We start from the raw sequence: 72,089 nt of genomic DNA, 5'->3' as shown, positions 1-72,089 counted from the left end.
GCTGCCGAACCCATATGCGAAAATCCAAAGACCTTCGTGGATGATGGATACGAGAAAAGGAAGAAAATGCAAGAATTGCTGGAAACCACACAAATGTGATACATCTGTGATGTCGGGCCATGCAAGCGAAGGAAAAAATTATTGCGGACTTATCGCCACTCCTAATAAGCAGTTAAAGATGAGAACAGTTAAAAATGAAATTTAACATCATTATAAATTGACCAGCGTCAGCTTAGCTTGGGTTCAATGCCGATTTGGGCATCCAAGATCATCCCGATAACGGATGAGTGCTGATAGCGTTGATAGAAGCAAAATAAAACGCGCTGAGAGAAAGGCAAAGCGAGGGGCACGGATGGTGTAATTGACAACTGGTGAACCCCTGGAAAGGGCAATCATCTGGTTGGAAGTTTGCATCGCCCCCAAGTTTTGCAAATTAGCGTCTTAGCGGTTATATTTCGATTTATAATAGCACTGCAGACTAAGAAAAATAGGCAGTTAAAAATGAAATTTAACTCCTAATAGTTTCTCAAATTATGCACTCTAACTAGACATCAATTATTTCACCAGAATTAGAGAAAAAACATAAAGGACATAAAATAATTACAAGAAGCAAGAAATCCGATTCTGTGAAGGCGTGAATATTATACATTTGCCATTTTGCGTGGTGGAAAACAAAGCCATCACGTGAAAAATGACACTACGGTACTAAAAAATTAGAGAATAAAGATATGTTGCCGCACCAAATTAACCTAATTGCATTTGTTCGCCTGAATTTGACCTAGTAGGGACATGGAGAGAGATAGTGTCACTGAAACGATAGTGATACGACTGACAGGCGATTTTTTCGACAGAGAGAAACAGCTGTCCACAAATAATCAGTATAGGTGGCCCTACTGGAGAGGGCTCTAGTTGACATGTGCAAAAAGAAAAGGAAAGTTGGTAAAAGCTGGTAATATGCCAGAACTTGAAAAGCGAACAATTCAAAGTTCAAGACCATCCGAGGGCTGTGAAAACATTTATTTCACAACGCACAATTTTTTTAACGCACCAGCCTACTCTGTCAAATGTGCAACCTATACCAGAAATGTTCACGGTTTTATTCCTACGTACAATCAAGAACTCCTTGACAGCACATTGCATTTTCATAAACAAACAACAACACAAAGAAAAATCAACGGAAAAATAATACGTGTGTCGTGAATTCGTTGACTAAAATCATGAGTGCGTTTGTAGAAGAAGTGGACTAATCGTTCGCTGATCATTCCAACACTGAACCACCTATACCTATAAAAACCAATAGTTGAGGAATAAAACTCACACGAATTTATAAAGGAGATTCATTGCGAAATAAACTAAAAAAAACCTAAAATCAATCACATAAATATCGAATTGGGTGGTAACCTGAGAACGTAACCCGCTTACTCATCTGTGTCCCAGCTCAGCTTCCGAAGACGTCGCACGAGTGCAGTCTTTGTTATGCGTGGTTTCTTCAATACGGCTGAAGTGCTAGCCCATGTTTCACCTGCACAGCATAGAGGTGGAAGAACTCTTGTTGTGTTAAATAAGTGAGAACATAGATCGGCATCATAATTTTGATCAATTTGCTCTTTCAGAGGCCATACCGCGCCCATGATTATCGCTGTCTTCTATTTTCTTTGTCACCCAATAATCTACAATAATGCTTTACGAACATAGTAAACCAGAATTTATTCAAAATAAAGGAAAAACAGTATCAGAAAGATAAATTTAGAGAAAACATCATCGTGTGGACCTGCACAGCACCATTCTTCTAAAAAACTATAAAAACCAAACTATAAACGCAACCTCTTTTGTTTTTGTTTCCTTCTCGATTTCGCAAAACGTTCCTGCCTGAAATCCGGTTCAATTTTCAGGCTGCGTAAAACTCTTCAGTGACGGCGAAGTTGCTAACGTTTTTACCAGCATTGAATGTAATAAAAGTTAACGTATGTATACATGAAAAACGGTTACCATAAGGTATTTCAAATGCGATAGTGTTTAGTTACAAAAAGACGAATATAAGAAGCTTTGCAGAATACTTCTTAATTTTTCTTCTTTGAACAAACACGAGGTTTGTAAGCAATTTTATTATTGGGCTGACGTTTCGGCCGTATCGCCTTCTTCAGAGCCTGGAAAGGTCGATTGACAACGATCTACCAAGCCAAACACGCCAACAACTTAAACAGAGAAACTCAAAAACCAAGTTCCAACCACATAAACAACGTCAAATACTCACCACTTCTCTGCCTCCGACCAACCGTTTGGTTGTGTCTGCGGAAGAGGAGTGAGGTATACTTCCTTCCGGAGTGCCCCTTTATCAGACTAGAAGATCAGTCTTATATACTGTGCGAGATCACGTGTGATTAGGAGGCACTCTTCCTTGCGGTTCATGTTTGGGTTCTTGAAATTAGTCCAAAACGCCTCATGAACCCTGCGCGCCGACATGCTAGCTTTCTGCGCGAGAATATTAACCTTAACATCAAAATCCTGTCCGTTGTGTCCTTGTGTCCTATGCGTGCCTAGTGGAGTGTTCGCCTTGCTTTTAAATTAACCATCTAGGTGTTCTTTTATGCGGACACAAAGAGGTATTCCCGTTTCGCCAATATATTCGTCCCCGCAAATTTTGCAAGAAATCAGGTACACTGTACCCGAGATCATGCAATCACCGTCTCTGACCTGAGGGCAAATCGTACATTTATGCGTTGTACATAGACGGTCGTACAAGCGGTTTCGAATCAATTGGCGACGTAGATTATTCGGTGTTATTTCTATAACTACCACTGATTTCTCTAAGCCCACCCTTCTTAAGCATCTTTTTATAGCTATGCTTAATTCGTTCGAAATGAAGGGTATTTGCAACGGAATTTTATTATCGCTAGACCCATCGTTAGAGCTCATCGCCTTTCCTCTAAACTTATACCGAGAAGCTACGATATTGTAACCGTTGGAAATGGCTATTTTCCGTGCCAAGTCGAGTGAATCTTCTCTCTGTTCTCCTCCCGTACACACACCGGAGGCCGTACGAAACATGTCTCTTGTAGTGCTCTTTTTGTGTGTGAAGGATGAGATGAGAGATAATGAACTAGTATGTTTTTATTACTTGGCTTACGGTACCACTTCGTAGCATAGCTGTTATGATGTAAGCTAACCTGAAAGTTTAAAAATGGAAGCCAGCCCTCTTTAGGTGTCTCTCGGGTGAACTTAATGTACTCTGACTGTTCATTTAACAATTCAAAATATTTGTTCATCTCCTCTTGTGTGGAGAAGATGACAAAACAATCATCAATATATCTACAGTAGAGTATCGGCCCAAGATTAATTACCGGGGCTTCTATTTTAGACATAGACGCAATAGCGAGACTAGGTGCCAGTCGCTGTCCCATTGCCAACCCTCTCTTTTGTGGGCAATATTTACCGGATCATCTAAAGATTGACCAGTTCAAACACTATTTTATGAGGGTCATGATCTGCTCAATCGACAAGCCATACATGTTAATTTCTTTTTGGTGTTTAGAAAGAGGTTCGAAAACGGCTTGCATTGCGGAGTCATTCGATACGTTCGTATAATCGAACATCGAATGACTCCATGACGTAGGCGCTGTTAGGACGCTCGTAACGTAGATGGTCCAGAAACATTCGGGTGTTCGTGAGATGAGTTAGCAAATGTTTCAGTAACTGGACGACTATCAGGTTTATAAACCATGTTATTCTGTCCGTTGGCCCGTTTACACAACTGATAATTGGTCTAACCTTAAACGTTAATGGATTTGTTGACCACAATTCATCAGTGGATACCAGCTTATGAGTTTTAATAAGCAAGTATAGCACGGGACATGTTGGCAGATCGGTTTTTAGTTGAGAGATAAACGATGGTTTTAATTAGTTAATTTAATTTCAATTAATTTTTTCCTGGAAACTTTGCAGAATAATTGTAAAAGTTTAAAACAAACCTTCGTTCATCTATCTGGGCGGTCCTCCCACAGGTCATTTGTCTCGGGCGAGTTCTGAAATTAAACCAAATAGCTGTCACTTACAAAATATTTTATGGTTCATTTTGATTTATTTTTTATAACTGTTTAAAATAACTTACGCTTTGATCTTGGGCACAAGAGAGAACAGCAGTGGTGGGTGATGACGGTTGACCATCACTGCGCTTCGGTCGAATCCCTCCAGGGACAAAGAAGTCCCTAGAACTCTCCCTCCTGTTTCAATGGTCGGCAGCTAATAGTGAACTACAATAGGTGAACAATTCAAGAATCCTTTAATAATTGCTTATATTTTATTGAATAGAGCATTTTAACTGCAGAATTGTAAAATAGAGCATTCTTTCCTCCTGTGAACATGTCAGATTTATAGTCATCGTTGTTTTTGTTTATTCTTTTGTTTATTCTTTAAAAATCCTGCAGTAGAGAAAGGGTTTTTCTATAATCCACTCATGTTAGCTATTTCTAAAGTTTTCCATTGACAATAAAATAATGCTCTGTTTTGAGAAATAGAAAATTGCTAATAGACCTGGAATTAGGTGTCGTCGTCAATGTACTAACCGCATGTTTAGTCACTTCTTTCTTGTTCTTTAGAATAACTAATGGATATTTCATTTCATTATGAAATTTTCATTGATTTGAAATTTTCATTCATTCGTTGTCTCATTACTTTTGCCTTTCTTTTAAATTTAGCGTTCTCTGCTCTTAACTTACCTAATATGTTATTACTGCGATTGATGAACATCAGAATGAGCTTATAACAACTTTCAAAGAAAAGTACTGCAGGCATTCCAAGGCTCACAAGCGAACCGTATTGCCTTACCGATTGTATGAAATAGTTATTTGGGCCATGAAGGTATGTAAAAATTGATAATGTATTCTCTCTTTAAGTTCAACTTTATTAACATTTCGAATTATGTACTGTTTTGTTTTAAATGTTGGGTAAAAAAGTTGTATGGAATCGTACACAAACCTTCCTTATGTAGACCGAGATCTAACTGAATAGTCTGGTTGAAAGTTGTTTTTATCATTCCTTAAGAAATTTGTATAATAAAGAATGCCTCTCACGTCATCGAGGATACCATGCGTAAGCTAAGGAGAAATATCGTCATCAATCTCTTAGCGATTTTGTTTGTGATTGGAGATTTTTGCAGAGATGTTCTAGATTCTCTAAATTTAGATGGTCTTTTATAATTTTAGGCTGAGAGCTTTATCATTTTTTTCCTGCTACAAGGATGATCAAGCTGTATGAAGTTTGCCGTTGAGAAAACGAAGCTTGGCATTTGTGTTTTCACAATTTTAAAAGATCCTAATATATGTTCTTATGAAAAGAACATTGTATTTCTGTTAATGCCAAAAATTTTAAAGATCATATTTTTTTAGGTAGAGGAATGGTCTGCCTAGTATCCATTTTTTCCCAAAAATTAATTTTCCACCATATTTTGCGCTTTTCTTTTATTTCTGCAATATATATGTACATATATGTATCTATTTATTTATATTTTAAAATTATGTTATTGTATAGTACATTACGTCTTCAAATGCTCTTCATAAGTGAAAATTTAGGTCCTAATGAGAAGAAGAAAAAGACCTTTCTTGTTTACGGTCATCAGGTCGTACAGGCAGCTGACAAGAAGATCCGCTTTTATTTTTATCTGTGAGTAACGCAATATGTAATCTAAATGTAAAATGTTTTAAGACTGCTTTGCTTTTATGAAAGTTAGATTCGTTCAAGCTAACAGAGAAGGACGGTAGTTATTCGCTTAGTTGACGAGGTGATATTTTTACTTACGAGTTCCTTATTTCTTATGGGTAGCTATATTCGATATAAATATGTTTCCCAGTGACGATATGATTTTTAAGGGATGCACATTGAAACTGTAAACGTAAAATAACGATGTTAACTGATCTTATTAGGATGAAACTCCAGTTTATTGATTCATGTGCCTTTGCAATGAAGTGCTTTGTGCACTGACTTTTTAGTGTTGTATAATAAAATCATTCTCATTGAAGTGGACAAATCAAGGTCACATTTACTTTTGCATCTATTGCATTGATTCATGTCACGCTTGTCTTCAAAAAGGCAGGATTTGTTATTCACATTAATTTAAGGATTCTTAGTTTCGTCCTTTTTTAAAGGTATTATGATTGTAGTTGTAGTCTAGTTTTTGCTAATTCTTACTAGTGTTTCTTTTCGTTCCAAACATTTATGTAGCTTGTTTCCGAATTCATGAATGAGTCTCCTTTCGAAGCTCCTAAGGAAAGCTCTCAGTGGTCATAAGGGATATTTCTTCAAAAACATTTATATGAAATGATCTTCAAGCCTTCAGAGGCAAAAGAATTACCTCAAGTATAGTCTGAGCCGAGATGTTTTGCTATCTGCTCATTTGATAAAATATAATTCTATTCGAAGAAATGTTGTGTCCTATCAGTTCTCAGTGATGAATATATAATTTTCGTATTGGCGCAGAGCGAGTTTCAAATATGCTTGTGAGTTAAGCAGCAAAAAATATTACATAGCGTGCGGGTGAGGCCAAACTTTGATAAATACTTTTTATGTCCTAAATCAGCTGATGATTTTGATAAAATTTTGTGACAGCTGGTTGAATAGGAAGTTGCACTTTTCGCGCACACTACATCCACAATATTACTGTAAAGCTAACAACGATTTTGTTGACAAGTCGACTAATATCTGCAAGGAATGCCAATAGACAACGTCGACCTTACCCCATATCCTCCTCTAAGCCTAACAACAGCTGTCAACATGGTTGGATTCCACGCGAGGTCAGTATCGTAACCGTCTCTTTTCATCCGAAGCAAATTGCAGCAAATTGAATTGGTGATTGAGTGGTAGTGTTAAGTGACACACCGACTAGTTTATTGTTTTAGTTTTTGGTGCCTTTCTGCTCCATTTGATGATAGGATAGCTCTTGAATTACTGATTTGCTCGTCAGTCGCCATGGAAGCTTTTTTGATTTTGTTGTCTTTACGGCCCTGCCTCAAACATGGGTAATTAAACCTTTATATACATGGTACACAAAAAATAATCACGAAAGAATGAGATCATGAATGTACATAGAATGAGACACTCAGTAATATGTTCAACAGAGAGAAGCAATATAATTACCTAGTTGCACCAACGTCAACGTTTTGCGATGTGGAGAACAGAAAAGATAAGGTTAACAGTGCACATTACGTAGATTACCTCGATTCCCGTTGATCTTCGCGTGTATCGAGCGGGCGCCAGTATTGTCTCCATCCGTCAGTGTCGCATGCAAGAGTGGCCCAATGTGTTCTGCTCGCTCTAGGGACGCATTGAGTATCATACCATTCCTTAAGAGTTTTTGTGAAGAACTCTCACCATCGGGTCGGTGGTTTTCCTGTTGTGCGCTTGACATCCCGAGGAATCCAATCGGTGATGGCTCTTGTTCATCGGTTGTCATTGAGTCGCATCACGTGCCCGGTCCACCTTGTTTTTGACATTCTGGCTTAAAGAACGGCGTCTCTAATCTTCGATCGCTGACGTAGTCCGAGTTCCATATTCCCTCTCTCACTTTGCGTTAGACGGGACACTCCTACTATCGCCCTTTCGACTGCGCGTTCAGTAACGCTGAGTGTTCTTTCATCCTGCTTACGTAGTGGCCAGGTTTCTGATGTGTACGTTAACGCAAGAAGAATCGTCGAGTCAGAAAGGTGGGCACGGAGTCGCGTGTTCTTCATCCTCTTCACTACATCATCGATGCTCTTAAAAGCTCCCCATGCCGCTCTTTTCCTCCTGCTCAGCTCTGGGACTAGGTAATTCATCACGTTGACTTCTCGACCTATATACACATAACTACAGCATTCGGAGATATTCGTTCCGTTGAGCGTAAATGGGGCATTCGACACCAATCCGTTCCTCACGAACATCGTTTTCGTCAGGTTTAGCCGAAGACCAATACTTCCACATACTCTGTCAAAGGCGGCAAGCATTCGTTCCGCCTGACTGATGCTTGATGTTATAAAGACGATATTATCAGCAGAGCGAAGATGGTGTAGTTCCCGACCATCAATTTTACTCCTTCATTGTCCCATTCCAATTTTCGCATAATGTCTTCTAGGGTTGTTGTAAAAAGTCTTGGCGATATTGTGTCGCCTTGTCGAACCCCTCTCGTTACGTTAATTTTAATTTCGTTGTAGAATGTTGATATGATAGTTGTGAAATCCTTATACAGCTCACGAAGGATCTTGATGTACTGAGTAGCGACGCCCTGCTTTTCCAGAGCTTCTGTCACCGCTTCTGTCTCAAAGGAGTCAAAGGCCTTTTTCAAGTCGATTAAAGTGAGACAAAGCGGTCTTTTGTACTCTTGTGATACTTCAGTGAGCCTCGTTATTGTGTGGATGTAGCCTATCGTGCTGAATCTTTTTCGATACCCTGCTTGCTCGCATGGCTGTACCTCGTCCAATGTTCTGTCAATCCTATTAAGGATGACTCGAGTAGATAGTTTATAGACGACGGACAGCAGGCAAATTGGGCGATAATTTCCAATGTCGTTGAGGTCTCCTTTTTTGTACAACAACATGGTTTTGCTGGTCTTCCATTGATTTGGAACCTTGCATTCTGAAAGGTAGCGTGTGAAAAGACGAGCCAGTGTGTTGATGAGAACTGGCTTAGAACTGGATTCTCATCAACAATGTGCATACATGAAATAATTCAGTAATGTGTTCAACAGAGAGAACCATTGTAACTAGTTAGTTGTACTGGCGACTACATTAACGTCTTGAAATGGATTCACTAGCCATTATGAAGAACAGAAGAGTCCTACAAACATTGACTAACAATGAGAGTTTAGGAAGAATTGGAAAAGCGAAGCAAAACAGACGAGATCCGTTGACCACTCATTAGCCATACATTTGCTACTTCTGGGCTAGTTATTGACCTTGAGCTTTGGATGGGTGGAGACGGTCACGACACCAGTCTCGTATGGAATCCAACCATGCCGACAGCTATTGTTAGGCATGGAGGATTTGGGGTAAGGTCCATGTTGTCTATTGGCATTCCCAGCAGATATTAGCCGACTTGCCGACAATTCATTACTCATAATTGATCCATCAAAAAGACTCCTGCATATTCAAACTATTGAAGTAGAAGTTATTCCTTTGTTGTTTCACATGGCGATATCTTTTCAGTATGGTTGAATAAAGTGCGTTGAATTTGTGGCATTCAATTACTATTCATCCCTCTAATATTTTGTGGTTAATTTAGCTTTATGAAGTACCCATGGCTGCATGGTGGCCAAAAATATAGGAAAGAAATGAAGAGGGCACGACACTAGGATTCTGATATTATTCGTGTCTTCGCATATCCTTCATTATTAAATAGCTGCGATACGCGAAGAGGAACATAAGAATTTATTGGTACTTCCTTGAGTTATCTCAGGATTAACGAGATTACTATTATAGTAGTATAGGGATCTGCGATCCATAGGTATATTGATCATATTCCCTTCTCTCGTGAACTACCGTTAAATGAGGCAGATTGGTTGTGTTGCAGGTAAAGAACTGTAATAAAGCATAAAGGATAAAGTTGTTCGAGTTGATCAATCCTTGAGGGACGCGCCATACTTTTCGACTTCATCAAGTATTATAGAAGTGATTGACTTGCAGTGGCCTATCGTTGTATCAAGTCAGTATTTCTGTCCTCCCAGACAAGTCTGATCTACTAATTCGCCGACTCCTAAGGTACTAATAGCTTAGTAAGCCCAAGACGAAGGACCGAACCTCCGATCCGTCCGAGTATAAATTGCAGAGTATCCCTAACCACTGCGCTACATGCTCCCCATGAACTGTAAGGTGATTTCTAAAAATTTTGACATGATTTTAGAAACCGTCGCTTCTACGGTAATACGCCATTAAGATTGAAAAAAAGAAAATTGAAAGGTTGTAGAAAAAAAGCACCTTTGCAGTACTTTGCAATTTAATTCTTGCGTTTGAGCTAGCAAAAAATTGTTTAGACGACCTTATATTACTTTTCCTAGGCGTTGTTGAAAAGTTGTTGGTGTCGAAAGGAAGGCTTTCCTGTAACCGTTGAGCGAATAACTACTGGAAACATGCAATTATTCTACATAAGACTATTATAGGATTTTGTTCTTAGTTGATGATTTGGTAAGAACTTAAGCATGATTGAGTATAAAGTTTAAAAACTATGTTACTCTACCCATGGCTCCTAGCTGAATTGAAAATGAAGCCAACTCTTCAATACAGCGTACAACACATCGTTGCACTTCTGCGAAATCGCAGCTAAACCTTCTCGCGATGGCTATCAACAGTGGTCTTTAAAATGTCTCTGCTTCTCATTTGTGTTCTTCTAATCTTCCTGACATCGTCGTTTTACTGCCCGTCAACTCACATTGTTAGATAATGCACTCTTAAATTTTGTTTGTAAGTTTACATTTATTTTTACATCGATTCACCTGTATCACCCTCCGTTGATCATTGTTATGTGATCCGAACAGATTACGGTGGAGTTGTTACTTCTACCTGTAAAAAGAGAATACTGGTGGAAGCTGCTCGCTCTAGAGACTCGAAGAACATCGTAATTTCTCTTCTTGGCTTCTCTACGTGAGATTTCTAACCCTCGGGTTAGTGGTCTTTCTCTTGTGCAACTGATATCACGAGGAACACAGCCAATAACGGCTCCCGTTTAGCCGGTGCCGTTACATATCTGGCCTACCTTAATTTCGACGAGCAGATCTTACACAACTGCTTTTCTGATTTTTTACCAACTGAAATAGGTGTATTCTTCAGAATACCTATCACGCTATCGTAATCCTTGTTACTCCTTGCATCATCCCTTATAAAGCGCGCTCACAAGATTTCACCCTGGTTACGCCGAAGTTTTCGAAGCCATGTTAAGCCAAAAAGAATCATGGAATCAAAAAGAAGGGCTCGAAACTGCCTGTTCTCTGCATTTTTCACTATGTATCCGACGTTCCGCTAACCTCACCGACCCAGTCGAAAAAATCCCTTATTTATTAGTAAGGAAAATACGAAGAAAACACACGAAGAACGGTGAGGATTTAAGAAAGCTGTTCCGTATGCGATTGAAATTTAGATTTGAGTCTTTTCTCTGTAAGTGTTAGTCTTTTCCCTGTTAGCGTAGGTGCTGGGCTGAGAGCTGTGACCTGGACCTTTTCAGCCTATGAAGAAGGCGAACCGCCAAAACGTTATCGATCATATAATAAATATTGTTTTATCAACCTCGTGTGTGCTCAAGAAAAGGTATATAGATATCAATCAATGCAGAGGTTAAGAGAAACTCGGTTCTAGGAATTGTATTTTTAGTAGCCATTTGTGATATATCGCATTGAGGGCGTTTGAGTAAACAACCCGTATACGTTGGCAATGGCTAGTTTTCATGACCACTTTTGTCTCAATTGAATCAAGAGTGTTTAATGAAACCTACACAAATGTTATGTTGTGCTTTTGCTATAATTCAACGAGGTTTGTTGTCGTATGGGTGTAATTTATTGTACCGAATTCTTTTCCAAACCATGCCTGGTCTTCATCACTGCCATTCATCCAGCGTTCCGTCAATTCTAATCAATATGAGTGGAATTTATGTGAACACTCGTGTTGAACACAATGTGCGAAAATCTTGAACAATCTTAATGGGAAATAATTGTTTAACGCTCAGATGCAGTTGTTCGGGTCCAACCTTGTTAGAACCGAGTGCAATGCGATTCTTCATCAACGAATGAAGTGGGACTTCTGGGCAAAGCACTGCCCATACCTGCTGAGCTGATGTGTGCACAAGTGAACAGGGCTGTCAAAGATATATATAAAGAAATCTACGGATGGCCTTTTCTGGTAGTTGTTGGAATGTGTTAAGTTTTCCGTCAGAATTTCGGAAGTGTTTAGCTTGATCTGAAGTATCGGAAAGTGTTCCACTGGCATTGCTGAATTTTCCAATACTGTTAAATCTTCTTCTATCGCTAATCTGCAGATCTTCCCTAGCATAGGAAATGGTAGCCAATTGCCGATAGTTCATATATCTTTAGATTTATGTTTAAGCTAAAACATTTCTGCGGGTTGTTGAACGCGTTGCGATGACCCGATCGTATTCATCACCGATTTTTATAATCTTAAGATTTCATTTCCTGATATTTTCAGCTTTTTCTCCTTCTGTCCTAAAAAGGAGTCTGTGTGAATGATGCGACATTGTCCCATCATGTATGAAATTGGGGAACAACAGTCGCTTCCATTTGGTAAAATCTTCTGCTTAAATGTCGCTTTTTTTAAAGAGTAATCTCCATTGGGAGAATTACGAAGGATATAAGTCGTCCAGTGTTGAAATGTACGTCACCGGGTTTACGAGTTTCTATGAATGGCTTTAGTGATAAACTCTGATAGTTTCCCGCTCTGTTCGTTCCATTCTATTTATTTCGTGTTCTCGGATTTGAGATTATTTAGGCGGCCAGTGGGGTGTTATACTTCTCTCGTGTGCTACTACACGGGACTTATATTAATGTAAATCTTAAACATAATTAGTTAGGCACTTACACAAATAAGACGTCAATATAAAGAGAGATCGATAGAAGTAGAAAGCATACATTGTGTTGAAGCATACCTTCAATGATCCTGGTTTTATGAGAGGGAATAGATAACATGTGGGAGTTCAATCGAATTTTTGATTATCTTAATACCAGGACCGACTATTGGGAAGGCATAGCAAAATTAGGGGGTGGTTTTTCAGAGACCTCAACAACTGGATTTTACTACTATTAGTAAAGATTTCAAATAGTGTGACAAGAAGTAAGAGAGCGTAAAAGCGTCAGAAATAAATAACGATATTTGTAAAGCGTTTGGAGCGCATAGACGCTATCGTGACACAAAAAAAAACAGTAAAAAATATTAATAACTTTCATTATTAATTCCCTAATTCTAAAAAAAAGAATTACGCAGTTAATAAAGAAAGTTAATAACAGTTTCCAAGACCGACTATCCTTTAATCTCGGCATTGTTTAATACTTGAACAAACACAACGTTGGTAAACAATTTTACTTATTGGGCTGACTTTCGGCCGTATCGCCTTCTTCAGAGCCACTTCTCGATCTCCGACCAACCGCTTGGTTGTGTCTGCGGAAGAGGAGAGAAGAAGAATTGACAAAGTTAATAACATTGTAAGCTAACTGCAGCTTCAGCTCAATTGGGGTTTAAAACCGATTTGGGCAATTAACACAATCAGAGGTAATCAAGTTGACGGCGAATGGTGATAGCAATGATAGAAGTAAAACATACTGAAAGGCAAAGCAAAGCGCACAGATGGGTGTGGTGAATAACTGGTGACCCCCGCAGATAGGGCAGTCACGGGTTGGAAATTCGCCTACGACAAATTTCGTTGCAGTGTAGGGGTCCATCTCTTGTCTTGCTTAGCGAAACTGTAAAAACGATTTATATATTTCCACCGCGTAGCCGAAAACAAAAGCGTAAGAGCATGGCGAAAATCACAGCTATCTCATGATAAGAGTTAAGTCGCCTATAATATTGAGCATCATAAAAAGTTCTACATAAATCCAACGTTTGAAGGCTTTCGTTTTTCGCAGTCAACGTCGTGTTATGAGAGTGATGTGTTTAGTAAATCAAAGATTGTTATACTTCCGACCGCGTAGAATTTCATTTGATGCTATTCCATGTGTTTTCGCTTTGCATCATTTTCATGTAGTAAAAAAATATCATGTTCTATTGTCCTCTTATTAAATAGATCCTGGACTTGTACAGTGGCGAGTTCTTGCGACTGGGTTGGTTTTTGCTTTTGGTACTGAGGCTCCTGTTTCGAAAACTGGGACGATTTAGTGAGCGAGCTCGATTGCTTACCGAAGTGTATCGTTTGTGTTTGCGGCTACAATACGTCCATTACGAGCTTTGAAAAATCGAACTTTTAATAATGCTTATAAAGAATCGATAGAACACTTTGAAGAGGACTTGATGAGTTGAACATTGGCTTGATTGTTCGGTAGGCCACCGAAAGTTATGGGATGGGTCACATATGCATTCATTCACATCTGCGTGATGAAGACGAATGCATGGCGCATTCATCAACGTTGAGCGTTTTGTCTTTTATCTCTATCCACAAGCACTCCAATTAACGAAAATTGTTTGCGATTATCGAAAAAGTAGCATCGTCACGCATGCTTTGATGTCACCTGGATCACCTGGATTCCCGTTGATCTTCGAGTGTATCGAGCGGGCGACAGTACTGTCTCCATCCGTCCCTGTCGCGTGCAAGAGTAGCCCAATGGGTTCTGCTCGCTCCAGGGACACGTTGAGCATCATACCATTCCTTCAGCGTTTTTGTGAAGAACTCTGACCATCGGGTCGGTGGTCTTCCTGTTGTGCGCTTGACATCCCGAGGAATCCAATCCGTTACGGCTCTTGTCCATCGGTTGTCATTGAATCGCATCACGTGCCCGGCCCACCTTATTTTTGACTTTTTGGCGTGAAGAACGGCGTCTCTAATTTTCGATCGTTGACGTAGGTCGGAGCTTCGTATTCCCTCTCTCACTTGTGTGATACGGGACAGTCCTAGCATCGCCCTTTCGACTGCGCGTTCAGTAACGCTGAGTGTTCTTTCATCCTGCTTACGTAGACACCAGGTCTCTGATGCGTACGTTAAGGTAGGAAGAATCGTTGAGTCAAAAAGGTGGGCACGGAGTCGAGTGTTCTTCATTCTCTTCACTACATCCTCGATGCTCTTAAAAGCTCCCCATGCCGCTCTCTTCCTCCTGCTCAGCTCTGGAGCTAAGTCGTTCATCATGTTGATTTCTCGACCTAGATACACATAACTAGAGCATTCGGAGATATTTGTTCCGTTGAGCGTAAATGGGGCATTAGATACCCATCCGTTCCTCATGAACATCGTTTTTGTTAGATTTAGCCGAAGGCCAATATTTCCACACACTTTGTCGAACTCGGCAAGCATTCGTTCCGCCCGACTGATGTTTGATGTTATAAGAACGATGTCATCAGCAAAGCGAAGATGGTGTAGTTGCCGACCGTCGATTTTCACTCCTTCATTCTCCCATTCCAATTTTCGCATAACGTCTTCGAGGGTCGTTGTAAACAGTTTTGGCGAGATTGTGTCGCCTTGTCGAACACCTCTCTTTACGTTAATTTTAATTTCGTTGTAGAATGGTGATATGATAGTTGTGAAATCCTTATATAGCTCACGAAAGATCTTGATGTACTGCGCAGCGACGCCCTGGTTTCCCAGAGCTTCAATCACCGCTTCTGTCTCAACGGAGTCAAAGGCTTTCTTCAAGTCGATGAAAGTTAGACAGAGCGGTCTTTTATACTCTCGTGACACTTCAATGAGCCTCGTTATTGTGTGGATGTGGTCTATCGTGCTGAATCCTTTTCGGAACCCTGCTTGCTCGCATGGCTGTACCTCGTCCAGTGTTCTATCAATCCTGTTGAGGATGACTCGAGTGAAAAGTTTATAGACGACGGACAGCAGGCAGATTGGGCGATAATTACCAATGTCGTGGAGGTCTCCCTTTTTGTACAACAACACGGTCTTGCTGATCTTCCATTGATTTGGAACCTTGCATTCCGACAGGTAGCGCGTGAAGAGACGAGCCAGTGTGTTGATTAGAACTGGCGGAAGGTTCTTCAGATGTTCAGGTCTTATCCTGTCTAGACCGGGTGTTGTGCGGCTTCTCAGAAATGAGATAGCATGTTGGATTTCTGAAGGGAGAACCGGTGGAACAACATATTCGTCCTCTTTGATTTCATATGTAGGGAGGAGGACGTGGCTGTCGAAAAGATCAGAGTAGTAGTCGTGGATGATTTTCTCCATTGCCCTTCTTGAAGCTGTAAGTGTTCCGTCTGGGCGTCGGAGTGCAATCATCTTAGTTTTATAATTGGCAAAGCTCCGGCGAACGTTGCGAATGTTCTTCCCAACTTCAGCAGCTTCAACCATCACTGCAGTTCTTCTCTCTTTGAGATCTTATTTTATTGCCTTTCTGCACAGTTTTGCGAGTTCGGACGTGAGTTTTCGGTTGCCTGTGGCTCGCGCAATACCACGTTGGCGTATCAACTCGAGTGTTTCTGGAGAGAGACGTCTCTTAGTGACTTTGGGACACTCGGCGCTTATAGCACTAACGTGAAGATGTTGAATAAGCCGATTGTATTCTTCGTCAATGTTGTCAGTAACAGAATCTTTCCATAGGCCGACTATTGATTTGAATAAATCCCAATTAACGGCAGTTTTGGGATTTCGTTTTTTGAACATAGCGGCTTTCTCTCCTTTCCGCGAAAAAAAGAATTTTGCACGAAGAAGGCGATGGTCTGATCCGGTGTAGAACTTGGGGACAACAGCGACATCGGTTAGGCAAAACCTTCGGTTTACTATGATGTGGTCTATTTCATTATGGTACTCTCCATTGGGGGATTCCCACGTCCAGCGTTGAGAGAGGGGCTTTTGGAACTGTGAGCTACCATGGATTGTCTTGGTCGTCATGATAAACTCGGATAGCCTCTCTCCCTGTTCGTTCCATTCTAATCCGTGGGTCCCAATGTGATGTTCTTCAGACATTCTTCTCGGTCCAATCTTAGCGTTGAAGTCGCCAATTATGACTTTGAAGAAAGTATGATCTTCTCTGTAGAACTTTTCCAAGTCCATATAAAACGCTTCGACCTCATCTTCGTCGTAGCTTGAAGTTGGTGCGTAGACGACGAAGATAGTCAAAGCTGGCATAGGCCCACATCTCTTCAACCTTAACCGTCCGATTCGGGTTGTTAGTTGCTCAAACGATTCGATGTTCATGGCCAAACTCGGGTTGACGTGGACACCAACGCCTCCATCTCCTCTATTGTCGCATGTTCCAAGGAAGAGTTCTTCTCCGGAATCATGCACGGCGTTAAAGGAACGATGTCTCCTCGTCTCAGCCAGTCCGATGACGTCGTACCTGATTTTTCTGGCTTGCATCAGCAAGTCCTCAACAGCGGACTCTGATGCAAGCGATCTTGCGTTGTAGGTACAGATCGTCACCTTAGTCCTATCACATTTAGGCAGCCTAGAATGGCCCTGAGATTTTAGCAGCCTCTCCGTACTCGTCCTACCCAACGCTGCAGTATCGGGGGCTCTTTCGGGGTCAGGGGAATGAGGCCCATTTGTTATACTGTTTTTGGCGTTTTTTGTACCGACGGAGTAGCTTGCCGGGCTCTGACCATGGGGCTAAATATACTCATGAGTAGCTTGCCAGTCTTTCCCAGAGTTTAGTAGAGTGGACATTGAGCTTATTTGTTGGAGGCGACTACTAACCGCCTCACATGTACTTCCCAGTCACTTGCTTGCAGGCTTTTAGCCGAATTTACTTGTAGAATACAATCTGCACTGCAAGAGCATATCCACACACGCGTGCACGAACATGTCTACACAGCAACAGAAGGTATGTGCGAAATCGGCGCAGCAGAAAAAGGGAGTCCATCCCCTTAATCCACCTGCGGCTCTGGACAGTACAAGGTCGCTTTTGGTCCGCGTTTCACCCCCTATCCGCCACCTGGGGACGCGCCACGTAGCCTCGCGACCGCCGGCTCGAGATCCTTCCGTGAGGAAAAACCTCAGTGAATGGAGATCCGTGGATGCTTTGATGTAGGAAAAAGAATCTAAGGAAGCATATGAATGTAGCACATGCTGAGATATGTGTCTTCCACTACACTCATGATGTATGTTGATGTTAATTTATAGTTAAGGAGTGTAGATGATGTGTAGTAGACACTGTGATACAATCAACTCTTGGTTCTAAGTGAGCACTGTAATGAGAAAAGGCTCACCGCGAAGAGAGCTTGTGAGTCTACCGCAGAAATTTTTTGCTATGTCCTCGTTTAGGTATAAAAAAAAAGATAAAGGATAAAAAGGATAGTTGGCGTTGATCAGTCCCCGAGGGATACGCCATGTATTCGACTTCATTATAAATCTTAGAGGTGATTGAATGCATATGTGTCATATACAATGATTTGCGGGGGTAAGTCAATTCAGTGTTTTTATCCTCCCAGACATGTCTGCCACCAATTTGCCGACACAGTAGGGATGGAGGGCTTGGTGTGCGCAGAACGCGGGATCGAATCCACTGTGTATTGCAGGACACCTCTAACCACTGCGCTACACGCGTCCCGTTTAGTACATATTTGAAATTTCGACCTTTGCTCCGCCATCTATTTTATAATAGATAGTGACTGACGTTCTAGAAAATTAGACCAATTGAAACACGTGGTAGTTGTGAATGTTAATGATGCCGCACTTGACATTTTGCTCAAATATGTTGTGGTTGAACAGGTATATGTTAAAGTATACTTCGTATTTTATGATATATTTCAGTTTTGTACCGATGACGCATGTACTCGTTGTTTTTGCAGGATTTGCAAATATTTCGAGATCCGATTTTCGAACAATCCTCTTTCAAGTTGACACTTCATGGGTAGACTAACCCTAGTGGGTCAATACGATTTTACATTTAAAATAGTGTAACTGTCCGATACGCTGTAATTCAGCTACATCTGCTGTTTCTCAATGTCTCTACCAAAATACAAAAAAAAAATTTTTAAGTTTTTCTGCCTTTAAATAGATCAACTTGGATGCAGTCTTGATCTTGTATTTGTGTTAATTATGCAGTTTTTTTGTCCAATTTTTTATGTTTTCCTAACTTTTCTATGTTGTTAATGAGGAGACCGGCCAGTAGAGAGATCTCTGCTTCTTGAAAAAATAGAGCTACCTTTCAACGGACGAGAAGATGTTAAAAATCCCTTTGACGAATTGTAGAGTGCAGTTGTTTACTGGGTGTAATCAAAACTATTTGTCTGTAAAATGGCTAACTGTTCACCAGTGTTTTATGTCGTAAACACGTAAGTAACTAAACTTTTTTTTTGCAAAACTCCTACAATTAGCACTTCTTATATACCATCTGGATTCTTTCCATCCTCCAACTTTCATAAGAGTTTTAAATCGTTATAAGATAAAGCCCTCATAACTAGCACTCTAGATGTAAAATCAATGTCAATTTGAGGTTCGAGATAGTAGGTCAGCTTTTCCATTATTAGCACTTATCCTCATCGTTATGGGAAGCGAAGTCAAAAACTACTTCAAATCAAAATAACCGCTAAGAAGACACTGAGATATTTGCAAAACTTGGGGGCGGTGCGAACTTCCAACCCGATGATTGCCCTTTCCGGGGGGTCACCAAGTTATCCATTACACCATCCGTGCCCCTCGCTTTGCCTTTCTCTCAGCGTGCTTTTTTTTTTTTTTATTTTACTTTTATCAACGCTATCAGCACTCACCCGTTATCGGGATGATCTTGGGTGCCCAAATCGGCCTTAAACCCAAGCTAAGCTGAAGCTGCGGTTAATTTATAATGTTGAATTTAAAATTCAACATTACTTCAAATCAATTTGAAGAAATTTTTAACTAGAGTAATAGAAGAGTGCCTAAAATGGAGAGAAAGTAAAATCCATAATTTCAACTACTTTTGAGAAAAGAATACACAAAACATAGTAGCAGCTGGGAAAATTTGGTAAAACATTTAGTTTTGCTTGTGAAGGCTTTTCGAATACATCTAACTCATCAGAATCATCGACGAAAGTTTTTTCTACGACTGACTGTGCAACTTGGAATATCAGAGATAAATCAGGATAGACATGCCAACATTTTTTAACAATTTCCATTGACAAATTGCACAGAGGAGTGCAAGAAAAATTGTTATGAAAAGGTTCGGGTAAAAAGTAAAAATGATTTCCGATGTCGAGTTGTAGATTTAACTTTCACTTTAGAAATAAGAGGTTGTAACCAACTTAACCAGGAATTAAGAATTTCATAACGACAAAGAAATACTATTGATATGTACCTAGAAAGCTTGAACGCCTTTATGCGCTTTACCAATGTTATTATTGATATGTGAAGTAATAGGAATAGAAGCAATTAAAAAGAAAACAACTGAAATTTTCGCGTTGAAATGGAGGAATTTTAGCAGAAAAGGAATTATTTTAATAAATCATAAAAATTTAATCCGCTAAAATAACTGGTTAAAAAATAATGTGTTAGTGTTCGAACGTTGCAGGGGGATCTCTATGGGCTGTTGAATTTCAATCACTGAGCGAATCAGAATTGGTTACCAAGCCTGATGTACTTTCATTATCCTGGAACAGGAAAGGGACAGGTTATGCTAGGGTTATAGTTATAGGGGAAAGGAGATAACATTTTACTTAATTGGCGACTGTTACATTTATCTTTGTGCCTTATTTACTTTAAAGAAGCAACGCTGGGAGACTTACATTTCTTCATTGTTGGCACAGTATCACTAATAAATTCAGATTTTAAAGCACAACATTTTATGGAGACTACAGTTAATGGGGGGATCATAGGCTGTATCTTGTGTCAAAAAGAAAAACAACAGCAACAATACCACATTGCTCCAGTTAGGATTTCTTTAAAAAAAGAAAGAAGAAAGGTTCATATTTCAATAAAAGAAGAATTAACAGTTAAAGCCCTAATATAAGATACGAAGAGCAATGTCCTCAGGGTCTATGTACATTTGATAACTAGCTTCAAAACTCATAATAAGATGCCGAGAAACTCCTCATCTCTATACTCATTCTCTGACGTAAATTCATCGTGGACCCCTACACAGAGAACTCAATGCTCATAAGCTTCAAAAACTTTAGCATCACTGTCGTTGAAGAGCTGACTTAAAACCTACTGGAAATCGTTATTAGAATCCCTGTTCGCCCCATAAAAGTTCAGCTCCTATCCAGTTTAAAATCGTTCAGATAAACGAAAAGCTTCATTACAGCACAAAGTAGAACTAATATTTCATAGATAGATGTGTTTGTGGCATTCCAACGACATAAACAAGCAATTAAGAGAAACGGAATAAGTCAACTGTTCACTTTTAAGTAGCGCTTTGCAGTATATCGGCGAATATAAAGCAATAAAATATAAATACACATAGACTGATAAAAGAAATTGCATTCGATGTATGGAGTCATTTGTATCGTCTGAAATGACCTAATGTAAAGATGTGGTTCCCATTGACTCCCGTATGACCCCTACAGAGGTCTTTACGAATGTGTTAATCAGCTGTCAAGAACATAGAACTTTGTTAAGTGCACGCATTCACTCACAAATATATACATAAAATGGAAATTCGAGCTATGCCTGGAATTTTATAAAGAATTTTTACCACCACATATAGACAAATACTAGTATGTTGGATGTTTCCTACATTAACTACTACATCATTGAATTTTCGTTTAACATTAAGAGGATGAAGACAAAGAAAAATAAGAATTCAAATTTACGAATTGCACGAACAACTCTTTGAAAATTTGGTGAACCAGTATACTTTCCATTTAGTTTGAAAGAAAAAGCTTCTTTTCAGTGCGGCATTGAACCAAAGCTTGTGCCTCTGGCAGTCATCATAAATTTCGGCATCAATAACACTGCCTTCATTTATCTTACCAGCGAGACTCCATTGGTGTGAACTATTTGCACAAGTTACACCTTCATTGCTGAAAAAAAATGTAATGAAATATATCTGCACTGATAGATTAGTTGTGAGAGTTTCATAACGGTTTACAGAATCATTGTGGATAGAAGGAGGGCGGGAAAAGCATCATGGAAACTTTTCTAGAAGTCCCTTGTCTTCTATGTGAACAGAAAGGATTACTTTTATGGGAAAAGCTTTAGCATAGAACAAATGTTCTGCATCACATGATTCCAACACCCTAATAATTGACATTGGTTGATGAACCGCAATGGATAGAGATTGGGTCACACACTACAATGATAGGTGGTGTATTACTGAAACCAACAAAATTCGGTCCCATCCTAATGATTTCAGTATTTGAGTTAGATATTACTGCAGGCGTCAAAAGGATGCTACCGCTACATGGATTTTGGCATTGGTCTCTAGGTGGCAAGATATATGCAATTAAAACGTGAGAAAATGAAATTTTGCTATTCATAAGAATTTTCGTAACAAACAATGAATGCAAGAGTCGAATGCAAGAAGTTTTGGAATCTCCATTATGTGTAATGTGAGTCATGTAAAATAAAAAAAGTATTACTTATTTAGTTGTTCGCATTCCCAGGACGAAGATACGCGACGTTTCTGTTCATTTGATAATCAACTAAATGTTTGGTAAGCACGTACTTGTCTGTTACTGGAAAAAAGAAGAAACATTGTTATTCAACCACAACTATGTAGAATTAACTTTAAAATATTACAGCTATACAATAGTATTATTAACAAACGTACATATAGTTAAGATATTTGGTTATGTTACCATAAGGTGGTTAACTTCGATCGAAAAATGATTTTTCGATAGCAAAAGCTATGCAGCAGAATAAATAAATAGCGGAAGTGAAATTAGCTTTAAGTGCTAAATATTAACCAAATGCGTGAAGATATGGACAAGCAGAGGCAATGAATTTGGTCCCAATATCAGTTGTTTGAGGAAACTTGTAGAATGAGAAACCATCAACCTCACTCTTCAGTAGTCATAAACATGAGCAAAATTATTTCATTTACGTAGTATTGAAGAATAGCTTGAGTTTCCTTGATGAGGGGATACATCGATATCAAAACTATTTTCATTCGAGAGGTGCCGCTAAAGCTATCCAGAGTGACGAATTCAGCATAAAAATAGATGTAGATGCCATCAGGCTTCTTGGAGTTGCCATTTGAAACTGAGTTTTTGTGCTTTATGAAGTAATATGAGATCAGAGTGGTTAAGTAAGTAATGTGAAGAATTTTTTTTGATTTCTTGAACAACAAGCGATCATTTTCTAAAAAAACATACACAGTTCGCAATAAATAAACCATTTTTTAAAAAAAAAACTCAATTAACGAGATAATTGACCAACTACTTGACTGGTAATTGAGAGGTATTCCAATTTCAATCGCAATCACGAATCATGTTTATAGTATGGAATTAGTGGGTATGAAAAGATAGAAGTGGATACCAGTAAAACACTTTCAAGTGTTGCCAGTAAAAGTCTCTTCTTTTATGTTCTCAACCCCTATTCTCCAGTTATAAGAAAAATAGATCTCCATTCTCTAGTTATAAGAAAAATATCCTCTGTTTCCGAAAACTGGAAAAACTGTAACTACATGAAATGCATATGAAACATAGCGCACCTATTTATGTCAACGAAGTGTATGTCCATCACAATATCTTCAATGTTCCTTAATATTGCGTAGACTTTCCTTGAGGAATAACCGCCTCTAAGTTGAAACGGTGTCATAAAGGTCTCGTATAGGCTCAGCTAGTTATCTACAACGATTTGAATACACTGAATAAATCCGCCATTTTGAAAACACTAAAATAGCCACCTGCATGCTTGAATAACACAATTTCGTTGGTGAAATACTTGAGAAATAATCTGCAATAAACCACATATTATACGATAAACAAATTCTTTAATATAAAAACCCGTTTGTCTTTGATTAGAAGAAAAAAACCACCAATCATACGCAACAAGAAAAAAGCAAAAGAAAAGCATTAAGCGTGGTTTCTGGAGAGCTAATAAGAAAGACTGTCATATGAAATTTAAAAAAATTTAAGGCTTTAAAATAACATAAGAAATTAAGAACGCTCAAAAAGCATGAATGATTCCCCACGCTTTCATATAATTAGCTATCCCAAATAATTGTAGCTTTGAGGTCTTAAGGAGGGGTGGATCGCGAAGAGTTTAAGCTAGTTATTTCTCATAAGATTAAATGACGTGACACGTAATGCTCGAGATAACTTGTATGCTGTACATTCGTAGAGGGCGAAGTGGAGGAATTGCATTGTATCCATTGAATCTTGTTCTCACCGTTTATTTTGCTACATAGAGTTTTTTTATCGTACTTTTTGGGCTCAATCGATACCTTGTCCAAAACATTTGTGGTAGCGATCATTACTTGTAAAGAGCTATTTTCAACGCCTAATAACTCTGCACATTTATTAAAACCGTTTTTTTTTTTTTGGAAAGATTTCATCCACTAGTAATTTGAATGGTAATTGACTGACATTTTAATTCGTATCGCTATGATAGAACATGGTTATCATATGTAAAGGGCGGCTATAAAAAATATAGAAGTGGACTCAACACAGCTGAAAAATGCTTGTAAATGCTGGTAAAAATGCGGTTATGTGGAAATATAGAGAAAATTGCATATTTAACACATAAATGATCGCAGTTGATTTTATGGAGAGCAGAAAAGTCTTGAAGTTTTCTACGAAAAGTTGTTCGGTTCCGATAAGGTATGGACCACATAGCTCAAAGGTGTTTCAGAGTCTCGTAATTCACTTGAGTGCGTCTCTTTATGACCCACATTCTCTATGGCGTCCTCTTTAAAAGCAACAGTGTCTCGTCATAAAATGACCATCTCCAACAGGATTTTGTTTGTAAATTATTAAGGATAGAGAACATCTTCTCATAATCCGTGCAGACATAGCGGTTCGGTCAGATTTGTTATCGACTCCCAACAAGAAGTGCGATAAAAAATCTCTGCGAAGCGCTGGATGGATGTGGTGTGTTATAATTTCAGTACAGTGGTTGGTTATGTGTCAACACCTTATTATTAACACTTAATCGACCATCTGAATCCATTCGGATGCAGGCCTCTTCAGCAGTTCACAGAAGTTTTTTACGGGAATTTTTATAATCATTCGATAATCAATCTCGCCTATCGTTTATGGCCTGCATGGATCTTGAAATGTTTTCTGTATACTTAACTATTTCCAAAAATATTTGGGCAAGTGCATCGACCTTTAATTCGACTGGTAATCTATTGTGATTTTAATAATAGTCGCTATAATGAACCATAGTTGTCATATGGAATGAGGGATATAGAAAATACAAAAATGCGCTCAACATAAACTGGTAAACACTCCAAAATTGTAAAGGTGCTATTTTTGTGCTGTATACTTGATAACATAGTGTAAATAGTAGCATGCATACAATTCATACTCTTAGAGCAATAGAGGAAAGTATTTTCCACAATAATATCATTTTCTGAACCCTAAAACCATCGTGTATTGTTGAAAAACCAGCAAGTTGCGGCATCCGTGAAATTAACTGTGGTCTGTTATGTGTTACTACTGCCTAACATTAACAAGGACAGACGACCTACCAATTTTTTTAGCAGTTATAGTTAATTTATAGTTGTAACACAAGATCTGTTGCATCTAGGTTCTCCACTGAGAAACTGTTGATGCAGGCTAAGAAGATCAAGGTCGTTGTTTTCGGACTGGTCCAAATGAGATGATACCGCCCACTTGACACCGTCTATTGTACTGGAGAAACGCTTTCGAGAACATGCGAAAACAGGAAAGTCGGCAGCGTCGGTGCCCCCGTCGACACAAATATGACCATAAACATTGATTCTTTCGATCAACTAGCAACTCGAATTGGGCGAATACGGTTGAAGAGGCGCCTATACCGGCGTTGACATTCTTCATCGTCTACGCACTCACATATAGTCACGACTATGACGACGTCGAAGAGTACTATATAGACATGGAAAAAGCTCTACAGAGATGACCATACCTTTATCAACGTTATCACTGCCAATCCGCACGGTAAAATTAGTTAGTGGTTTAGTGAGATCTCTTTCTTTTCCCGTTATAACATTACTAGGAATTTCTCAAGGTTTACAACTTAACGACTATGCTTCACAGGAAAATAGCTATTATTCTCAATAATTTATAACAGCTTGGTTTTTGGATGTAAATCTCAAACTCGTTTTCAATTTGGGCGATCATCTGTCGGAAGAAACTCTGTTGTACATCACAGTTTGACAATCAGGAGCGCTTTCATCCCGGTCGACAAGTAAATCATTGAGGACAAAACAAAAATGTTACATTTCTAGTGCTTAAAACTTGTATAGGAGTCTATTTTTATTATTCAGTAATTGAGCAGAAAAATTACTTGTTTAAATAATTTTCGAAGTCTTAAGATAGTCGTGGAAGAAGAGCATATTTCTTTTAGAACGTTGACGGCACGAGGAAAAGACCGTTGGTCGGCTAAAGATATGAGGAAATTCATTTCAAAGGAGAAGCTTTTGAAGCCAGTCAAGGTAGAAGAATCTGCATGAAGACATTATCATTTCAATGGTTTAATTTTCACATTTCATAAACAGTTCTTAAATGCAATTTTTGATCACCCAACATTCATCGTGTTCTTTGTTTACTTCCTTTTTTTTCGTTAAGATTTCTGTAGCATTTCGTGCTATCACTATCACTTTCCTCCAACATTTCTTGTCTTGTGATGCTTACATGTACATAATTTGATTTTTTTTCGTAGACTTCTGAAGTTTTGACGAGCATTTTTTTTAAATCTTCCATCATAGCCTTTTCTATGTGAATAGATGAATTTTATTCAAATAAATATCGTAATTACTCGTGTCAATGGTGGCAAATGATGTAACGACTTTCATACTCAATCACACCATTAATCTCTAACTCAAGACAGCTATGCTTCAGTTTAACATGCAAGTTTTATCAAATCACTCTGCTTTCAAATTATTCTAGTTCATTTTACAATGAAGCGGACGATGTGTTCGCATGTAGACCGAGTGAGATCGTTAAGGTGAGCTCTTAAATGCAGATGGCGACATAATCTTAGAAAGTCAGCAAGCATTACGGTATACTATCGATTTTTTATCTCTACCGTTCTTGACTAAGCAACTACAATCACTTTAGCAAAAAAAATGCACCCCTACCTCTTGAGGGGTTGAGGATATAAGTGCAATACATCCATTTTCTAGTTCTTTGATTCAGTTTTACTTCCCTTGTTCAATATTTACCAATTTACAGAATCAAGATCAAAGAAAAGATAATGGGAAAAAGAAGAGAACACTGAACATTGGATCAGCGCCACATTGTCAGCAATAGCGGAAATTAGCGAGCAAGTGGTGTCAGCTGTGACGACTAATTCCGTCATATCGCTTGTATGTTTTTGCATGAAACCAACCAGAAATGTAATTAATAAAGTAATTTGAAACTGTGAGAAGTTATTCACTACAATCTTTGGCTTCATTATACTACAATAATATAAAGTATTGAAAAACAGCATATCGATAGAATGTTCCATCGATATAAAGTGTATTAATATTGAAACAAAACTCCTCAGGCTCTAAGTCTACGTGAATAGAAGCGTCTTCGACGGGGATAAATAGTAAATTATTAGTTTATGTTTGTTTGTTGCTTTTGCGCAGTTGTTTCAATCAAATAAATTGTTCAATTATAGACTAAACAGTAGATGTAAAGCTTGCTTCGTTGGGTATCGTGCTATGATTTCGAACTCGTTTGAGGTAAATTCATGATTTAAAAAGTATTCTACGTGAATAGAAGCGTTTTCGACGGGGATAAATAGTAAATTATTAGTTTATGTTTGTTTGTTGCTTTTGCGCAGTTGTTTCAATCAAATAAATTGTTCAATTATAGACTAAACAGTAGATGTAAAGCTTGCTTCGTTGGGTATCGTGCTATGATTTCGAACTCGTTTGAGGTAAATTCATGATTTAAAAAGTATTCACTCCAAGTTTTTGGAAGAACGTTTTCTCTTTCAAATTTTAGCATTATTATACATCATTATCTATATGATTAAATTTTTAAAAATATTTTTGTTACATTTCTCCTCGTTATTTCACAGATGAGCTTCCACAAAACTGCAAGCCAGAGCTGAGTTATAAGAGGCGATACTGATCTCTTGGTGCCTGTAAAAATCAGATTTCACCCATTCTGTAAAAAAGGTGATATATACAAAACACTATGAAAAGAGTATAACATATGTAGTGTTTTCTCAACTGAGTTTCTCAAATATTTGTTAGCAATAACATTACTCATCTGCCGAAAGTTCGAAGACCACATACTCGTTAGCGAGGAAAATCCGTAAAAAGCTTATGCTCGTTGCTTGTGAGCTTACTTCCGAAACACACGAAATGAACGTAATGCCTGCTTGGACGAATATCATGGTAGTATTCTTTATTAGAATTTTGTTCTATCATTCCTATAAGTTTCAGCCTGTGTCACACCTTACATCATTATCAATGAGGAAGACTGAGTCAACTAATATGCATTTCTAAGATCATCATCCTTATTGTTACTAGCCAAAAATTTGTGCAAGAAGCTTGATATCACTTAAAGTTATAAAGCTTAGGTAAGAAAGCTATAATTCCATAGTAAAAAATCGCTATCTCATGGAAAAACAATGACCATAAAAGGCGAAACTACTTTTTATTATACCAGAATCAATAAAATATCATCTGGTTGTCTCCTTTATGTACTAATTTTTTAAATCAAAATCTTTGTGTCACATGAAAATTTCTGCAGTCGTCATTCGGACTTTTAATCCTTGGCATAAAGCATTTAGGATTACTCGCATCCTTCAAAAGGTTGTTTTTTAAAGCCATCTTACATTTAACGTGCACTTATCTTAGCTAGGGAGAGTGTCACAAAAACTAACATATTTCACGTTTTCTACTCTTGCTCTTCTTTTTTTTTTTAAAATGCGACGTGGTAAATGGATATACCTTATTTTTTATACTTAGTTTTCTAAGTATTGCTTATTTGTCCAAAATGTAATATTCCTTTTTGAAATTAAAAATAAGTGATCGAATATAAAAGAGTGATTTTTACATAAACGAATATAAAGAGTAAAGTGACGACACGGAGTATACAGTTCATATTCATTGGTATCAATGGATTCAAACTGTGAAAATCGAAAATTTCAGGGTTTACCATTTTATCTACACATGTCTATTCACTATGACCAGTCAACATCCGAAAACAGCATTCGATTTCCTCACCTACAATTGGACCATCCAACACTTGAACAAATCAGCATCGAGCGGGTGAAAAGCGTCGAGAAAGCGTGCAAGAGACTTTTTCGAGTGCCTTCGGATTTAATGTAGTAATCATGTCGAGTGCCAAATATAGTTTAGTTTTCAAGCTGATATTTCCTTAAATATACCCCATTAAGAGATGCCATTAAGACACCATTTTGATACTGTGCTGGATTAGTGTTTTACTTAATTTGGGGTCAAAATTTAAAGATGATAATTTGCCTAGATTTAAACACACCTATAATTTTGAATTTCATTTTTAACTACCTATTTCTGTTAATCGGTAGTGTTATTATCAATCGAAATAACGGCTAAGACACTGAGATATTTGCAAAACTTCGGGGCGGTGCGAACTTCCAACCAGATGATTGCCCTTTCCGGGGGGTCACCAGTTATCCATTACACCATCCGTGCCCCTCCCTTTGCCTTTCTCTCAGCGTGCTTTATTTTACTATACACCTATAACTGTTCCAAAGCAGCATTCCGTATATGTGAAGCTAGATTTAACACAAATATTGCTTACCAGCACTTCTTTCCGCTGTATACTTTTTCGTCAAAGAATGATAGCCAATAGAATAAATCTACTCACAAAGGTCTGAACTATTCGCACTTTTAACGTTAGCTTTCTTTCAACCTATCCTCAATAACGGATACTTCGCCGATCTTGTTCGTATTTTAGCAATAAATATCCGATTTTGAGCAGAAAATTGAACACCACTACAACATCGTTAAAAAAAATAACTTTATCGGCCAAAGTGAAAGCCTTAATAAGTACTGAATTTTTTTTTTAACTGTACAAGTTTAGACATTCCATCCATGCAGAAGATAAGATTTTTTAGTCTGAAGTCGTCAAAGGCCTGTTTGGTCGCTTCTGAATTGATGTTTAGTGCGAATGAAGTTGTCCAGGATTTTGAAGTGGCAGTAATCCGTAATTCCCACTTTAAATTAGTAAACATGTCCAACTCCAACATGTCCTTCTACACTACCACTTGCAATTCGCGCTGCTTATAATTACATAGTAGAAACCGTCTTTACCGATCTTTCATCAACATCCTATATTCCAATTTTTAGTACATTATAGCGACTTCTGCACACTAATTCTTGCCGTAGTAATTTTCCCAGGATTTTATGCGTTATGATTTCATGTGCTCAATAACATCCATGACCAGTGGCCGCAAAATTCTTCGAGCGTAATTTCGCACAAATGTGTTTCAGGGTTTTCTTCATGTGTCTTTTCTCTTGGTCATCATAAGGGTAGCTGCGATCCTTGTAATCCTCAAGCTGCTTTTCTCCATCAATAAACATTCCGAAACGAACGTTGTAACCATTGATCATTAGCAATTCTCTGACCAAATGCAGTTCAATGCAACCAGTTTCAACGATTTTGCGTCACTGTTCAATTGAAAGTTAAAAAAGTCAAATTTTGAAACGACATTATCTCAGTAGTCCAAATCAATGAAGGACAATGGACAAACCATTCGGCATTGGTCACTATCGTTGATTTTCTGAGCAATGCATCATGGATTCGACTTCAGGCATTGTAAAAGTGATTGAACGCAATGAGTTCCGGTTACCTGGCAATGTATGAAATCACTGGCCTTATCCTCCCAGACTAGTCTGGCACCAATTTCTCGTTACCAGAGGAAGGAAGGACTTGATTAGATCGGCTCTCAGATCAAACACTCAGATAGTGCTTATTCCATTGCACCTCTAACTAGTACGCTACAGGTACCCACCCAGAATCAGTACAAGTTAGTATTAGAACAAGATCACTAAGAAAAATGGTGAAAAAAAACGTGAACTTTTCGCGTTACGAAATTGGGCAATCTACTCTAAATAATCCAAATATTTCCTCAATCTTTTATAATTTTTTGCTGCATTACCTTTACAATCAGTTTTGTGGTTTATCAATTGATTGAAACCGTTTATGCTCATCTCTGACACAGTCGACTAATCTGTTCTCCACACCCCATGAGCACCAGGAGCACAATGATTTTTTTGTATGAGGCTTTCTGTTTTCAATATCTGTGATAAAAGATATCCACGGCAGGCTTGCCAAGCTTTGTCATTGCAATGCAGGACCTAACAAAGGTGTAGCTTGTCAAGTTCCTCCTATTACAAGTCGGGTTTATTTATTGGAATCTACCTCACACGGTGTCCCATTTCTACCACCTCACTTCATTTCAGCCTTCTGGTCAGTTGACATGCAAAATACAATCCATGCACATTGAGAAAAACTCATAGATTTATTCATGAGTATGGTTACCTGTATTTGAAAAATATAAATCATTCCGACAATTCAGAAGCCAAAAATCCATCTCTTCAGCGTTTCACTATCTACTAACGTAGTCGTTTTTGGCATAGTTCTAATAAGTTAGCCACTAACTATGTGTCTGGGATTAACTGAGTTGAATTTTTTCACATATCTCCGTGGAGTATTTTGAATTATGGACGAAGATTAGGGCGAAAAACAGGAGCAAAGTTGTTCTTCCATTATCCGACGTCAGATGTTCTGCGGGTCCCAGCACATCTCTTATTGGTTTCCTCGTATTCACCATCTACGAAGGTCCACGGATTTGTGTGTGGATTCGGCTTGAAAAAAATAGGAGAAAACGAGATCAAACTCGGGCGTTGTTGCAGAATAGAGTATTTAAAACAGCAATGAGGATTAGGCCAAGGAATGCACAGGGCGACATTTGTTTCAAAAAAATCGTAACGGCGAGTTCTACCTTGGAAAATATAAAAGTCGCTGTCATTCCCCTGCTACGGTCGAAGGAGCTGGGCCACGAAACCCTGCCTCACTCACCATAGTTGCCGCATCTCTTATCTATCGTCTACGACTTTTTCAAGCATCTCGACAGCTTCCTGTTCGGTAAAAATTTCAGAAACAAACGAAGGCTTAAACTGCATTCAATGACTTCATCGCTTCCAAAAATGCAGAATTTTATGCAACCGATATGTGCCTCGTTCGCAAAAATGTGTAAATTTTAAAGGTTTTTATTACGGTTAAGAAAGCTTACTCTGAGCTAAGATGTGGCTTTCTAAGAAATAGCCCACATTTTTGACGTCGGGATGCAAAAGCAGAATTTTAGAGGAGATTTTAGGACATGGTATGGGTATTGTAGAACTAAGAATATTAGAGTACAACTTTCTCTACATCAACTTCATATAATAGAAAGAAGTGGTAGAACCACTGTGTTTCTCAAGTAGAATTGGATTCAGATCTTTATGTTCACAATTGAACAGAAGCATTGTTTCCTGTTTTGGACTACTTCCAGTGTTTTTTTAACCTGTTATATTTTCCTGCAAAAATAGTGTATAGCTAATATTTAATAATCACCAACCGTGTTAGGTGAACTAATATCTTGCTTCAGTTTTCATCATTTCTTAGCAATATTTCGTAACACCTTTGCTTTGCTAGAGATAATACAAAAACTTTATTACTAAAGATGATGAAAGGCAACAGATTACTAATGAAGAACTGAGATATAATCGAAATAGCCTCTTTCCGGTTCAGTCTACTAACAGTCTTTACTCTAAATCTCCTTGATCAGCCGGTTCTCTCGTCATATAATATTTATATATTTTTATTTATTGTCATGTTATTTTTGAAGAAAGAAGCTCATTTACAGATTGCAGATGATTTGAATCATTCCACGAAGATGGCGGTGAATTGAGGCTGTAGGGAAACTTGTAAACTGCAGTGATGTCAACTTAATACTCGACATAATCCTAATGTTCTAAACCTTTAAGATTTACCTAACTTCTAAGCAATTGTGAATTTCTACAAGATGTTTGCAGGTGTATTTCCAAGCACAGATCTAATCTTCATTCGAGGACAATTATTTGAAAAAAACAACACGCGTGATTGTGCTGCTTATGGAGAAGACTCAGGTGGCTGTCATTTCAAAGCCTAGCTGCCTACTTATTAACAGCTGCAGATTAATTAATCAAGCGCAAAAACTATTCGGTAGTGTTATTTACGAAGCACTAAAGTACTAAAGATATTAACAGAAAATGAGCATTTTATTGATGTTTACTTTAAACGCATGTTTCCCTGGGTATTTTTATAGTCGTTCTTCTTCAAATAATATGCGAACCCCAGTTCCCAGTAGTTTTAAGGAGTGCAAAGAAAAAAACCTCTATAAACCACTCGAATGAGGGTTGTACAGATTTTCGGCATGCGTTAATATGCAATGACTTAAGTCCTTATGTGACGTCATAAAACATAAAATAACGGATCAAAGGGATCGTCGTTGATCAATCCGTGAGGCGATGCGCCATGCATTCGACTTCAGCAGACATCATTGAGATGGTTGAATATATATTCAATTTATACAAACTTACGATATCTGACAAATGTAAGAGTCTAAATAATTTTCCGATCCCAGAGTGATATGGACGACTTAGTAAGCCCGGAATCGAACCAAGGATCAAACGTGAATTTTAGGGCGCCTCTAACCACTGCGTCATACTGTCGTCATGTGGAGTCATACGATGATTGAATGGTTGCTTTTAACTTTCAACACATTACATTCGAGATTTATTTGATCCAGTGCATTCAATGAGAAAATAATGAACGCTTTTAACTTTAAATTAATATATTGTCGGTTCGTATTGAACCTTAATACTTGGAATAAAACCATTGAAATCTATAGATTTTTGCCTACAGATATCCCATCAAATTAAAATTCTTATTTTCTAAAGGCAATGATATTCTTTTCACATTTCAGAGAGAAAGCCTTTATCTCCAATACAAAAGCTGTTCAATTCAACAACACAATATTTCGCCCTAGAATGCATAGACGTATTTTTCGTAGCTCCGTTTGTATTTGCGGCTACCGCGCTTATTTGAAAAGTTTGAAAAAATTTAGATTTGGTTTCATTTTTTTGGAATGTTTTGCTTCATTTGTAATAGATTTACATTACACTTGGAATGGTAGAGTAAAGTTGTTTTTATTGGTATGTAGATTTCCCAATTCCCTTACTATTAATGAAGAAATTATAGTCTGTTATCGAAAATACAGTTTCGTTACGGAAGTGTTAATAATGATTACTGAACAAATTGCATAATATACTTAATTTTTCAAATAGTGGAATAACATTGAAGTTCGCAACTTATTTATTTTCATTTTCCAATAGAATATAGTGCTTGACAGTTGCAATAAGCCGGAACTCTTAACATTTTATAGTTCTCTCGCACAGTTCGACGAGATCTACAATATTTTTTTTAAATCGTCGCGCAATATCGAATAAATAAACTGTAGGAGACACTATTATTGACATTCATAATCATAATGAATGCTTTCCTAAGCACAAATCAACAATTAAGAAGCGGTGGAAACTGCCTGCTGGCGGTCATAGGGATTTTATAGTGACGTGTTGATTTCTATCCATTTCTAGCTGGTTATCATGTTTTTCATTTCACGAATAGATGTGTAAAAGATATGTACGTGTTGTTTTCTTGATTTCGCTGATATAAAAGTAAACCGTCATCTCAGTGGTCTCAAATGAGTTCTCTACCTCGTAAATATACTCGCGCTCAACTTGGTGCTCCTCGTAGGTTTTTTGGAATTCAAAAATTCATATTTATCATTTTGAAATTTCCATATCGATTACTCAGAAATAATATATCGATTTTCTTAATGCTTTCTCTATTGTGTTTGAGTTTTACTGTTACGTTAATGTTAGTGGATTTTTAACGTTTAATCTGGATGACCGTTGCTAGAGTCAGTATGCATTCCAAATATATTTTTTTATTTGTTGTTCTCTTTAATACCTTCAGACACTTCCAAAATGTCTAGCATTGCGGATGATGAAGAGATAGTGGAAGACAGATTCGATGATCAGAGTTTCGACGATGCCCCGCTTTCAGATCGTGAATCAAACTGTGAGTTTGCACTAGAATTGTTGTATACTAATTAACGAGGTACTCGTAGAATTTCCTCTGCAATCTACCATGTCGTGATGTCATTGTGTAATACTTTTTTTTTTAATTTAGTTGATGAAAAGGAATTGCATGAATATGACAATGTTCAACAATCCGTTGACGAAAGGTATGTGTTTTGCGCAACAGATTGTTTTTAGCTAAAACAACTTCGAATGTATAACCTATTTAACAGGATTCATTCTTTCCTTTCCACAATTCCGGAGGAATCGAAGATTGGAGACATGCCAAATAGTGGTTTGCGCTTTAGTTCTTAATCTTAATCAGTATTTGTTGTTTTGGTATATGAGACTTCTAATCTTAAGCTCCACTTTTTATTTTCAACCACACTCATGTCTTTACGCAGATGAAATAGGTTCCTATACTTTTACAATTAACCATTCTGTCATCAATAAGTCGACATCCGTCGAATAGCAATACCTTCAATAACGATGATTGTTCATCCTTTCGGGCGGTTTCTGTCAAAAGCAGCGAATTTATTTCAGACCGTTAGTTTTGTGTTATTAGTCATCCAATATAAAGAACTGATAAGTCTCACTTTAGAAAAACCAATTGACATCATTCAAAGAGAGCAGGAATCATTTCTTCGCGATCATGGCCGCTTCATTTTAAACGATCCAAGGTTTGCAAACTGTTCCAACAAGTCTATATCTATTTACCATTTTATTTCTCTGTATTGAAGGTTCAATCAGAGCAATTTCGAGAAGGAGAATAGTTGGGAGCCAAGCATTATTAATCATTCTTCGTGCGAAAAAACAAATAAGGCTAGATTTTCCCAAGGCCTTCCAGTGCCGGTATGTCTTTTAAAACTTTCTCAGTTATTCGTTTCATCAACTATATTACTGCAGGATAATGGTGATTGTTGCCTGAAATCTGACGGAACATGCTTGAATGCTGCTAATGAAGCACCTTCAGAAAGCAACAACGGCGCGGTTGGTATAATCACAAGTATTTCGTTCTATCATTATTAAACGATTGAATATCTTGTTCCAGGTTTCCGTTAGTACTAAAATGTTTTGTCAGAACATCGTAAACAAGGAAAACATAACGAGTGATGTTACCAATAAAGACTACGATCACATGCTATTAGACATGCAAAAAGTGATTAAGAACTTTCTTGGAACTGTTACTGTATGTTTTAAGCTTCCTGAGGCGTTCAAATTTCAGCTTAATTTGAGTCATAGTTGGAGTACTCCCAAGCGGATTCTGGATTCATCGTATGTTACCAACGAACCGACAAACCCTTCTGTTTCATCTTCAGGAGTCGTACAAACGAGCACTCCTATTTGTGTGTTACTGCATTTTCATATTAATTCTATAGCCATCCACTGCATATTCACTCTTTTACATATATATATATATATATATATATATATATATACGTATGCACACGTACATACATGTGTATATACATATATATATGCATATATATACATATATGTGTATATATACATATGTTTTTTAGCCTTAATAGCCAAAGCTACATCTCGACATCATGATCTTGCTAAAGAATTCCATGGTATATCTCTGATCCTGCCTGAAGGTAATTTACATGGAAAAATTGGCTTTAGTTCGGGTTCCTTTTATGTGTATAGAGTTGTTTTTTCTTTTTAGCTTCATCTACACTTGATGAGCACTCTGTTGCGGAAACCACGGGATCGCTTCATTTAAGTATAAGGACAATTCAAGAGGTTTTAAAGGAATACCTTTGATCCTAACGAAGAGTGTATCTTCGATAATCAAAAATTCTGAAACGAGTATTTATTGTCTTAACTTAAGCAAGAAGTATATTTAAAAGTGACTATTACACATAAGTTAGGTTAGTAAATTCTTGCGAAACATTGATAACCCTGGCATGAAAAACAGCATAGTTTTTCTCAGTTATTTATTCGTTAAAAAAGAGATCGCGGTGTTTGAGTTCTTGGAAGAACGGTGGAATTATCTCTAATGTCGAATCTTTTAACCCGTTTATGAAAATGTTTCTTATTAGTCGGACACCTTTCCAGAATTAAAACGAAAAATTTTTCAGAAACAACCCTCTGGTGCTTCCACAGAATCGTTAATGAAGGTGTTGGAAGAGCATAGAAAAAGTCGAGTGAAGGCACGAAAAGCTCATAATCACCTTTTTGCGCCTCCGGTTTCATATATGTCAGTGCATATATCTTAATTAGTAAAAAAAGGTGCATTCACACTGCTCTATTTAAGTAAACCATCATTGCCGTGTACCTCGCGTAATCTCTCTTCCACTAAATCATGTAGCAGTGGTGGAATCATGGTAGGAGCTGTCTTTTATAGTTGCCGCAATAACATTGCGCAATATATTTGTAGTTTAGGCTGGATTCGCTGTGGCAGAAAATGCTTTGGTAGGTTAAGTTCCAAGTGTTTCTGTAAAGGCTGTCTTCCTGATTTATTTTCAAGGCTAACATATTCTGTTCAGGATAAAACTACAGATATGAATAAGACAATTGTTCCTGACAATGAAATGGTTTCAAAGGTTTCTGCCACATTGACGGTTGTTCTTTGACTTTATTTTGCTATCGTTCTATTTAGCATGATTCATTTTCCTTTCAGCTCTTTATTTTGCTCGCCCACCCACTACTTTTTTATTGCTCTTCTCCATATATTTAATCTATACAGCTTCCCGATGCAGACGTTATATCACGCGTCGCCTGAGAAGCTTATTTTGTACAAATTAAAGTTTGCAAAATTTTTTTGCAAACGGGTTAGTTCTTTTCGCGACGGAACTGTTCTAAGAAGAAGGAAACTAAGAGTACCAGCTTATTATTATGATTCCATATGTTTTATCATTGAAGACATTAGAGATACTCGACTCTATCGTAACAACTCGTATAACCTAAACGTTTTGCCATCAACTTTTGAACCTTTTGGTATACCATTTATATATATACTTGTGGAGTTTGTATATATGTATATATACATACAAACAAACATATATACAAACATATATACATATAACATTTATATATTTATAGTATATATACATATATATAACCTCAGGAGGGGCTGGTGTAGAGCAGTGATTAGAGGTGAATTTGCAATATGCACTGTATCGAACAAAGGTTCGATCCCTTCATCTAAGGTCACCATGCCTTCATCTCTCCGTGGATGACGAGTTGGTTAAAACTTGTTTGGAAGGATAAAAGCACTAACTTGAAACATCATTGGGCCACCTTTGGCTAGTGTATAGGCCAAATACGCATTCAATCATTCCTATGATGGTTGATGGAATCGACCACATGCCACTTCCTTCATGGTCTAATCAAAGCCGAATAGTTAATCCTTTACCTAAGGAGCTTCTACTCACCAATTTGAAAACTCTTTGAGCTTGTGCAATCTTTCCAGCGTCCTAGAGAGGTTTTCAAACAGGAAATTTTCTCTACTGAAGCAAAGTTAGCAATTCGCATATTGTTTAGAAGACATTTTAAAAGTCTCCAGTTCTACTTTCATTGTAAGCTAAGTAAGACAGATTTTCAAATTTATCTCTTGATGGGATTTGGGATTCAAGAGGATGGAATACATAAGCGAAGTTTGGAATTCCTCTTAATAGTGTTAACAGTTGTTATGTGAAGGCACAGTCTAATAAATATGTTCATCTCTTCAAAAGATGTTGGTACCCTCGATTCTGATTCGTCGCCTGCCCAAGCCACTTTACTTTCACAACGAGATATTAGAAGTACTCCAAAAATTCTTAAAGTTCTGGTCATTCTCCCAGAAGCTGCAGTCCATTGCAAAATCTGTTCTCGATAATCCAAGTGTCGTGATGCATCATATTGCTCCACCACTGAAGTCATCTTTGTCCTTCTATGTACTTCTCTTTACTTTCTTCGCATATGAGAAACACTGGATGTTTCGGTGGCTTATGAATTGTATTTTTTACACTCGTTGAACAATTCGAAAAAGTTCAGTTCTCTTCGGCCGACATAACACAAGCGTTTATTTGAACATACAATTTAACATCCAGTTCAACTGTATCACCTGTATTCCCGTTGATCTTCGATTGAATCAAGCGGGCGCCAGTAATTCCTCCATCTGTCCCTGTCGCGTGCAAGAGTGGTCCAAAGGGTTCTGCTCGCTCTAGGGACACGTTGAGCATCATACCATTCGTTCAGCGTGTTTGTAAAGAACTCTGAAGAATCGGGTCGGTGGTCTTCCTGTTGTGCGCTTGACATCCCGAGGAATCCAATCCGTGGCGGCTCTTGTCCATCGGTTGCCATTTCGTCGCATCACGTGCCCGGCCCACCTTATTTTTGACATTTTGGCGTAAAGGACGGCGTCTCTAATTTTCGATCGTTGACGTAGGTCCGAGCTTCGTATTCCCTCTCTCACTTGCGTGACACGCGACACTCCTAGCATCGCCCTTTCGCTGAGTGTTCTTTCATCCTGCCTACGTAGCGATCAGGTCTCTGATGCGTATGTTAATGCAGGAAGCATCGTTGATTCAAAAATGTGGGCACGGAGTCGAGTGTTCTTCATCCTCTTCACTACATCCTCGATGCTCTTAAAAGCTCCCTAAGCTGCTCTCTTCCTCCTGCTCAGCTATGGAGCTACGTCATTCATCATTTGAGTTCTCGAGTTCTTCTAGGTACACATAACTGTTGCATTCGGAGATATTTGTTCCGTTGAGCTTAAATGGGGCCTTTGAGACCGATCCGTTTTCATGAATACCGTTTTCGTCATGTATAGTCGAAGACCAATACTTCCACATACTCGGTCAATGTCGGCAAGCATTCGTTCCGCCTGACTGATGTTTGATGTTATAAGGACGATATCATCAGCAAAGCGAAGATGGTGTAGTTGCCGACCATCATTTTTCACTCTTTCATTGTCCCATTCCAATTTTCGCATAACGTCTTCGAGGCTCGATGTGAAAAGTTTTGGCGACATTGTGTCGCCTTGTCGAACACCCCTCTTTACGTTCATTTTAATTGCGTTGTAAAATGGCGATACGGTATTCTATTCGTGAAATTCTTCTATAGCTCACGAAGGAGTGGTGTTTGGGTAGCGACGCCCTGGTTTCCCAGAGCTTCTATAACCGCTTCTGTCTCAACGGAGTCAAAGGCTTTCCTCAAGTCGATGAAAGTGAGACAGAGCGGTCTTTTATACTCTCGTGATAGTTCGATGAGCCTCGTTATTGTGTGTATGTGGTCTATCGTACTGAATCCTTTTCGGAACCCTGCTTCCTCGCATGGCTGTACCTCGTCCAATGTTCTGTCCATCCTGTTGAGAATGACTCTAGTAAAGAGTTTATTTACGACGGACAGCAGGCAGATTGGGCGATAGTTGCCAATGTCGTGGAGGTCTCCCTTTTTGTACAACAACACGGTTTTGCTGGTCTTCCATTGTTTGGAACCTTGCATTCTGACAGGTAGCCTGTGAAGAGACGAGCCAGTGCATTTGCACACCCAAATCGGTTATGCAAAATCTTCGGTTTACTATGATGTGGTCTATTTCACTATGGTACTCTCCATTGGGGGATTCCCACGTCCAGCGTTGAGAGAGGGGCTTTTGGAACTGTGAGTTACCATGGATTGTCTTGGTCGTCATGATAAACTCGGATAGCCTCTCTCCCTGTTCGGTCCAATCTTAGCGTTGAAGTCGCCAATTATGACTTTGAAGGAGGTATGATCTTCTCTGTAGAACTTCTCCAAGTCCATATAAAACGCTTCGACCTCATCTTCGTCGTAGCTTGAGGTAGCTGCGTAGACGACGTAGATAATTAGAGCCGGCATAGGCCCACATCTCTTCAACCTTAACCGTCCGATTCGGGTTGTTAGTTGTTTAAACGATTCGATGTTCATGGCCAAACTCGTGTTGACGAGGACACCAACGCCTCCAACTCCTCTATTGTCGCATGTTCCAAGGAAGAGTTCTTTTCCAGAATCATAAACGGCGTTAAAGGAATGATGTCTCCTCGTCTCAGCCAGTCCGATGTCGTCGTATCTGATCTTTCTGGCCTGCATCAGCAAGTCCTCAACAGCGGACTCAGATGCAAGCGATCTTGCGTTGTAGGTACAGATCGTCACCTTAGTCCTATCACATTTAGGTAGCCCAGATAGCCCTGAGATTGTAGCAGCCTCTCCGTACTCGTCCTACCCAACGCTGCCTTATCGGGGGCTCTTTCGTGGTCAGGGGAATGACTCTCATTTATTTTACTCTGTTTGGCATCTTTTGTACCCATGGGGTAGCTTGCCGGGCTCTAACCATGGGGGCTGAATATACTAATGAGTAGCTTGCCAGTCTTTCCCAGAGTTCATTGGAGTTGAGTGGACAGGACTCCTAACCGCCTCCCATGTACTTCCTAGTCACTTGCTTGCAGGCTTTTGGCCGAATTGACTTGTAGAATACAATTTGCACTGCCAGATCTGCGCAGCAGAAAAAGAGTGTTCATCCCTTTGATCCACCTGCTGCTCTGGGAAGCACAAGGTCGCTTTTGGTTCGCGTTTGACCCCCTATCCGCCACCTGGGGACGCGCCACGTAGCCTCACGACTAACCGGCTCGAGATCCATCAGTGAGGAAAAACCTCAGTGAGTGGAAATCCGTGGAACATCCAGTTATTACCAGCAATTGGTTGTTTTTCATTTGAAATCTCTTTTAAGAATCATAGTTGTAGTACTGAATTTATAAGAGGGTAGAGTTTTTGGCGTTGGTCAATAACTTTGGGATTTACAACCTATTAAGCTGAGCCTCGAACAGGTAAAATATTTGCCCTATACGATCTTGCGTGGCCTACCGATGTTTCCAGGTAATGCTTTTTTTTGGAACCACTTTCCTGATCTCAAAGGATGGAGAGTTCGGTTTGTTTGGAGCGCGAGATCGAGCCAAGCCTCGTTTATTATAGGGTTCCTAGGCGATAAATACTTTTCTTTAAAGTGGATAGTTGTAAATGTTGTATAAAATTGGAGAAATATACTACATGTGTTGCAAAATCGACCGCCAAAGGCGACAGCAACGTATTTCAATAGAAACATGGAAAACTAAATAGATAAGCCGAATTGTAGAGCCGAATACACAAATAAGGGGCGGGCTATTGCGAAACTACAGTGAAAATCATGAGTCACATATTATTCGTTGCGTGAGAGATGAGAAATTATACGTTGTTCCATGGGCTTGACACAAAAATTTAGACGTTGTACACGTTGTCTTAGGTGGGTTAAAAAAGAGATTAGATCAAGACGAACTGGAAATATATCTGGCTAAAAATTCACCTCTCAAAATGCTTTACATGGTGAAGACTCTACTCCGAAGCGAATGGTACCGCCAACATTCATTTGAATATTATTTCCTTCTCGGTTTCTTTTTGATTTTCTTTTTTTTATTTCCTAATGTATACATTTTAGAAAATGGATCATGGTGCTGCTTGTAATCAAGGGAAGGTTACATGCGAGGGAGAGGTGCGTTGTGAGGCGGTTTTTTTGCTTTTATGATTTTAATAGTTCCTCTTTCTCTTACAATATTCGTTCCTGGTGGTGATCCTTTTCGAGCATCGCGACGTTTGCGTGTGTTATTCTATAAAATACAAACGTACAAATCTTTTGAAGTTGCAACTACAACTGGGTGGCTTAAGCCACAATCATTATTGTCAGCCATCCCAATGTTCACCTTAAAGCTCTCTTGCATCTTATTCTGTCTCTCTGATATCTTTCTGGGCCATTTATAATGAATAGAAGAATGATTGTAAAGTTGCATTCAAACCCCGTATACAATCCATTTTCCATCCTTGGATTAGGGTTATAAGGCAACGAAAGCAATAAAGGGAAAGCTAGGCAAGTACGATCTAATTAGCAAGCACTCTATGTATAATAAGTAAACAATTAGTATTTGTGTATAAATTTTTGTGTTCGCTCTCATCAACTTCCGTGCTGTTGTTTGCTTGTTTATTAGCTATTCAAGCTGTTTTTCATACATATTTTGGTAATTGTACGCATATCTCTATGATGAAACTTCACTCCGTTAGCTGCATAGTACTATATGTTGCGTCCTATTGCTGTTTGTGAGTAAATGTAAGCCAAAACCAACTATGTATTTTTTATGATCAAAAATATAATTCCTATATCTGTTGTGCTGGGATGGTTTGCACACAACATACATTAGTCATAATCATTCTTGATTCTGTGTATACTGGTTGATTCTATGATTGGGAAGAAGTGGTGAGACACTTCAGAGCTTGAAGAAGTAAGTCCACGTATACTCTTCAAAGGTCGGTAAGGCAACTAATAGGTTTGCTAAGTTCCCCAGAGAGCGGCTCGTAGCTGTTTTTGGTCGTTATTCACTTCTTTCGTATGCCCCATACAACCTAATGACGTGCGAGTGAATGAAGTTGACGAATATATCTTTAGTTGAGCTCTCGACCGCATTCCTCTGCAAGATCATCTGGCTCTTTATCTACAAACGCTATGGTTCCATGCTTTTCACAACTGACTTCTAATCCGACGCAGAGGTTTTTTTTTCACTTACCAATAAGAATTTTATGACAGCTTTATTTTCTGAAAATTGAGATTTAGGTCTGTGCTTTATATCCCTCAACTCGAAGTAGCGTTCGGTTTCGTAGCTATTGGAGATACAGCTGTTTCGAACGTTGATGTTACCAATCGTACAGATACCTCTCTTCGAATAAGGGCGAAGCTCAGTCATTCTGGACCACCTTTCACTGTACACTAGTTATTTTCTAAAATCTTTCCTATCACTATTCAATGCTCTAATGAAGAACGACTATATTGGTTGCAGCTCTTGGACAGCCAAATCTTACTTCTGGATCCACGTCGTACTGTTCCGCTTCGAATTGAATTTTCCCCGTCTCAGATTGCTCGATTCTATACAAATGTTCTGATTGCGGTGGAGGGAGGAGATGGACCTCAAGTGAACTATAGGGTATTCTTTTTTTTCTTATAAGCTTTTATTTATAGATAATGTTTCATTGTTTCTTTTCTTTTCTTAAATCTTTGTTGTGTAACTTCAATGGTGTTAATTTCATTTTTATGGTTACTTTCAGCTGAAATAAACTCTTAATTTTTCTTTCTACTTTTTTAATACACTTCTACATAAAGCATTATTTCTTTTAAGATGCCGGTTCGAGGACTGGGTGGAGCTGCAGTTGTTAGAGTGAAGGCCAGAGATGACCTACGTATTTTACGAAATGGAACTTATATCTTACAGTCTTGTCATGAATCAACTTTCTCATTTTCGTTGACAAACTCAGGAAACCGGTTTGTTACTAACAACCGTTGTTGATTCAGAAGCTATTGGAAGAGCATTGTATGTGATTATATCTTATATGATTCATTATAAAACTTGAACTTTTAGACGAGCGTTTTCCCGTGTAGTCGTTTTATGCACTACAGAATCTGGCGCTCTGGAACACATTCCTGCTGATATTCGTCCAGCTCCTGGAATTGTGATAGATCGTGGTGACTCTAAGGAAAGGATATTCACTGTTATTTATTTTGCTTACGTCTTGTTTTTATTTTCATTTAAATGTCCTCTGTAGTAACACATTTAGATATGTGGTCGTAAACAAAATTCACTTAAAACTTATAATTATGATTTTATCCTGAAGAAAAATTTATCGTAACGCTCATCTAACTTTTCGAAAAATTTTGACGCGCTTAATATCGCCTACAGTTATTTTGCCTTTTTAAGCTGGTTTCCATACGTCTCCATTCTCCCATATCTTCAATGAACTCAATTGTCTCTACTGCGTCAACAGCAGTAAGCATTTTTGCATACCTGTATTTCTGTACTCCCTTTTGGTTTCGAAACTTATTAGATCCATTTAAAGTAGTTTTGTTGTAGCAACAGCGAACAGCTAGTGAGCTTCAAGTGATGGTATATTGGGGAGAAGAACGCACTCGTCAACGACTAAGATGGTTGATTTACTTTCTCCTCATTCTTCTTTTTTGAGACATGAATATGGTGTTTTCATATCCTTACGTTTCACTATTTTTTACTTTCTTAAAGGTATCTCTGTCATTTCAGAATAGTTTTGTACATATTTCTTACTTGTATTTTTTATAGCTCACGAAGTTTTAGTTTCGAGAAATTGAAAGACATTTCACATCTGTGTGAAGGGATTCGTTTTACGGATGCTTTTCTTGGTGAAGAGTTATCATTCTGCCCTCCTGAAGACCATCCCATTACCAAAGAGGACGTGCGACTTTTCGATCAGAAGCTGAGGATGTCTACTATATATGTGAGTCGGTAATTTTTCGCAATGTCTGGTTTTCATAGCTGTATTATTTGTAGGTTTGCTCCCAGCTAGTTCGCCTAAGGCAATCATTGGCCTCGAGCTATTCAACATCGTTTGAGAGGAGCCTTCAACCAGAAGACACTTTTTGCGAGGAATATACTTACAAAGTAGCTGTTCCTGACCAAACGCTGCAATAGATGGGATCAAATCTTATATTTAACTAGAGATTTTCTAATTTCTTATTTCGATCTCTGGATCTCTTTCACGATGTATGGTTAGAGGGTGATATAAAAGCTGTGTTTTTGTGATACATTTCGTTCCAACGCTGGAAATGCGTTTAATGTAATGTCATATTTGAAAAAAGTGAATTCAAGAGGCAAATGATGCTGTCGGCATACTCTTATGGTCCTGAATACGGCCTGGATGTGGTCCATACAACAGGTTTCATGACGGAATCCTGATTGCTGTTGTTGTGACTCAAAGTTCACGATATGCAGAAGAGGGTAATCTTCGTGTAAAAATTGTAGAGAACACTCAACAAGCGTATCGGACAGTACTGATGAAGAATTCTTTTGCAACCTAAGGAGGAGGAGCGTGCGCGAGATCGACTATCTAGGATCCTTTCCTTTGAAAGTAAGACGTCATATGGCTTGTGGCTTTCAACAGAAAGAATTTTGTAATGATTTTATTTGGCAATCAATGACGGAGTCACTGACCTATCTGTGAATAAATGAATAAAGATAGGTTGAGTCTCATGTGTAGATGGAAACGAATAACGCAGAAAATTATAAAATAGTTCTACAATTCTCAATTGATCTCAAAAAGAATCCTGAATGGTTACAATACACTACTTTCGTGGAGTGTTGCTATAGTTGAAAGAGTTCAAATGGCATTTGCAATACACCTGATTTAAATACTAATGGTGCGCGTGTAGCGTAGTAGTTAGAGGTGGCCTGCAATACGCTTTCCAACAATCCTTGGTTCGATCCCGTACCCAGGCACACTAAACCTTCCATTCCGCTGGAATCGGTATATTGGTACCAGACTTGGTTGAGAGGATAAGCACACTGACGTGATAGATCGGTAGGCCACCGAAAGTCATTTTATTGGCAAATATATGCATTTATTAATCTCTACAATGCTTGATGAAGTCGAATGCATAGCGCGAGACTGATCAGCACTGATTGATTGTCCTTTATTTTTCAAATAATAACAAAAACCACAACAATATATCGTACTTGGCAAGAAAACGGAAATATCGATGAAAAAAAAACATAAAAAAACCAAAGTGTGCATAGGATGAGACCGATGTCAAATAATATTGTGGTTTAATGAAACGAAGAAAAAACTCGAAAGAATCTAAAATGCCCAACTAATTTATGTGTGTAGGGTGGATACATATTAGAAAGGTATTTCTTCGCGATTCTTTTTATCCGTTTGCTAGCCTTAATAAAAGAACTAATTTACGTGGAAATTGTTTTGAAATTAGCAACATTGTCGCTTTTTAGATCCATGTTATATGGCTTTGGACAATTAGATCAAATTTGCCACACATTTTAAAAAGGGCAACCAGAAACAGTCAATTATTTTGTACAAAAATCCTCGACAAAATCTGGTACCTGTAACGCTGTAGATTCTCGACTAATAGATTTACGTAACCCTCACATACGAATCATTTCACATCGGATCTCTGGCTAACCGATTACCATTTTTTCGCAGGAATCTCGAAAGCTACTACTACTAAGAAGTCTTTAACAACTAGACCGCTGCTGAAAACGTTTTCAGGCAAATCGTCGATTTCAAGACGTCAAAATGCTATGCGAACAAAAGAAAAGTGTCTCGTTGGTAGAATTAGTAGATTCCAACTGTTCCTTTTTTCAGAGTAGCCATGTTGTGTTTGATCAGGATTATATCATTTTAAAAGTAAATTATGACCTTTATAAATAAATCGTCTACAATCCATCGTTATTTTATCACCTGAGATTGTTTTCATGAGAGCAGCGATTTGAATCTTCCGATTTGTTAACAGACGAACTGCTCGACAACAATGTTACAAACCAAATTCAAGGTTTAAGGGCTTCGTTGGTCTGGTGCCGCATTGAACCAGTAAGGTTATTATGTTGTTAAATGGTTAGGAAAGTGTAATCTTCTGGAATTTACTAAAGAGACATCTGGGTAAAAATATGAAGGATATTGATACTTATACTACTTCATAATTGAAAATTAAACAATTGTTGTTCAACCCTTAAGTAGTCGCCAGTTATGCGGATTTGAAGAAGCCAATTGGTCCTGAACAAGTCTGGTACCAATTCTCCGACCCGACTCCGGAGGGATGATAGGCTTAATGGTCCTCGTGTATGATTGAACCAATACCTTTCTTTTGCTGAACAGTATCACTTCTAATGTGTTATCAATTCCTAATTTTAATAGTACTCTATGAAATTTAATGAATAAATTGAATGGATTCTGCTGCCTAGAATATAGCTTTTCGGTTCGTTTCCTTAACACAAAAACGCCATGTGTACCAAAATCGGTATACACCCCTTGAAAGATTCCCAGAGGTTTTCTTACCGCACTTCTTGAAATCACTAGAAAAGAAAATTCGACGTAAATCGTATGTCCGGAATAGCTCTTCGAAAACTGTTCTCTCTCCTAATAATTTATAAAAAACCTCCATTTAGAGCAGCTCAATTTGGGACAAGAGTGTATTGCTTTTTAAGAGAATATACACTACAGATTATGGCCAATGAGAAAACGCAGATATTCCCTTGTTTAGACATTGAGGTTCATTACCTTAGGACAGCTTTTCACTATGATGTAATAATAAATCAGTAATGATAAATGTTCTAACTTACTGTGTTTCTTTTCACGACAGTGAAATTATTGGAAATAATTTGGATATATAACAGCATCATTGCAGTTCTTTGAGAATTCTTCTTCAGACTGTTCAGACATTAGGGGTGAGAAGATTTTCTGTTTGGAAACAATTATTAATTCTTATTACCACCAATTTTTATTGCTGGTTTAGACCCTTACTGTTCGAGAACATACATATATGCGATATTATAGTACAGCCCATAAGATAGGTCCTTCTATGGAGTAAGTCCTCAGCCAAAGGAATACTTGTATACCAACACTATCGGTGTACAAATGCCTTCTCTTATTTAGAAATTCGTACATAAAGTACATCATTATGGAATGCACTACATCTGCACTAAAATTCAGTACATCCTGAATAACTTGTGAATTCTGAAGAACTTGGTTTTGTTCTTGGATCTCTTATGTGAGATGTACTGGTAGAAAGCTGTCACAATGAATTGTCACATTGTCATACGTCAGCAAAATGGAGATTTGCCATCGGACATCCAAATCACTTTCTTGACATAAAAGGCCAATGACACAATGAGATGGCATGATGAATGTTTTAAAGTGAAATAAGCTTAAAATGAAAAGTACACACACCTTAGAAAACTTACTAGTACTTTCCTACTTTGGTAGATCACTTTTTACAGATAAATAACTGGTGTTATTAAAAATTTTGCATCGTCCATGTAATGTATGTGTAAAACATGTAATGTATAATATTTTGTATTTGTGTTACATTATTTTATTTATTTATATTTATTTATTATATTATTTTGCATTTGCCCTCAGGGCAGAGACGGTGATTGCATGATCTCAGGTACAGTGTACCTGATTTCTTGCAAAACTTGCGGAGACGAATATATTGGCGAAACGGGAAGACCTCTTTGTGTCCGCATAGAAGAACACCTAGATGGAAAATTTAAAAGCAAAACGAGTACTCCACTAGGCACGCATAGGACACAAAGACACAACGGAGAGGATTTTGATGTTAAGGTTAATATTCTTGCGCAAGAAACTAGCATATCGACGCGCAGGGTTCTTGAGGCATTTTGGATTAACTTCAAAAACCCAAATATGAACCGCAAGGAAGAGTGCCTCCTAATCACACGTGATTTCGCACAATATATCAGATTGATCTTCTAGTCTGATAAAGGGGCACTCTAGAAGGAAGTATACCTCATTCCTCTTCCGCAGACACAACCTAGCGGTTGGTCGAAGGCAGAGAAGTGGTGAGTATTCGATGTTATTCACGCTGTTAGGACTTGGTTTTTGAGTTTCTCTGTTTGAGTTATTGACGTGTTTGGCTTGGTAGATCGCTGTCAGTCGACCTTTCCAGGTTCTGAAGAAGGCGACACGGCCGAAACGTCAGCCTCATAATAAACTTAACAACCTCGCGCTCGTTCAAAGAAGAAGAATCAAGAAGTATTAAACAATGCCGAGGTTAAAAGACAGTCGGTCTTGGAAATTGTGGAATTATAACTTTCTTACCTAAGCTTTATAACTTTAAGTGATATCAAGCTTCTTGCACAAATTTTTGGCTAGTAACAATAAGGATGATGCTCTTAGAAATGCATATTAGTTGACTCAGTCTTCCTCATTGATAATGATGTAAGGTGTGACACAGGCTGAAACTTATAGGAATGATAGAACAAAATTCTAATAAAGAATACTACCATGATATTCGTCCAAGCAGGCATTACGTTCATTTGGTGTGTTTCGGAAGTAAGCTCACAAGCAATGAGCATAAGCTTTTTATGGATTTTCCTCGCTAACGAGTATGTGGTCTTCGAACTTTCGGCAGATGAGTAATGTTATTGCTAACAAATATTTGAGAAACTCAGTTGAGAAAACACTACATATGTTATACTCTTTTCATAGTGTTTTGTATATATCACCTTTTTTACAGAATGGGTGAAATCTGATTTTTACAGGCACCAAGAGATCAGTATCGCCTCTTATAGCTCAGCTCTGGCTTGCAGTTTTGTGGAAGCTCATCTGTGAAATAACGAGGAGAAATGTAACAAAAATATTTTTAAAAATTTAATCATATAGATAATGATGTATAATAATGCTAAAATTTGAAAGAGAAAACGTTCTTCCAAAAACTTGGAGTGAATACTTTTTAAATCATGAATTTACCTCAAACGAGTTCGAAATCATAGCACGATACCCAACGAAGCAAGCTTTACATCTACTGTTTAGTCTATAATTGAACAATTTATTTGATTGAAACAACTGCGCAAAAGCAACAAACAAACATAAACTAATAATTTACTATTTATCCCCGTCGAAGACGCTTCTATTCACGTAGACTTAGAGCCTGAGGAGATTTGTTTCAATATTAATACACTTTATATCGATGGAACATTCTATCGATATGCTGTTTTTCAATACTTTATATTATTGTAGTATAATGAAGCCAAAGATTGTAGTGAATAACTTCTCACAGTTTCAAATTACTTTATTAATTACATTTCTGGTTGGTTTCATGCAAAAACATACAAGCGATATGACGGAATTAGTCGTCACAGCTGACACCACTTGCTCGCTAATTTCCGCTATTGCTGACAATGTGGCGCTGATCCAATGTTCAGTGTTCTCTTCTTTTTCCCATTATCTTTTCTTTGATCTTGATTCTGTAAATTGATAAATATTGAACAAGGGAAGTAAAACTGAATCAAAGAACTAGAAAATGGATGTATTGCACTTATATCCTTAATCCCTCAAGAGGTAAGGGTGTATTTTTTTTGCTAAAGTGATTGCAGTTGCTTAGTCAAGAACGGTAGAGATAAAAAATCGATAGTATACCGTAATGCTTTCTGACTTTCTAAGATTATGTCGCCATCTGCATTTAAGAGCTCACCTTAACGATCTCACTCGGTCTATATGCGAACACATCGTCCGCTTCATTCTAAAATGAACTAGAATAATTTGAAAGCAGAGTGATTTGATAAAACTTGCATGTTAAACTGAAGCATAGCTGTCTTGAGTTAGAGATTAATGGAATTAGTGACTATGTGCAAATTTTTGTTAGCTGCATAGATAAAAAGAAAGATTGTGACCTTGTGATTGAGTATGAAAGTCGTTACATCATTTGCCACCATTGACACGAGTAATTACGAGATTTATTTGAATAAAATTCATCTATTCACATAGAAAAGGCTATGATGGAAGATTTAAAAAAAATGCTCGTCAAAACTTCAGAAGTCTACGAAAAAAATCAAATTATGTACATGTAAGCATCACAAGACAAGAAATGTTGGAGGAAAGTGATAGTGATAGCACGAAATGCTACAGAAATCTTAACGAAAAAAAAGGAAGTAAACAAAGAACACGATGAATGTTGGGTGATCAAAAATTGCATTTAAGAACTGTTTATGAAATGTGAAAATTAAACCATTGAAATGATAATGTCTTCATGCAGATTCTTCTACCTTGACTGGCTTCAAAAGCTTCTCCTTTGAAATGAATTTCCTCATATCTTTAGCCGACCAACGGTCTTTTCCTCGTGCCGTCAACGTTCTAAAAGAAATATGCTCTTCTTCCACGACTATCTTAAGACTTCGAAAATTATTTAAACAAGTAATTTTTCTGCTCAATTACTGAATAATAAAAATAGACTCCTATACAAGTTTTAAGCACTAGAAATGTAACATTTTTGTTTTGTCCTCAATGATTTACTTGTCGACCGGGATGAAAGCGCTCCTGATTGTCAAACTGTGATGTACAACAGAGTTTCTTCCGACAGATGATCGCCCAAATTGAAAACGAGTTTGAGATTTCCATCCAAAAACCAAGCTGTTATAAATTATTGAGAATAATAGCTATTTTCCTGTGAAGCATAGTCGTTAAGTTGTAAACCTTGAGAAATTCCTAATAATGTTATAACGGGAAAAGAAAGAGATCTCACTAAACCAGCAACATACTCTTTATGTGTAACGGCAATATGAGACAATAGGCTTACTCTTGAATGTGTTGCAGCATGGAAGTGCCGAACTTGTCCTCAGGAAACCAAATGCACGAGCAATTACAACTATCTCAGATTTTAGCCGCTTAAATTAGATCTTAGTAATATTTCACGATTACTATGTAGCTCATGCTACTCGTTCGCAAGAGTTGGATAAAAAGTAAAGAAAAATAGAAGTCCGGAAGTCGACATTTTTAGTCAAACTTACCTTTTCATAAGTTTAAATGCTTTTTCACTAAACAACGTCCATCGTTTTGGTAGTGTCGGATTTTTATGCTTCAACCATTGCTCCCATTCCCAGTACTCCTTACACATGATAGACGCTTCTTGCCATAGGAATCGTCCTCTCAAGCAGTAGTAAAAGATAACACCTGAAGTGGCATGAAAATCAGTATGCCTTGCCATAGTTAGTCATTAAATTCTATATATTGTTCTTTCATTTTACTAAATGCTTCCTGAACCTTCTTCAAAATACTTTGCAAGCTCTCATACAACTTCAATTGTATATATGTTCTCCATTTCAAAAACTTGTTTTAAAAGCTACACTTCAAACATTGTTGTATTTTCTTATTGTGTTGTTAATTAGTGGTAATTATTAAACTTTTGAATGAAACGCGTGTCGTGTGGAAACCCCAGAGTGATATTAATGATTATGAACAGAAGCCATAGATTCATCAAGTCAAGAAAAAGATTGATTTTGGCTTTGAAAACATAACAGAAGAACTGCTGTAGGTAAGAGAACACAAATACTTACCTTGAACCTATTCTTGAAAAAGGGCATAAAGTGTAGATCCTAGAAGTGCAAGAATGTTTACCATTTTGAATACAGACAATCTAAGAAACCATGGGCACGGCTTCAGTGACCGAGTTATAAAAAGTGGTTTCTACCTCATTTTTACAGAGAAGATCTAATCATGAAACTTAGCCATGTACGTTTTTTGTGCATTCGTCTGTTTATTATATAACCATTCATGAAATGAGAAATTCCGTCTAAAAATAAGAACCGCACGTCTTTTTCAAGCAGCTCCCTTACTGCGACTCCAGAAAGAGTGGACGGTGTCGTTTTGCCGAAGAGTGTCTAACTGACGCCCATAAAGAACGAGATTGATAACCTCACATGAAAACGGATCAACGAACTCCATCATCAAATCTTATCCACGATGATTCAGATGAGGGATAAAATCGACGAAATCGATTCCAAGCATAGCTAGGGAGGAATAGAACTTTCGTCACACTAAAGGAAAGCTTGAAGCACATTCCAGATAAAGAAAGTGATGCTTGTAAACAGGAAATACTTTACACTACATTTTTCTTAACTAGGTAGGTTTAACAAAAACTTTTTAATCCAAAATTTAGTGGAAATTGTAAGAAGAATTATTAGTGATGTCGACGCCAAAAATAGGATAATTATAAGAGGCTGAAGATTTATGATAATGTAACACACCAAGTCAGTCTAGCCGCTGGGTTAAACGGCAACTTACAAGCGGTAGCATCATAATATCAGATGAATTCATTTCAAAATCATGTAAAACCACTATGAATTGTTTTCTATTGAACAGTTCCTGATCAATAGTACTCGCGATAATTCCTGATAAAAAAATTTCTTGCAATAATAAGTTAATAAAGCGAAGATAAAGTGGTATGCCTCGATCAATCCCTGAAGAATGCGCCATACAATCGACTTCATCAAGCATCGTAGAGGTAATTGAATGCATATTTGCTCCATACACTGATCTGCGGTGTCTTCCTATGTATCAAGTCGATGCCTTTACCCTCTCATTATCAATTTTCCGATCTCGGAGGTACGGAAGGATTGGTGAGCACGATGCGCTGAATCGAACCATCGATCGATCCAGTGTGAATTTCAGGACACATCTAATCGCTGCGCTACACTCGCCGACAAAATTATAAGAATTCGGAACGTAATAAATCTAAGGAACGGGCTATATTCACATCTATCTTCCCAGCAAGGAAGAGAACTGCTAAATAGCAAGCTGAACTGCTTAAATACTATGCTGTCCAAACACATACATGCTCAAAGTCACGGCTGTTCGATAGCTGCGGATAAGATTTCGATAATCAGAGCTGAAGAGTTCCGAATATGACAGACTTGAAAAAGACAATTTATACTAACGTTCTATGTTTATATGTAAATTTCTTAAGCGCAATTTCCATTTTAAATCGGTTATAACTGGGCGGGATTTGGTTACGTTTTTCTGACTTGTGCATCTTAACGCACTAATGATGCTCTTCTCTCGTCCTTCCTTTTATCCCTTCTCTGAAGGACTTTGCAAGATCGGCATGTTGCTCGCGCATCTCCGCGTTTGGGTATCTACCGGAGTGCTTCTGCCGACGGACTTGTGCTTTTAAATTATCGGCTTTATTAGCACTGACATGGAGACGTTGATTTAAAGAGTCTCTTCAACTGCTTGAGGTTTCGAGAAACCTTTTTTCTTCGGCATCATAAATCACTGAGGTATTCCAATCTCGGCCTATCTAGTGATACCGTTCTTAACCTTCTTAGCTAATATCACATCGTTAGTCAAAGATTCAGACGCAAGTGTGTATGCGTTGTAGCGACGTATGTACAATACGCCTTTATACTATCACCAGACCCTAGATGGCTAGAATGATGCTGAGATTTAGTGACCTTGTTTGGCTCATCCCACCCAAAGTTGCCTTATTATAAGTTCTTTTGAGGTGATGAAAATAAGACAATTTATTTTCGCTATTTTTGGCGACAGCTACCATTGGATCGTTTGCAAGACTCCGCCAAGGAAATTGATATTTCTACGAGCATAGCTCTTCGGACTTTTATACAGCATAAGTGAAGCGGAAATGCTAGACGTAAGGTTGCATACTTTGATACACGACAAACGGTATTAATAAAGGTAGAATAAAGCAGTTTCTAAAGCCATGTGTTCAGCAGATCTAGGAATAAGGGAGGACGGTATACTTAGATATCTAAGTGCGTAACTAACACACAGCAGATTCAATAGAAAAGAAAATGTTAGATGATTTAAAACGTCAAAATAGAAATGAAACTGAATCAGTTGATGTTTGGACGACTGACTAACAGAGAATTGGTTAACATGATACAACTTCTTGTCTGCCATGGACAACAATATTGGAATAGGAGGCACTCAAAAATACCGTAACAAGGATGAGGCTGAGAAGATTGTTAATTAACATTGTTAAAACGCGCAATTATAACCTTTTTCAACATGTTGCTAGAACAAAAAAGAAGGAAAGCTTTCGAAAATAATGGATTAAAAAAAATTATAATTTTTATATTAATATAATAATTATAATTAAAAAAAATAAATTATGGATTTGCCGTCTACATTCCAACAGTTCCTCTTGCATGAACTTCGGCTGTGCAATGATAAAATCTCTAACCTCTACTTATGTTACCAACTCTGGAAGTGTTTCTTCAAAAAAGAAAACCTTGTTTGGTGTCAAGACCAAGACAAGAATATGTCTAGAACTATATCATATGAAAAATAAAAACAGGATTTTGATAAATAAGCAACATCAAAATGAAGGTCGTAACTTCAAGTCTGACTAGACTGCAGCAACTATTTATGCTATAAGATAAGATATTAATACGTTTCCGAAATATCTAGATAATAGGTATTGGAAAAAAATCTGTCAGATTGCAATCTATGAAAGTAGAGAATAATCTTCTCATTTTAATATACGATTGAGTAACAGCACATCACAATAAAGAGACATTAACATTTACGTGTACAAATGTTATGACGATAAATCCTAGCGAAATGCAACTAGTGGGATGACAGAATGATGCTCGACTTTATTGGAAAGCGAAGAACGTCCATTTCAACCATATAAACATTAGAAGAAGGAGAATGACAATAAAATTGCCGGACGACAATAGCGACTGACAATAGTTAAACAGTCAATTGTGGCTGTTGCAAGAGAACATTTAACTGAGAATTTTTAGACGAAAATACTTTACTAAAAATACAAGATGAAGGTGCTACGATAATGTACGACTTAATATCAGTATCCTTATGCCAACTTTTTTGTTCGATGAATTATAAGAAAAAATTCCCAGAACCGACTATATCTTAACCTCGGCATTGTTCGATAATTGCAAACTTCTTCTTTAAGAAAACACGAGGTTGTTAAAATAATATTTATTAATTACACGTTGGCTGACGTTTCGGCGGTTCCGCCTGCGGTTCATGTTTGGGTTTTTGAAATTAATCCAAAAAGCCTCAAGAATTTTCGCGCTGATATGTTAGATTCTTGTGCGAGGATTTTAACTTTTATATCAAAATCTTCTTTGTTATGTTTTTCTGCTTTGTACGTACCTAGTGGAGTATTTGGTTTGTTTTTGGATTTTCTATCTAGGTGTTCTTTTATGCGGACACAAAGAGGCCTTCCCTCTCGCCAATATATTCGTCCCCGCATATTTTGCAAGAAATCAAGTACACTATACCCGAACTCATGGAATCACCGTCTCTCCCCTGAGGGTAAATCGTACATTTTTGCATTGTACATAGACGGTCATATAAGCGACTTTCAATTAATTGGCGCCGTAGAGGGTTTGGTGGTATTTCTATACTGCTACCGATTTTTTTAAGCCTGCCCCTTTCAAGTATCGTTTTATAGCTGTGCTTATTTCGTTCTTATTAAAGGGTAGGAGGAACGGGATTTTGTTTTCGCTAGACTTTTTATTACGGTTCATCGCCTTTCCTCTAAACATATCTCGAGAAGTTACAATATGGTAACCGTTGGAAATGGCTATTTCCGTGCCAAGTTGTGTGATTCCTCTCTCTGTTCTCCCCCTGTACATACACCGGAGGCTGTACGAAACCTGTTTCTTATCAGTGCTCTTTTGGTGTGTGAAGGATGAGAAGCGAGATAATTAACCAATATGTTTTTGTTACTTGGTTTACGGTACCGCTTCGTAGCATAGCTGTTATGATATAGGTTAACCTGAACGTTTAAAAATGGAAGCCAATCCTCTTTTGGTCTCTCTGGGGTGAACTTTATGTACTCTGTTTGTCCATTCAATAATTCAAAAGATTTGTTCATCTCCTCTTGTGTGGAGAAGATGACAAAACAATTATCAACATATCTACAGTAGGGTATCGGCCTAAGATTAATTACCGTGGCTTCTGTTTTAGACATGAAAGTAGTAGCAAAACTATGTGCCAGTCGCTGCCCCATTGCCAACCCTCTCTTCTGTGCGTAATATTTGTCAGACCATCTAAAGATTGAGCAGTTTAAGCACTCCTTTAGTAGGGTCATGATTTTTGGAATCGACAAGCCATACATGTTAATTTCTTCTTGGTGTTTAGAAAGGAATTCGAAAATGGCTTGCATTGCGGAGTCATTTGTTACGTTCGTATAAGGGTCGGTAACATCGAACGACTCCATGACGTTAGCGAGAATAAATAGAGGGCTTCAGAATTTGATAACATGTCCCGCGTATAGAAAAAAATTTCTTTATTGGATGGATTTCATGGGTTTTAAAAATGAAAAAATATTATGCAATTAAGATCAAAGAAGTCGTATTTCCTCTGAAAATCTTTTTTCCAGCTTATGCAGTTCATAGCTGTATTTCTCATATCCTAGCGTTCCATGCGATAAATATGATCCATTACACCTTCTGAAAATCAACTATGTTAATTTATTTTCAAAGGACGCCTATTCGGCTTTTTAAAATATGGCCTGTCCTTTGAATATTTCTAAGTACACAACAGAGATTTTCAATGTCAAAACCATTCTTAAATCTGTTTTCAAAAAGCTATTTAATGACTGCTTGCAAAATGTCTGGGGATCAAAACGGAATGCGGAAAAAAAAACCACGAAAAAAATGAGCATTGATACAATGCCGATAGTCGTCAATGTGTTAAATCACATCGTTATTTTTGAGTAAAAACATAAACATAAAGCAACGCTTAGAACTGGAAATGGCCACAAGATATGGACAAGGAAGACTTTACTTACACTCTGCACGAAGTTGGTTGTAAAGGTTTTCGTCCCGGAGATATGAGTCTTCACGTCGAAGAAGGTCGAGTATCAGAAGTTGATAACAACGAAAATAATTGGTGCTGCCATCTAAAAACTATTTGATGAGTTGTACAGAGACTTAACGTTATAATTGAATAATCATTCGTTATTTTCGAGACAGTAAAAAGTAAAAATGCATTCTAAGTGAGTGCCTCGTGAATTCAACGGATATCTGTGAGATAATCGTCAAGATGTCTGTTAAGCATTTGTTTTACGCAACAAAACCGATCTAATTTCTAATGATATTGTGATGTAGATGAAAAGCAGACTCTATACGATAACACACGACGTTCAGCACGTAGAACTGAATGAGACGACACTTCTAAGCACTTTGAAGACGTAGAATTTCTATCAAAAAATCGTTATGATCGTATCGTATCACATCGTAGGAAACAAGTGCTATGCATGTTCAACCTGGTCAATTAAATTCTAAAACAGGCGACAGTGCCGAAATGTTCGCCACAAAGAAAAATCATAAGAATCTGGCGTAATCTTACCAATAAACTAAGATCGCTGTTATCAACAGAGATTAAAGGAATAACGCTGTTTAAAAATAGTTTGTAATGCCCTCGTAGGTTTCATTTGATTTCTCAGATAAAAGATAGATAGTTATGATTGACAAAAATATGCACTAGATGGCATAAAAAATAGTTTCGACGATTTTTAAGTGTTTAAATTTTAAAGCAAAATACAGACTACTTTTTTCATTCTATTAAATTTACGTCCGATCTTTCAACATGTTTGATTGTGACACGTATTTTTGCTGGAACAAATATTCAACGGAACACCACTGCACATGGACGATCGCTTTCCATCCCTGGATGAAATTACTATTCATCATATCAGACCGTTCCACCAAACATTCACTCATACATGAAAAATGTTTTGCGAGATATTTCTATCGAAATATCATATTGAGACATAGAGTGTGCTACAATTCGAAGCGATAGTCAAATAATTTCCGCAATATTACTATTCATTGCCTTAGAAAACGCATGAAAACATAGTGATGAAACACAAAATATAACCAAATTAAAAGTAACTCGAAATTTTTTGTGTAAATAAACTGTGGACATATCATTCTTCATAAACGGAATCAATAAAATCACATACTCGATAAACGTTTCAGAGCCAGCCGTAATATTTCGAAGACAATTTTTTTTCGAATTCATTTGAAAGAGATAAAAGTACTAGGGTGAATTCAACTCCATGACGATTAATGCCAGAAAAGAGCTGAAACATTTGAACATGAAATAATCCATGACGCATAGAGGAATACGCTATTCGTAATTCTCGTTCAAATTTGGATATTCTGTTTCAGCATCTCACGTAATACTAAATTTATTTTCACACTATTGACTATAAAGAAAATTGAATTTTTTCGTGCGATTAACCATATGATTCTCAACGCCCTTTGCTAAGAATAATGGGCTTGCTATTTTATCCTTACAAAGAATATACAACATAAACACGGATGCATCGATGATCCCAATTGTTGGCATATGTGAATGTAAAGTAGAAAACAGATTCAGAGCTAGCATAGTGGCAGTAGGGCCGTTCATTAGAGCGGTTAAAAACAAAAGGCAATGGTTCGATCCTATCCTGGGCTAACCAAGCCTCCCATCCGTCTGAAGTCAGGAAATTGGTACTAGACTTGTCATAGACCCGCTAGTTCCCTCCAGTCTACAAAAACTGGCAACTGTCTTTGGTGGAGAAGTCGAAACTCCGTAGCATGCTTGTCTCAGGAATGGAGAATGAATCGTCTCGACTAGCCTTAAACGACGTTCATATATGAGACTGAAACTCTTCAAACAGCTGCCGAACCCATATGCGAAAATCCAAAGACCTTCGTGGATGATGGATACGAGAAAAGGAAGAAAATGCAAGAATTGCTGGAAACCACACAAATGTGATACATCTGTGATGTCGGGCCATGCAAGCGAAGGAAAAAATTATTGCGGACTTATCGCCACTCCTAATAAGCAGTTAAAGATGAGAACAGTTAAAAATGAAATTTAACATCATTATAAATTGACCAGCGTCAGCTTAGCTTGGGTTCAATGCCGATTTGGGCATCCAAGATCATCCCGATAACGGATGAGTGCTGATAGCGTTGATAGAAGCAAAATAAAACGCGCTGAGAGAAAGGCAAAGCGAGGGGCACGGATGGTGTAATTGACAACTGGTGAACCCCTGGAAAGGGCAATCATCTGGTTGGAAGTTTGCATCGCCCCCAAGTTTTGCAAATTAGCGTCTTAGCGGTTATATTTCGATTTATAATAGCACTGCAGACTAAGAAAAAATAGGCAGTTAAAAATGAAATTTAACTCCTAATAGTTTCTCAAATTATGCACTCTAACTAGACATCAATTATTTCACCAGAATTAGAGAAAAAACATAAAGGACATAAAATAATTACAAGAAGCAAGAAATCCGATTCTGTGAAGGCGTGAATATTATACATTTGCCATTTTGCGTGGTGGAAAACAAAGCCATCACGTGAAAAATGACACTACGGTACTAAAAAATTAGAGAATAAAGATATGTTGCCGCACCAAATTAACCTAATTGCATTTGTTCGCCTGAATTTGACCTAGTAGGGACATGGAGAGAGATAGTGTCACTGAAACGATAGTGATACGACTGACAGGCGATTTTTTCGACAGAGAGAAACAGCTGTCCACAAATAATCAGTATAGGTGGCCCTACTGGAGAGGGCTCTAGTTGACATGTGCAAAAAGAAAAGGAAAGTTGGTAAAAGCTGGTAATATGCCAGAACTTGAAAAGCGAACAATTCAAAGTTCAAGACCATCCGAGGGCTGTGAAAACATTTATTTCACAACGCACAATTTTTTTAACGCACCAGCCTACTCTGTCAAATGTGCAACCTATACCAGAAATGTTCACGGTTTTATTCCTACGTACAATCAAGAACTCCTTGACAGCACATTGCATTTTCATAAACAAACAACAACACAAAGAAAAATCAACGGAAAAATAATACGTGTGTCGTGAATTCGTTGACTAAAATCATGAGTGCGTTTGTAGAAGAAGTGGACTAATCGTTCGCTGATCATTCCAACACTGAACCACCTATACCTATAAAAACCAATAGTTGAGGAATAAAACTCACACGAATTTATAAAGGAGATTCATTGCGAAATAAACTAAAAAAAACCTAAAATCAATCACATAAATATCGAATTGGGTGGTAACCTGAGAACGTAACCCGCTTACTCATCTGTGTCCCAGCTCAGCTTCCGAAGACGTCGCACGAGTGCAGTCTTTGTTATGCGTGGTTTCTTCAATACGGCTGAAGTGCTAGCCCATGTTTCACCTGCACAGCATAGAGGTGGAAGAACTCTTGTTGTGTTAAATAAGTGAGAACATAGATCGGCATCATAATTTTGATCAATTTGCTCTTTCAGAGGCCATACCGCGCCCATGATTATCGCTGTCTTCTATTTTCTTTGTCACCCAATAATCTACAATAATGCTTTACGAACATAGTAAACCAGAATTTATTCAAAATAAAGGAAAAACAGTATCAGAAAGATAAATTTAGAGAAAACATCATCGTGTGGACCTGCACAGCACCATTCTTCTAAAAAACTATAAAAACCAAACTATAAACGCAACCTCTTTTGTTTTTGTTTCCTTCTCGATTTCGCAAAACGTTCCTGCCTGAAATCCGGTTCAATTTTCAGGCTGCGTAAAACTCTTCAGTGACGGCGAAGTTGCTAACGTTTTTACCAGCATTGAATGTAATAAAAGTTAACGTATGTATACATGAAAAACGGTTACCATAAGGTATTTCAAATGCGATAGTGCTTAGTTACAAAAAGACGAATATAAGAAGCTTTGCAGAATACTTCTTAATTTTTCTTCTTTGAACAAACACGAGGTTTGTAAGCAATTTTATTATTGGGCTGACGTTTCGGCCGTATCGCCTTCTTCAGAGCCTGGAAAGGTCGATTGACAACGATCTACCAAGCCAAACACGCCAACAACTTAAACAGAGAAACTCAAAAACCAAGTTCCAACCACATAAACAACGTCAAATACTCACCACTTCTCTGCCTCCGACCAACCGTTTGGTTGTGTCTGCGGAAGAGGAGTGAGGTATACTTCCTTCCGGAGTGCCCCTTTATCAGACTAGAAGATCAGTCTTATATACTGTGCGAGATCACGTGTGATTAGGAGGCACTCTTCCTTGCGGTTCATGTTTGGGTTCTTGAAATTAGTCCAAAACGCCTCATGAACCCTGCGCGCCGACATGCTAGCTTTCTGCGCGAGAATATTAACCTTAACATCAAAATCCTGTCCGTTGTGTCCTTGTGTCCTATGCGTGCCTAGTGGAGTGTTCGCCTTGCTTTTAAATTAACCATCTAGGTGTTCTTTTATGCGGACACAAAGAGGTATTCCCGTTTCGCCAATATATTCGTCCCCGCAAATTTTGCAAGAAATCAGGTACACTGTACCCGAGATCATGCAATCACCGTCTCTGACCTGAGGGCAAATCGTACATTTATGCGTTGTACATAGACGGTCGTACAAGCGGTTTCGAATCAATTGGCGACGTAGATTATTCGGTGTTATTTCTATAACTACCACTGATTTCTCTAAGCCCACCCTTCTTAAGCATCTTTTTATAGCTATGCTTAATTCGTTCGAAATGAAGGGTATTTGCAACGGAATTTTATTATCGCTAGACCCATCGTTAGAGCTCATCGCCTTTCCTCTAAACTTATACCGAGAAGCTACGATATTGTAACCGTTGGAAATGGCTATTTTCCGTGCCAAGTCGAGTGAATCTTCTCTCTGTTCTCCTCCCGTACACACACCGGAGGCCGTACGAAACATGTCTCTTGTAGTGCTCTTTTTGTGTGTGAAGGATGAGATGAGAGATAATGAACTAGTATGTTTTTATTACTTGGCTTACGGTACCACTTCGTAGCATAGCTGTTATGATGTAAGCTAACCTGAACGTTTAAAAATGGAAGCCAGCCCTCTTTAGGTGTCTCTCGGGTGAACTTAATGTACTCTGACTGTTCATTTAACAATTCAAAAGATTTGTTCATCTCCTCTTGTGTGGAGAAGATGACAAAACAATCATCAATATATCTACAGTAGAGTATCGGCCCAAGATTAATTACCGGGGCTTCTATTTTAGACATAGACGCAATAGCGAGACTAGGTGCCAGTCGCTGTCCCATTGCCAACCCTCTCTTTTGTGGGCAATATTTACCGGATCATCTAAAGATTGACCAGTTCAAACACTATTTTAAGAGGGTCATGATCTGCTCAATCGACAAGCCATACATGTTAATTTCTTTTTGGTGTTTAGAAAGAGGTTCGAAAACGGCTTGCATTGCGGAGTCATTCGATACGTTCGTATAATCGAACATCGAATGACTCCATGACGTAGGCGCTGTTAGGACGCTCGTAACGTAGATGGTCCAGAAACATTCGGGTGTTCGTGAGATGAGTTAGCAAATGTTTCAGTAACTGGACGACTATCAGGTTTATAAACCATGTTATTCTGTCCGTTGGCCCGTTTACACAACTGATAATTGGTCTAACCTTTAACGTTAATGGATTTGTTGACCACAATTCATCAGTGGATACCAGCTTATGAGTTTTAATAAGCAAGTATAGCACGGGACTTGTTGGCAGATCGGTTTTTAGTTGAGAGATAAACGATGGTTTTAATTAGTTAATTTAATTTCAATTAATTTTTTCCTGGAAACTTTGCAGAATAATTGTAAAAGTTTAAAACAAACCTTCGTTCATCTATCTGGGCGGTCCTCCCACAGGTCATTTGTCTCGGGCGAGTTCTGAAATTAAACCAAATAGCTGTCACTTACAAAATATTTTATGGTTCATTTTGATTTATTTTTTATAACTGTTTAAAATAACTTACGCTTTGATCTTGGGCACAAGAGAGAACAGCAGTGGTGGGTGATGACGGTTGACCATCACTGCGCTTCGGTCGAATCCCTCCAGGACAAAGAAGTCCCTAGAACTCTCCCTCCTGTTTCAATGGTCGGCAGCTAATAGTGAACTACAATAGGTGAACAATTCAAGAATCCTTTAATAATTGCTTATATTTTATTGAATAGAGCATTTTAACTGCAGAATTGTAAAATAGAGCATTCTTTCCTCCTGTGAACATGTCAGATTTATAGTCATCATTGTTTTTGTTTATTCTTTTGTTTATTCTTTAAAAATCCTGCAGTAGAGAAAGGGTTTTTCTATAATCCACTCATGTTAGCTATTCTAAAGTTTCCATTGACAATAAAATATGCTCTGTTTTGAGAAATAGAAAATTGCTAATAGACCTGGAATTAGGTGTCGTCGTCAATGTACTAACGCATGTTTAGTCACTTCTTTCTTGTTCTTTAGAATAACTAATGGATATTTCATTTCATTATGAATTTTCATTGATTTGAAATTTTCATTCATTCGTTGTCTCATTACTTTTGCCTTTCTTTTAAATTTAGCGTTCTCTGCTCTTAACTTACCTAATATGTTATTACTGCGATTGATGAACATCAGAATGAGCTTATAACAACTTTCAAAAAAAGTACTGCAGGCATTCCAAGGCTCACAAGCGAACCGTATTGCCTTACCGATTGTATGAAATAGTTATTTGGGCCATGAAGGTATGTAAAAATTGATAATGTATTCTCTCTTTAAGTTCAACTTTATTAACATTTCGAATTATGTACTGTTTTGTTTTAAATGTTGGGTAAAAAAGTTGTATGGAATCGTACACAAACCTTCCTTATGTAGACCGAGATCTAACTGAATAGTCTGGTTGAAAGTTGTTTTTATCATTCCTTAAGAAATTTGTATAATAAAGAATGCCTCTCACGTCATCGAGGATACCATGCGTAAGCTAAGGAGAAATATCGTCATCAATCTCTTAGCGATTTTGTTTGTGATTGGAGATTTTTACAGAGATGTTCTAGATTCTCTAAATTTAGATGGTCTTTTATAATTTTAGACTGATAGCTTTATCATTTTTTTCCTGCTACAAGGATGATCAAGCTGTATGAAGTTTGCCGTTGAGAAAACGAAGCTTGGCATTTGTGTTTTCACAATTTTAAAAGATCCTAATATATGTTCTTATGAAAAGAACATTGTATTTCTGTTAATGCCAAAAATTTTAAAGATCATATTTTTTTAGGTAGAGGAATGGTCTGCCTAGTATCCATTTTTTCCCAAAAATTAATTTTCCACCATATTTTGCGCTTTTCTTTTATTTCTACAATATATATATACATATATGTATATATTTATTTATATTTTAAAATTATGTTATTGTATAGTACATTACGTCTTCAAATGCTCTTCATAAGTGAAAATTTAGGTCCTAATGAGAAGAAGAAAAAGACCTTTCTTGTTTACGGTCATCAGGTCGTACAGGCAGCTGACAAGAAAATCCGCTTTTATTTTTATCTGTGAGTAACGCAATATGTAATCTAAATGTAAAATGTTTTAAGACTGCTTTGCTTTTATGAAAGTTAGATTCGTTCAAGCTAACAGAGAAGGACGGTAGTTATTCGCTTAGTTGACGAGGTGATATTTTTACTTACGAGTTCCTTATTTCTTATGGGTAGCTATATTCGATATAAATATGTTTCCCAGTGACGATATGATTTTTAAGGGATGCACATTGAAACTGTAAACGTAAAATAACGATGTTAACTGATCTTATTAGGATGAAACTCCAGTTTATTGATTCATGTGCCTTTGCAATGAAGTGCTTTGTGCACTGACTTTTTAGTGTTGTATAATAAAATCATTCTCATCACAAAAATCACAAAAGTGGACAAATCAAGGTCACATTTACTTTTGCATCTATTGCATTGATTCATGTCACGCTTGTCTTCAAAAAGGCAGGATTTGTTATTCACATTAATTTAAGGATTCTTAGTTTCGTCCTTTTTTAAAGGTATTATGATTGTAGTTGTAGTCTAGTTTTTGCTAATTCTTACTAGTGTTTCTTTTCGTTCCAAACATTTATGTAGCTTGTTTCCGAATTCATGAATGAGTCTCCTTTCGAAGCTCCTAAGGAAAGCTCTCAGTGGTCATAAGGGATATTTCTTCAAAAACATTTATATGAAATGATCTTCAAGCCTTCAGAGGCAAAAGAATTACCTCAAGTATAGTCTGAGCCGAGATGTTTTGCTATCTGCTCATTTGATAAAATATAATTCTATTCGAAGAAATGTTGTGTCCTATCAGTTCTCAGTGATGAATATATAATTTTCGTATTGGCGCAGAGCGAGTTTCAAATATGCTTGTGAGTTAAGCAGCAAAAAATATTACATAGCGTGCGGGTGAGGCCAAACTTTGATAAATACTTTTTATGTCCTAAATCAGCTGATGATTTTGATAAAATTTTGTGACAGCTGGTTGAATAGGAAGTTGCACTTTTCGCGCACACTACATCCACAATATTACTGTAAAGCTAACAACGATTTTGTTGACAAGTCGACTAATATCTGCAAGGAATGCCAATAGACAACGTCGACCTTACCCCATATCCTCCTCTAAGCCTAACAACAGCTGTCAACATGGTTGGATTCCACGCGAGGTCAGTATCGTAACCGTCTCTTTTCATCCGAAGCAAATTGCAGCAAATTGAATTGGTGATTGAGTGGTAGTGTTAAGTGACACACCGACTAGTTTATTGTTTTAGTTTTTGGTGCCTTTCTGCTCCATTTGATGATAGGATAGCTCTTGAATTACTGATTTGCTCGTCAGTCGCCATGGAAGTTTTTTTGATTTTGTTGTCTTTACGGCCCTGCCTCAAACATGGGTAATTAAACCTTTATATACATGGTACACAAAAAATAATCACGAAAGAATGAGATCATGAATGTACATAGAATGAGACACTCAGTAATATGTTCAACAGAGAGAAGCAATATAATTACCTAGTTGCACCAACGTCAACGTTTTGCGATGTGGAGAACAGAAAAGATAAGGTTAACAGTGCACATTACGTAGATTACCTCGATTCCCGTTGATCTTCGCGTGTATCGAGCGGGCGCCAGTATTGTCTCCATCCGTCAGTATCGCATGCAAGAGTGGCCCAATGTGTTCTGCTCGCTCTAGGGACGCATTGAGTATCATACCATTCCTTAAGAGTTTTTGTGAAGAACTCTCACCATCGGGTCGGTGGTTTTCCTGTTGTGCGCTTGACATCCCGAGGAATCCAATCGGTGATGGCTCTTGTTCATCGGTTGTCATTGAGTCGCATCACGTGCCCGGTCCACCTTGTTTTTGACATTCTGGCTTAAAGAACGGCGTCTCTAATCTTCGATCGCTGACGTAGTCCGAGTTCCATATTCCCTCTCTCACTTTGCGTTAGACGGGACACTCCTACTATCGCCCTTTCGACTGCGCGTTCAGTAACGCTGAGTGTTCTTTCATCCTGCTTACGTAGTGGCCAGGTTTCTGATGTGTACGTTAACGCAAGAAGAATCGTCGAGTCAGAAAGGTGGGCACGGAGTCGCGTGTTCTTCATCCTCTTCACTACATCCTCGATGCTCTTAAAAGCTCCCCATGCCGCTCTTTTCCTCCTGCTCAGCTCTGGGACTAGGTAATTCATCACGTTGACTTCTCGACCTAGATACACATAACTACAGCATTCGGAGATATTCGTTCCGTTGAGCGTAAATGGGGCATTCGACACCAATCCGTTCCTCACGAACATCGTTTTCGTCAGGTTTAGCCGAAGACCAATACTTCCACATACTCTGTCAAAGGCGGCAGCATTCGTTCCGCCCTGACTGATGCTTGATGTTATAAAGACGATATTATCAGCAGAGCGAAGATGGTGTAGTCCCGACCATCAATTTTACTCCTTCATTGTCCCATTCCAATTTTCGCATAATGTCTTCTAGGGTTGTTGTAAAAAGTCTTGGCGATATTGTGTCGCCTTGTAGAACCCCTCTCGTTACGTTAATTTTAATTTCGTTGTAGAATGTTGATATGATAGTTGTGAAATCCTTATACAGCTCACGAAGGATCTTGATGTACTGAGTAGCGACGCCCTGCTTTTCCAGAGCTTCTGTCACCGCTTCTGTCTCAAAGGAGTCAAAGGCCTTTTTCAAGTCGATTAAAGTGAGACAAAGCGGTCTTTTGTACTCTTGTGATACTTCAGTGAGCCTCGTTATTGTGTGGATGTAGCCTATCGTGCTGAATCTTTTTCGATACCCTGCTTGCTTGCATGGCTGTACCTCGTCCAATGTTCTGTCAATCCTATTAAGGATGACTCGAGTAGATAGTTTATAGACGACGGACAGCAGGCAAATTGGGCGATAATTTCCAATGTCGTTGAGGTCTCCCTTTTTGTACAACAACATGGTTTTGCTGGTCTTCCATTGATTTGGAACCTTGCATTCTGAAAGGTAGCGTGTGAAAAGACGAGCCAGTGTGTTGATGAGAACTGGCTTAGAACTGGATTCTCATCAACAATGTGCATACATGAAATAATTCAGTAATGTGTTCAACAGAGAGAACCATTGTAACTAGTTAGTTGTACTGGCGACTACATTAACGTCTTGAAATGGATTCACTAGCCATTATGAAGAACAGAAGAGTCCTACAAACATTGACTAACAATGAGAGTTTAGGAAGAATTGGAAAAGCGAAGCAAAACAGACGAGATCCGTTGACCACTCATTAGCCATACATTTGCTACTTCTGGGCTAGTTATTGACCTTGAGCTTTGGATGGGTGGAGACGGTCACGACACCAGTCTCGTATGGAATCCAACCATGCCGACAGCTATTGTTAGGCATGGAGGATTTGGGGTAAGGTCCATGTTGTCTATTGGCATTCCCAGCAGATATTAGCCGACTTGCCGACAATTCATTACTCATAATTGATCCATCAAAAAGACTCCTGCATATTCAAACTATTGAAGTAGAAGTTATTCCTTTGTTGTTTCACATGGCGATATCTTTTCAGTATGGGTGAATAAAGTGCGTTGAATTTGTGGCATTCAATTACTATTCATCCCTCTAATATTTTGTGGTTAATTTAGCTTTATGAAGTACCCATGGCTGCATGGTGGCCAAAAATATAGGAAAGAAATGAAGAGGGCACGACACTAGGATTCTGATATTATTCGTGTCTTCGCATATCCTTCATTATTAAATAGCTGCGATACGCGAAGAGGAACATAAGAATTTATTGGTACTTCCTTGAGTTATCTCAGGATTAACGAGATTACTATTATAGTAGTATAGGGATCTGCGATCCATAGGTATATTGATCATATTCCCTTCTCTCGTGAACTACCGTTAAATGAGGCAGATTGGTTGTGTTGCAGGTAAAGAACTGTAATAAAGCATAAAGTATAAAGTTGTTCGAGTTGATCAATCCTTGAGGGACGCGCCATACTTTTCGACTTCATCAAGTATTATAGAAGTGATTGACTTGCAGTGGCCTATCGTTGTATCAAGTCAGTATTTCTGTCCTCCCAGACAAGTCTGATCTACTAATTCGCCGACTCCTAAGGTACTAATAGCTTAGTAAGCCCAAGACGAAGGACCGAACCTCCGATCCGTCCGAGTATAAATTGCAGAGTATCCCTAACCACTGCGCTACATGCTCCCCATGAACTGTAAGGTGATTTCTAAAAATTTTGACATGATTTTAGAAACCGTCGCTTCTACGGTAATACGCCATTAAGATTGAAAAAAAGAAAATTGAAAGGTTGTAGAAAAAAAGCACCTTTGCAGTACTTTGCAATTTAATTCTTGTGTTTGAGCTAGCAAAAAATTGTTTAGAGACCTTATATTACTTTTCCTAGGCGTTGTTGAAAAGTTGTTGGTGTCGAAAGGAAGGCTTTCCTGTAACCGTTGAGCGAATAACTACTGGAAACATGCAATTATTCTACATAAGACTATTATAGGATTTTGTTCTTAGTTGATGATTTGGTAAGAACTTAAGCATGATTGAGTATAAAGTTTAAAAACTATGTTACTCTACCCATGGCTCCTAGCTGAATTGAAAATGAAGCCAACTCTTCAATACAGCGTACAACACATCGTTGCACTTCTGCGAAATGGCAGCTAAACCTTCTCGCGATGGCTATCAACAGTGGTGTTTAAAATGTCTCTGCTTCTCATTTGTGTTCTTCTAATCTTCCTGACATCGTCGTTTTACTGCCCGTCAACTCACATTGTTAGATAATGCACTCTTAAATTTTGTTTGTAAGTTTACATTTATTTTTACATCGATTCACCTGTATCACCCTCCGTTGATCATTGTTATGTGATCCGAACAGATTACGGTGGAGTTGTTACTTCTACCTGTAAAAAGAGAATACTGGTGGAAGCTGCTCGCTCTAGAGACTCGAAGAACATCGTAATTTCTCTTCTTGGCTTCTCTACGTGAGATTTCTAACCCTCGGGTTAGTGGTCTTTCTCTTGTGCAACTGATATCACGAGGAACACAGCCAATAACGGCTCCCGTTTAGCCGGTGCCGTTACATATCTGGCCTACCTTAATTTCGACGAGCAGATCTTACACAACTGCTTTTCTGATTTTTTACCAACTGAAATAGGTGTATTCTTCAGAATACCTATCACGCTATCGTAATCCTTGTTACTCCTTGCATCATCCCTTATAAAGCGCGCTCACAAGATTTCACCCTGGTTACGCCGAAGTTTTCGAAGCCATGTTAAGCCAAAAAGAATCATGGAATCAAAAAGAAGGGCTCGAAACTGCCTGTTCTCTGCATTTTTCACTATGTATCCGACGTTCCGCTAACCTCACCGACCCAGTCGAAAAAATCCCTTATTTATTAGTAAGGAAAATACGAAGAAAACACACGAAGAACGGTGAGGATTTAAGAAAGCTGTTCCGTATGCGATTGAAATTTAGATTTGAGTCTTTTCTCTGTAAGTGTTAGTCTTTTCCCTGTTAGCGTAGGTGCTGGGCTGAGAGCTGTGACCTGGACCTTTTCAGCCTATGAAGAAGGCGAACCGCCAAAACGTTATCGATCATATAATAAATATTGTTTTATCAACCTCGTGTGTGCTCAAGAAAAGGTATATAGATATCAATCAATGCAGAGGTTAAGAGAAACTCGGTTCTAGGAATTGTATTTTTAGTAGCCATTTGTGATATATCGCATTGAGGGCGTTTGAGTAAACAACCCGTATACGTTGGCAATGGCTAGTTTTCATGACCACTTTTGTCTCAATTGAATCAAGAGTGTTTAATGAAACCTACACAAATGTTATGTTGTGCTTTTGCTATAATTCAACGAGGTTTGTTGTCGTATGGGTGTAATTTATTGTACCGAATTCTTTTCCAAACCATGCCTGGTCTTCATCACTGCCATTCATCCAGCGTTCCGTCAATTCTAATCAATATGAGTGGAATTTATGTGAACACTCGTGTTGAACACAATGTGCGAAAATCTTGAACAATCTTAATGGGAAATAATTGTTTAACGCTCAGATGCAGTTGTTCGGGTCCAACCTTGTTAGAACCGAGTGCAATGCGATTCTTCATCAACGAATGAAGTGGGACTTCTGGGCAAAGCACTGCCCATACCTGCTGAGCTGATGTGTGCACAAGTGAACAGGGCTGTCAAAGATATATATAAAGAAATCTACGGATGGCCTTTTCTGGTAGTTGTTGGAATGTGTTAAGTTTTCCGTCAGAATTTCGGAAGTGTTTAGCTTGATCTGAAGTATCGGAAAGTGTTCCACTGGCATTGCTGAATTTTCCAATACTGTTAAATCTTCTTCTATCGCTAATCTGCAGATCTTCCCTAGCATAGGAAATGGTAGCCAATTGCCGATAGTTCATATATCTTTAGATTTATGTTTAAGCTAAAACATTTCTGCGGGTTGTTGAACGCGTTGCGATGACCCGATCGTATTCATCACCGATTTTTATAATCTTAAGATTTCATTTCCTGATATTTTCAGCTTTTTCTCCTTCTGTCCTAAAAAGGAGTCTGTGTGAATGATGCGACATTGTCCCATCATGTATGAAATTGGGGAACAACAGTCGCTTCCATTTGGTAAAATCTTCTGCTTAAATGTCGCTTTTTTTAAAGAGTAATCTCCATTGGGAGAATTACGAAGGATATAAGTCGTCCAGTGTTGAAATGTACGTCACCGGGTTTACGAGTTTCTATGAATG

At 38.0% G+C, this 72,089-nt stretch overlaps 1 protein-coding gene and 2 long non-coding RNA genes across 3 annotated transcripts; 1 reads left to right on the top strand and 2 right to left on the bottom strand.

Moving 5' to 3' along the window:
• Positions 1-1,160: 1,160 nt before the first annotated feature.
• On the bottom strand, positions 1,161-1,936 carry LOC309798034. The gene is made up of 3 exons (XR_014292921.1): positions 1,825-1,936; positions 1,423-1,670; positions 1,161-1,284 (listed from the first exon to the last, which is right to left on the bottom strand). It is a non-coding gene; the product is annotated as an uncharacterized lncRNA (long non-coding RNA).
• A 32,643-nt stretch (positions 1,937-34,579) lies between these two features.
• LOC309798033 (uncharacterized protein) lies at positions 34,580-56,614 on the top strand (the record flags this gene model as incomplete). Its single annotated transcript, XM_082646366.1, has 6 exons — positions 34,580-34,763; positions 34,875-34,929; positions 34,996-35,057; positions 35,364-35,442; positions 35,503-35,752; positions 56,522-56,614. The coding sequence occupies exons 1-6, from the start codon at positions 34,670-34,672 to the stop codon at positions 56,612-56,614; spliced, it is 633 nt and encodes a 210-aa protein (XP_082502492.1). The 5' UTR covers positions 34,580-34,669.
• A 4,263-nt stretch (positions 56,615-60,877) lies between these two features.
• LOC309798032 lies at positions 60,878-61,835 on the bottom strand. The gene is made up of 4 exons (XR_014292920.1): positions 61,707-61,835; positions 61,542-61,586; positions 61,140-61,387; positions 60,878-61,001 (listed from the first exon to the last, which is right to left on the bottom strand). It is a non-coding gene; the product is annotated as an uncharacterized lncRNA (long non-coding RNA).
• Between the last annotated feature and the right edge of the window lie 10,254 nt (positions 61,836-72,089).

Source organism: Mesoplodon mirus (assembly GCF_964341445.2).
Source record: "Mesoplodon mirus genome assembly, contig: HAP1_SCAFFOLD_1438, whole genome shotgun sequence".
In the NCBI taxonomy this organism is placed as follows: Eukaryota; Metazoa; Chordata; class Mammalia; order Artiodactyla; family Ziphiidae; genus Mesoplodon; species Mesoplodon mirus.
The sequence above is the reverse complement of the archived record's forward strand: the minus strand, read 5'-3'. Positions and strand labels throughout refer to the sequence as shown.